Source organism: Panicum hallii, chromosome 1, assembly GCF_002211085.1.
Source record: "Panicum hallii strain FIL2 chromosome 1, PHallii_v3.1, whole genome shotgun sequence".
NCBI lineage: Eukaryota > Viridiplantae > Streptophyta > Magnoliopsida > Poales > Poaceae > Panicum > Panicum hallii.
In genome coordinates this window covers 57,086,457-57,155,174 of record NC_038042.1, presented here as the reverse complement: position 1 = coordinate 57,155,174, position 68,718 = coordinate 57,086,457, and the positions used below count along the sequence as shown (strand labels likewise).

Genomic DNA, 68,718 nt, shown 5'->3' with positions numbered 1-68,718 from the left:
AGAAAGCAACCAATCATTTGTGTTCCGCTTACAGGTATACCTATACCTTTAGGCACTGCATCCTTTCTGCTGTACCAGGTGGCTGATTATTGAGGTACTGCAGGTTGCTGATGACTCTACATTATATGGATGCTGTGTGCTAGTTGAAGAGATCGTACAGAGACCATCAAAGCTGGTATCGATGCTCATGAATGAAAAACCCGTCTTTCCACGCCGGAGTCGCTACGTGATAACTACACCCCGGTGTTATTGCATCCTGTCCAGGCTTCCGTTCTTTGAACTGCATTTTGGGGTGTTGCAGAGGTACTGTCTCTCTCTCTCTCTCTCTGAAACCATCATCTCTTTAACTTGTATTCGTTGTATATGAATTCTGACACCTGTACAAATCATCTACTTTGTATTTTATATTTAGGCTAGTGTACAGTGCACTGACTACTGATGTTTATATTTTCTTTTAGTTGCATAGCAATTGCATGCTAATCCAGGAAGTTTTGATAGTACCACTCTCAATATTGATATCCGACTTGATTTATTTCTTTTATATCACTTTCATAAGTAGCTGCTATATTCTTATGCAGTATTCTCATGGAAGAACGACTCGAATGGCTCACAGAAGGTGTTAGCATGCTAACTTCGTTATCGCTTGAGGAAGCCTGTGAGGAGAATGATATCTGTGAAGGAACTGAAGATACAGTACAGAAGCAGTACTTAGATGGTAACACAACTGAGGTGGATAAATCATCTGAATCAAGCACGGGAGTTTCGTCAAAGGAGCTGTCTGACACTGACAGCAGTTCTGGGTGTAAGGAGACCCAATTTGACTTTGTTTCTAAAGAAGGGCAAGGGCAAGATAGTTCTTGTGCTAAAGAACAGAGTGATGTTGAAATGGAAACTGTCACTCATTGTGATTCCCCTAAAGTGTCTGACAATTGTGTTCCAGAAGATACATCAACAGATCAATCTGGAGTTACGCATCATGAACTTGATCCTGCACCTGATATCCAGAATGAATCTTGTTCAAGGAAGAATTGTGATGATTCTCCACGGGGAAATGTGGATGATGAGCAGCTTGATCTCTTTATTACTGATACTATTTTACCACTTATGCGATCTCGCCTTTGTGAAGATTGTGAATCATCCCCAAGGTATGGTATACCGACAAATGAGTCAGTAGTATGCTTAACCTCAGCACAGGAGAAAATGAATCTTATTACTGTTATGAGTTTATTTTTTTCATTCCTGTTTGTGAGAAGTCCTTATTCCTCACCTAAGTACCTGGTGTTTCGTGAACATTGAATTCTCTATTTTCTCTCTCTTTTAAATGGAAGTGTACTATCTTTAATCACATAGAGGTGGGAATATCAATGAAGGTTGATAGAGAGCTGTGAGCTTCTCCTGATATAAATCCTCCTTCTACTCTTGCTATTGACTGTTGACACCTAATATCATTTGCAATGCATACTTTACATGATCACCAATTAACATTTGGACTCACCAAGTAGTTACCATCTTTTGCTGCAGTTCACAGGATTCTCCTTCTGAAAGCAGAAATCTCAGAAGTGACACCCAGGAATCGGATTCAGAGGAGCCATCTTCCATTGGACATGGGGACTTAGTTAGACACAACAACATACTGCAGTGGGCTAAGGTATATGCACGAACTGAGGCACAACTGTTTCCATTGTCTTCATTTTATGTGTTTGGTTTGTTAACTTAAACATTTTCTCCAGGCAAAAAAATATGGTTCTCTCCAAGTTGTCTGTCAGTACTACCAGCTACAGTGTCCTGCCAGGGGTTCATCACTTAATTTTCATCCCTTGGAGCATTTGCATCCTTTGAGTTTTCACCGGCCAGGTGAAACAGTTCTTCATATTGCTGGTTCTACTATTGAGCTTAGGTCACGGGATACAAGTTTAGAGGTTGCTGAGGTATTTGATGCATTTGTGGATTGACCTATTTTGTGTGATGAATCTATGATATATATGTATAGCGTTTTGGAATGTAAGACTATTATGCCTTAATGTCATATCCATTTTCTAGATGCGTAATGCACTCTTTGCTGAGGAGGAATCAACTGCTTTATCCACATGGGCAGTGGCATCCATATGTGGAGGCCTCAGGTTGGAACATGTAAGTATCAGGTTATTCCATGATATAATTCTTTCTTAGCACCTCATTAGTTGTTTTGTTGCACTTGCTTGAAACTGTTGTTAAAAGATGGACATCTTTTGAATAAGCAAGTGTTCATGTCCAGTAAATCAACCTTTTCGTTTTTTTTTAAAAAAAATTGGACCTCTAGTGCAAATTATTGCAAGTGGGTTATTTGCATCTTTGATCTACAAGTCTGTCAAAAAGGACTTCAATGCAATACATTGTCAATTGCATAAACTTGATAAAAGCTTTTGCGTTATAGTTGTGGTTTATTCTGTTCCAAGAACGTGCTATTAACCTTGTTAGTTGTTACCGCATAACCTTTTTCTTTTCTGCTCTTTTAATTGATGTAACAAGGTGTATTTCCAATTGGCTTCTGTGTATCTGTAGCACATGGGTTGTGTAATGCCTTTTCTTTGCATTGCCTTCTTTTTCACTGGTAGCAATTCTTTAACAAAATATGCGCTAGTAGCTAGCATTGGATCATTTTGTCTTTTTTTTTTATTTAAAAAAAATGTAATCACTAATCGGTGATCTAGCCTTCGATGTTGTTGTGAATGTGCTTTATCTGTGTTGGGGAAAAAAAAGTAAAGCAGGTCACTTGACATTTATCCATTTCCGAAGAAAAAATAGATTACATTATTGTACAGTTTTTAAAACAAATAGTTTTGGCAGGTAATGACACTTTTTGCTGCTGCGCTCCTGGAGAAGCAGATTGTTATTGTCTGTTCTAATCTGGTATGGTTCCAGGCCTCATAAATTTTGGTATTTAAGCATTGAATATTGTGGCGCCTTTCCGTTTAGCTGATTTATTCATTAGCTAAAGCATCCTGCATAATGGTCCTTTCATGAGTTTATCTATTATAAGAAAAGGAATGTTAGGAAGGAAGATGTATATAGGTGATTGAACAATTATTCTTATTCCTGCAAATCATATGGTTTTGCTGAACACAGAAGATTTTGGTTCTCTTTCTCTACTGATGAAACCATTGAAAGTTGGCACTAACAAGCTCTGGCGATTTCTAACGACCAGGGAATGCTATCGGCTTCAGTTTTGTCCATCATACCTCTAATACGCCCGTATCAGTGGCAGAGTCTGCTAATACCGGTACTTCTATTTTTTGTGTTTTGTCAAATTTGGACTTCATGTCAGATACACAGTTACTTTAACCTTCATATGTTCTGTTTTTTTCCAGGTTTTGCCTATTGACATGATGGATTTTCTCGATGCACCTGTTCCTTACATAGTGAGTTCCTGATCTAATTAATACTATTTGTTTTGAACCAATGTAGTGGCAACAAGGAAAATAGGGTATGGAGTCAGGGGTCTGCATGCACACTTAGAGGGGGGGGGGGACTTTTGAAATGAGCTTTGCATTGGGTTTATATCCATATTCGATGAAGCATTAACAGCTGCTGTCAACGTTAGGTTGGTGTACAAAACAAGACATCTGATGTGCTCAACAGGCTATCAAATGCTGTAGTCATTGACGCCAACAGGAATCAGGTACCTGAACAGTCCTTACCTACTCATTGCTGCTCTTGCTTTCTTGAGTTCAATTATGTGCGCAACTGTAGGTAAATTTTTAGTTATTAGAAATTGTTACGAGAAAAAAGTCGTAACTTTGTTGACTTTGCATGAATTTTAAGGCTGGGCTAGTTATCTTAAGTCTCTATATGTTGAAAGAAACTTTTCATAACAGGAGATGGTTAACAGTTCTGGTGCATACATTTCTGAGTAGCAATTTAACTCAACTTCTGCGAACCTGATTTGGAGGTCTCTGTTAATGATTGTGTTCTCTTGGCCATTTAATTGTTTTCTTAAGAACACATTGCTGTAGCATGATTGATCACTGGATGCTAAGGGTTTCTGCTGACACATGAATTCCTTGTGGTGTTCAGATTAAGTCTTCTTCAGTCCCACAACTACCGCAGCACAGAGAGTTGCTTTCTTCCTTGCGTCCATATCATTCCATACTTGTTGGAGAAAGTTATCTTGCAAGAAAGCGTCCTGTTTATGAATGCACGGATGCCCAGGTAGTGTCTTGGCTATCTAGCCCTTCATAATCTTTCCATTTTCATCTTTTTCCGTCGCACAATTAAGATGTGTCCTTCACTGTGATTATCATTTTATTGCCTTCAGCTTTCTCTAAATTCTCTTGGACTGAGAGTGATCAAATGGACATATAAAAGATCCGACTTATTTCCCTTTGTTTCTGCTTTGTCTTGCAAGTATAGAATCATTAGGCATTTAGGCCTATGTTCTATTTGTTTCCAATAAAATTTAGAGTTGCTCAGAGTAGTTTATATTCACTGCAGTTTCTGACATTTTTTGGCTGGTAAAGCATACTGGTGTTTTATATTCAGTGAAGGCTTTTAAATTGTATCTACTCACCTTGTTTGCTTTGGTATATGTATCTAATCTTTTAAGCATGCAGGTGGAAGCGGCGAAAGGTTTCTTGGCAGTTCTTAGAGACTACCTTGATACACTGTGCTCGAACTTGAGATCCCATACAATTACCAATGTGCAATCTAACAATGATAAGGTCTGTCCTCCTGCCCTTATATATTTTCTGGCTGACTTTAGTTCCTTTTCTATATATATATATATATATATATATATATATATATATATATATATATATATATATATATATATATATATGCATTACTGGTAAGAAATCTGGATACTTTTCTTGTCACTGTTTTTGTTGGATGAAAAGACCTTGCCATGTGGTGTAGTATCACTAGGAAGACATTTTTGTTTGGCATGCTTATACAATGAAGGATGTTGGTTGCTAATGTTCCTTTGCACAGGTTTCCTTACTTTTAAGAGAGAGCTTTATTGGTTCTTTCCCGGCCCGGGATAGGCCCTTCATGAAGGTAATAAATTGCATTCTTTACTTGCGTAGAATTTCTGTTTGGTTTGCATAGAAGCAAGTCATGCTAGTTTTGCCGCCTCGTTAATTTTCATCAAATTGAACACTGAGGAAGTAGCGACATAGAAACAAGTGATATTTAAATAACATTTTCAATGCCAGATGCTCCTTTCTTTTCTTGACTCAGCTGTATCTTCTTTGGAGATCAAAATTTTTTAGAGAAAACTTTGGGGATCAAATTTGCATGCTCAAATCCATGAGCTCTCTGATCATGTCTAGGGCAAGAGAGTTATCCACTGCACAGACCGATTGACCTTGTGCTTTGTTTTTTGTTGACAGCTTTTTGTGGACACTCAACTGTTCTCGGTACATACAGACCTAGTTCTCTCCTTTTATCAAAAGGACTAAGTGTCTGTTACAGACTTGAATGTCTGTCTCATATTGGCAAGGTGAGACACTGCATACCATTATATTCTTTATCTTGATTGTTTCCTGATTTCTGAAACCAAAGTATTGTTTGTTTACAAAAAGAAAATGCACAAAAACAAAGTCACAAGCAGTTGCTCCTTTCCTGTTAAGTGTCCATCAGCACGGTCCAGCACAGTGACTCTAGTACTGGGTCTCATAGCTTTGGTTGTATACCCTTGATATTCTCCGGAAACAAAGTTTTCTTGTTGTCAGATAGCTCGAAGAAAAGCTCTGTGATATCCTAGCTGCCAGCTTTAGTGCCTTTCTTTAATTTCATCTTTAGTTAGCACTCTTTACTGAGAGCTAAAGATTTTACTGAGTCCATGATCATATCGTGTTCTGATGTCTATTTTCCCTGCAGTCTTTAGGTGCTGAGCTCAACTGTACATATCGGTTTAGAAGAATGAGCTGCCTTCATCACTTTGGCAGCTCAGAGATGGGTTAAGAGCTGCAACGGACAACTCATATACTGTCTGAAAAATGGTAGATTATCAGGATCCAGTTATGGATATTGAAGAAAAATGTCCCTATAGGTGTTGTAAATTAGTCTGGTGTGGTGATCCGCCATCTAAGATTTTGTAGGCAGCAGTAGGTGCCCATATGATGAAGCCTCTTATGGATTGTTCCCACAATACCTGTGCTGTAAACTGCGATGGAACCATGCCTGCTGCAAAACTCCAGGCACAAATATGTTCATTTGGCAATTAATCAAGTGCGCAACGCGTCATAACTTATGCTGTAATTTGAAGAATGTCAAGGATCCAAGACAGTGTCCATAGTGCGGCTTGTATCTCGTTTTGCTTTAACGTGCGCTATTTTTTCTTCTAGGCATCAGCGTCAAAGTGCAGCTTGTATCTCATTTTCTTAAATATGATGTATTGTTTGGCCTCAATCTATATGAGGTAATTTGGTATTTCCACTAAGCATCAGTGTAATGTTGCAGTTTAGCTAAATCAGCAACGTAACGTGAGCGATGTTGTAAATTCCAACCGTACCATATTGCACCAGTGCCTTTGTTTCATCTAGTTATTGTAGTGTTGCTGTTTGAACGTACTCGGGTCTGCATCGTTCATCGATTCGAGCTAGTATATCTGTAGCCTGCAAGACAGGGAAGCTCTAGCTCCTTGACCGTTCATAGTATGAAAGTGATGCACAAGAAGCATCGAAAGAAGAGTCTGGTTCTGAGCCTTGGTGGTTCGCGTATAGTGTTTGACTGCCTAGCCATATAACCTTGAGCTCGCTCACTGCAGATGCTGGACGGATTCAGACAGAAAGCCCAAACTCGACGTGTTCTCTACCCCGGCCTACCATCCTCCAAAGCCTGTTGTTTCTTCAGCACTTGAGCACCAGCACGCCAGCACCAGCAATGCTTTTGCCTACGGAATGGCACTTTTGACTGGGGATTTTGGAGCCTGAAACGCGACGAGGGAGCTGAGGAGCTTGCCGCAGTGCGCCTTCGTGCGTGCGCACAGGAAAAGGGAGTCCGCCCCGTGGGGCGGTGGCAGGCGCGCAGTGAATGTGCCTGCCACAAGTATCGGCACCACCCAGCGCTTTCAACGGGTCGTTGTCACACGGCCCCTTGCCTGCCTGCAGGCAGCAGGCTGCAGCGTTGCCTCCAGTCTTTCTGGCTGCCACTCCCCGCTCAGCCGCTGCATGTGCCGCTCGCCAGGGTCGCCACGCCGCAGACCGCGCTGGCTGGCTGGCTAGTGGCTACAAAGCGGGCGGCACGTCGTCACCCGTGTCCGTGCGTGTACCGTCCGGCTCACTCGAGGAGTGACGGGGGAAAGAAAGAGTAAGATGCCGAGCCGTGCCCCTGCCACCTCCTGTGAGGGGAACGGTAGCTAGCTGCGCTTGGAAAGGCGCTGCTGGCGCTGCCCTGCCTGCCTGACATGACTGCCTCCTGATGCTGCTGCCGCCCTGCGGCTCGCTCCCCTCTCACCGGCCGGAGTGACAGGAACCCCGGTGGCAGGCAACGAAGACCGCGGATCTTCTGTGGTAGCCTGGTAGGGCTGCGGTGGGCAGCGTCTACTATCCAGCGGCGCGGCCGTCGCGAATCAGCTGCTTGGATCACGGCCTCCTTTCTACGCGAGACCAAACGGGACGCGCGCGCCGTGGTCCTTGACCATGGATATGGTCCTGATGACGCAGTAGTAGCCGAGCGAGCAGCAGCAACCGGAGGCTGATACGGCGAGTGATCAGAGGAGGCCATGGTCCCTGCTCCTGGGTTGCCGGCAAGAGCCCGTTCGGGGTATAGCCAGAAAGTCATGGCCGGCGCGCAGCGGAGCAATATTTCCGCGGAAAGGGTTCCCACCACCGTGTGCGACGCTCACTGTGAACTGTGATACTGTCGACCTGGCCCTGCGCTAACCCGCCACCCATCTCGGTGGCCCAGGATCGGGTGCTCATCGCTCATCCGCCTTTCATCGTTCTCGCCTTTGCATAAATTACCGCGGCGCGGAACAGTCGTTGGAGTGGTTGTAGCTCTGCGCCTCTGCTTTCTTCCTCCCATCCAAGTATCCAACCGCTTCTTATTAAAAAAAAAGTATCCAACCACTGGTGCACTGCACCTGCATTTCTGAAGACGCAACAGCAAGGTAGGAGAACATCTCAACTTATAAGCTTGTTTTTTTAAAAAATAATAATAATCATCTTGGTTTCGCTAGTCCGTGTACAATCATGTGCATGCAGATAGTAAAGTGGCATTGCAAATTCAGAATCAAAGATAGGCCCCACTCCCCTAAAACTACAAGGACAAACCCATTCCACCACCAACCATGGCATCTCCATTTACCACTGGGCGGTGGGCACTGACGCCTGGCTCACCGCATCGCTCCGAGCCTGCGCCAGCCGCACTGACCGCGGCAGCGAAAGCGGACGGGAATGGGAACGTCTCTGACGAGACGCCAGCGAGTCCGTCCACCCATCCGTGCATGACAAGCAGCACACTCGCATTGCATTGCATGCCCACAGCCCACTGGCTGACCTGACCTGACCCGACCGGCCGGGAGCGTGCATGCATGCGAGCAGCGCAGTCAGCGAGTGACCGGTCCTGTCCTTCTGGTACGTGCCTGCCGCGCAGGCAGAGGCCACGGGCAAGAGCCCATAGGCAGAGGGGCGGCAGGCACCAGGCAGGCAGGCAGGCTAGCAGCGGCGGCCGGCGAGGCGAGGCGAGCGCGGCTGGGAGACCAGGGAGAGGACGGTACGATACGAACGGCCACGCATCTGTTCTGCGCTGTGTGAACAAGCAGATGGGAAGGCCTGCGCCCCATCTCACTGACCGCTTCTTTGACTCATCATGGAAGGGAGAGGCGCGCCACTGGGGATGCCTGCAGCTGCGACCTGCGAGGGGGCCTCCAGCCTTCACTACTCCCCTGACACAGCGCGCAGCAGCGTGAGGAGACAGAACATGTGCTCTGACTGTGACGGAGTCAGAAGTGTGTGCAACAACTGTTGCAGTGTTGCTTCTGTTTCACTTTCGGACTTTCTTGGTCGTTCGATCAGGATCAGCGTTGGAGAGTGAGTGAGTGAATGGAAACCGAGGTCAAAATGAGGGAAGTGTAGTAGGGTTGGGCACGCACTCATTGGGGATACGGTTGGTGTCTGTAATTTTTTCCTTCCTTTTGGCAGGAAGATGGTTTCATTTCTTCGGATGGGCAACGTGTAGTGGCTCCTCTTTTTGGCAACCCGATGAGTTCTGGCATGCTTGAATCATAGGGTACCAGAGCATGTGCTTCCAAGAAGAAAGTTGCACCTCTACTGTTGAGTCTTGACCAATCACGGAGCCTACCAAAAAGTCTACGCGTCTGCGTTACTAGCTGTATTTCAGACAAAATGACCGAAGTTCAGTGGCTAAATTAGACCCCAAAGTAGGTTTTTGCCCGTATGACACATAGTCAAAGCAGCAGAGAAAGACTGGGAGAACCCTGTACTTGTGGTTACAGTGCGGTGGATCCCCTCGTGAGCCGAAAGAGTGCCGTGCAGGTCTCAGTTCGTGCATGCACGGCCTGCCTGCCCACGGCCATGCGCTTACCTGTCACGGCCAAAAGAGAGGCCTCGTCAGCAATCACTTCCCTAGGTCCCTTCTCTATAGCCTGCTCTGCTCCCACCTTCTCCACGCTGCAGAAAGGAGACACCAAGACTGTTAGACCGAGGTGCGTTTTTTTTTTGAATGATCAACCGAGGTGCACAAAAATACACTTGCGCATGTACAACTTGAAGCTTCAGATTGTTATATCAGTTCGTAACCAACCAACATCAAGTGAAAAAAGGCTACGCAGAAAGAAATAGTATTTTTCAGTTTTACCTTCTCTGTCGAGTCAAGGCACATCATCATTATGGCAGAATAACTAGTGTTTCCCTGTTCGTGCTGTCTGAGAGGTGTCATTGCCATTCATCGCTCTCAGCGGACAGTGGTTGGCTTATCTGAGCCCAAAAGTGGCCCACGGTTGCAGGCCCATGGGCCCCATCCGTTGGTGTCAGCGAGCATGCTCCCCCTTTCTCCCTCTACTTTGACCAGTCAAGTACAGTAGTATTTGACGCTTAATTATTATGCCCAACTCTACCGTGCGCGGGGGGGAGGGGGGGGGGGGAGCTCAATTATGACGCTAAGCTGCTCTTTGCTCGTGAACAACACCTTTTTCTGCAGTGTTGGTGTGCTTAAGATGGCTGCCACTATGCTTCATGCAAAAGCCTTTTTTTGGCACTGTGCTGCTGCTCCAAGTTTGGCAATCCTTTTCAGCGCATCAGAGTGGCCCATGATAACCCGCTAATGCTTGCAATTTATATACAGTTATATTTACTGCCATGTTACTTGCTAATAGTATTTTTGCAAGGGGTAAATGAGGGAAAAAAGTTATTACTGGCCTCGACAGAACCATCAGATCAGAAGTCAGACAGCGTGGGCAACAGCATACCGTTGTTTGTGTCGTTATGTGCTTAAAGATCAGAGATCTAGCCATTCTCTTCTGTCCAGGAGAAACGAATGCTATTCACGCTGGACTAACCAGCAAGCCCATGTGAGAGTAAAATGGAAAAGGGGAAAAATATATATAGAAACGATGATTGCGACGAGCCATGAGCCATCACATCTGTCGGGGAAAGAAAGAAAGAAAGAAAACACAGTAGGCGCGTTTCGTCTTTCGCCTGCAGGAACGAATCAGAGGACCCTGAAAAGCTCGCAGCCTATCGCCTGCTCCTGCCTGCACTTTCGGCTTTACTTTTATCGGCAACGAACATCTAATGCTACTATTTTTTTGCATTCATTTTTACATGCACATCTTCAGTTTTATTGAACGAAACAAATACGAACGTAGATCTTCGATCGTCATGAGAAAACTTTCACAAAAAAAGGTCTTGATGAGAAGACACTCTGAAACCTGAATCCTTCAGGCCTTCAGCTGGACAGCTGAAGCCAGAGGAAATAATAGAAACGCGACGGCACATGGAGCAAATCGGCAGCTGCCGCATGCACGAACAGGGGGCGAAAGCCTGCGCGGCGTGTGAGAGCGTACGGTGCAAGCTGCGTGCGCTCTGATCGCGCGACATCTTTACGTCTCCTCCCCTCTCTGGCCTGGCATGGCTCCCAGTAGTATGCTGCAGCCGCAGCAAGCTGCGGCGTCAGTAGAGAGCAGTTGCACGCATACGCAGGTAATCTTCTCGCTGTCTTCTTTTACCACTTGCTTTCTTTCGTTTTGCGCAGGCCCGGCAGGCAGCTGCGGCGCAGGGAGCTTTGCTTTGAATTGAACAACACACACATATGCACTGTACAAGACCAGATTACCAGAGATGAGAGACGCAGAGAGTGAGGGAGAGAGAGAGAGTGCTGGGCAGGCCTTTGTTTATAAGTTTCCGTAAAGCTGGCCGTCAGAGACAGCAGCAACAAAGGGCAGAAGAGCTCAGCAGCCATTCGGCCATGCCTGCAGGCTTCAGAGATGGGTCCTGTCCCCCACCCATCCATGACAGTTGCCACCACCTTCAACCAAAACACACACTTATAGTAAAGGTTTAAGCTAGATTTGTAAATCTGGAACAGTTCCGATTAGGCTTTGTAAGCTCTGAGCACATGTTTTACTGTTAGTATATTGTTCAGGAGGCCTTGACTCAAAAGCTGAAAGCTTCCGCTGCAAACAGGCATTTGACCATAGGATGGCTGGATGCGTACTGGTTCTTGCATGATGGGTACAGCGGCAAGATGCCTGATACTGTAGCAGAGGAGCACTGGTGACTTGGTGCGCAACAGTACAGACTTCTAGGGTAGACGTACACCTCCCGGGTACACGTATCGGTGTTGGAGTGGGAGTTAAGAGAGAGAAACGGTGTGGTGGGTTGGGTTGGGTTGGGTGGCTGCAGGCTATCTGCGTGGGCGTCAGTCTGCCTGTCTCCTCCCTCTGCTTCTCTCTCTCACTCTCTCTCCACTGACCACTGCCGCCTGCAGCCTGCAGCGTTGCAGTCAATAATAATAATCTTAACTACTGTGACAATACTATTCAAGTGCAGCCTGCGCTCACCTGGTGGCCCTGCCAGTGCCATGGGATGGTAGTATGGCACAGTGGCAGCGTCCACCCGCTGGCCACGTCTGACACCAACCAGCGCTGCCACAATAAACTAGTGCTGGCGGTAGGAAAACCTAACGCCTTTGCTCACTGGACCAGCTGCCGTTCACACGCACAGGTAGCTGGAGAAACTGGTTGCCAATACTGTTAGCACGGTATAACAATGATGGCCGGGTGCAGAAGAACAGTCTCAGAAGAAGAACGGCTTCGCATCATCGCATGGTCCATCTTGGCCTTCTGTAACCCGTTGTGAGCGAGCAACACCATCATTTTCTGGAACTATTCGGGACGATATGGGATCCACAGCCGATTACAAAGGAGCGCCGTTGAGGACTGCGAGAAGACCGGCAAAGCCCACCGCGCCACGAGCCATGCGCGGGGCGCGAACGCCGTCGCCGGCCTCGCAGTTCGCAAGCCCAATCGCGAGCTCGCCACGGGAAACGGGTCCGGATTGGCTCAGGGTCTCGCGCGGTCGCGCCCACGTCCGAGAGTGGCAGGCGTGCAGCCGCTGCGGTCCTGCGCCCAGCAGATTCTGCAGCGCGCACCCTGCATCATCTCGAGTCTTGATTGATGAGTGACCTGGGCTCTGTACCCGCCACCTTGAATTTTTATGGAGCCGAGCAACCGTCCAGGACTGACCGGCCGCGCTGGGGCGGCGCCTGCTCCCTCTCGCTTCGGTCACGCGTACGGGGGCGCACGCACAGGTTGAACGGCACGTCCCGTCTGCTCCTGCTTAGGAGGATACCCGTACGAGACACTACGGACCACGAACTGGTACAGTACGAGACGGGTTAACGTAAGCGATCAGTTGGTGTCACGCGTAAGAAGATTGTGTCTTGCAAGTCCCTTGTGGAACGGTGGCCGTTGGATCCCAATCCAGCATCCGGGCACCAGTTCGAACGAGATCGCTCCTGCCGCAGACACACTATCAAATGGGCCAAAACTCTTTGCAGCCCAAAACCACACGCCGACGCCTGCATCTTTTTGAACGCGGCGCCGCAGCCAGAGCCAGCCACGGCCCCACGCTGCGGAGCTCTCCTCCCTACAAAACCCCTTCCACCTCAACCTGACCGAGTGCTCACTCACTCCACTCGCCATTCCGCCTCCACCCTGCTGCCCCGCAGCATCTCGCTGACACCACCACGACCGCAACCGCGGCGCCGCGCTCCGATCACCTCCTGCGTTTGCTGCCGGCGGTGTGCGTTCCGATAGCTGGAGATCTTCGCTGGTAGCTTAACTTAGCTCCGGGAGAGAAGAGCCGCCGGCCGCGAAGATGATGATGATGAGCGGTCGCGCGGGCGGCGGGGCCGGCGCGGGGCGGTACCCGTTCACGGCGTCGCAGTGGCAGGAGCTGGAGCACCAGGCGCTCATCTACAAGTGCCTGGCGTCCGGCAAGCCCATCCCGCCCTACCTCATGCCCCCGCTCCGCCGCATCCTCGACTCCGCCCTCGCCACCTCCCCGTCCCTCGTCTTCCCGCCGCAGCCCTCGCGTACGTCTCTGTCCTTTCTTTTTTTCCTCTCTTGTTTCCGTTCACGTAGGCATTGGCAATGGCTGAACGCCTGATCTGATGGTTTGCTTGCGCATGCAGTGGGGTGGGGCTGCTTCGGGATGGGGTTCAGCCGGAAGCCCGACGAGGACCCGGAGCCCGGGCGGTGCCGGCGGACGGACGGCAAGAAGTGGCGCTGCTCCAAGGAGGCCTACCCGGACTCCAAGTACTGCGAGAAGCACATGCACCGCGGCAAGAACCGTTCAAGAAAGCCTGTGGAAATGTCCCTTGCCACGCCGGCGCCATCCTCCAACGCCACCTCCGCCAACAGCGCCACCGCCAACACCACTACGACCTCGTCCCCCGCGCCCACCTACCACCGCCCGGCACCCGCCGCCGCGCATGACGCGGCACCGTACCACGCGCTGTATGGCGGCAGCCCTTACGCGGCCTCCGCCCGCCCCGCTGGCGCGTACCACGCGGCGGCGCAGGTGAGCCCCTTCCACCTCCACCTGGACACCACCCATCCGCAGCCGCCGCCGTCGTACTACTCCGTGGACCAGAGGGACTACGCCTACGGGCACGCCGCGAAGGAGGTCGGCGAGCACGCCTTCTTCTCCGACGGCACGACCGAGAGGGACCGCCAGGCCGCGGGGCAGTGGCAGTTCAAGAATCTGGGCGTGGAGCCGAAGCCGAGCGCCACGTCGCCGTTCTCGGTCGGCGGGTACGGGAACGGCGCGGCGACGGCATACGCCGTTGATCTGACCAAGGAAGAGGACGAGGAGGAAAGGCGGCGCCAGCAGCAGCAGCACTGCTTCGTGCTGGGGGCCGACCTGCGGCTGGAGAGGCCGTCGGGCCACGACGCCGCCCCCGCGCAGAAGCCGCTCCGGCCCTTCTTCGACGAGTGGCCGCACGAGAAGGCAAACAAGGGCGGCTCCTGGATGGGGCTCGACGGCGAGACGCAGCTCTCCATGTCCATCCCCATGGCCACCAACGACCTCCCCATCACCTCCCGGTACCGTAATGGTGCGTACCCACCCTAGGTCTTGTTCATTAAACTCATTACCATACTGGCTCTAGGCCGATCTCTGTCAACTTGTTGCTTGTCAACTGTCAAAGTCTTGTTCTGATCATAGTTTGGTTATTTGTGTTGTTGCAATCTGCAGATGACTGAGACCAGCGTTGTCTGATTGCGGCTAGACGAGAGGCTGAGGCCAGATCAACCTGGAACACAAACTACGGCTGCTTTCCAGACGTGTTGATCCTGAGATGTACGGTTCTGCTAAAGGCCAGTACAGTTCGATGAAGTTGAAAGACCTAAACGGCTAAACCTCCTAAGAATGAACTTTCTTTTTCTCCATTTTATTCTCTTACGCTATGTTGCTTGTAGTTTTACACTTCACTGTAATGCTTCTGATGTGTTTAGTTATGATGAGGTTAGCAGAGGTGAGGCCTTTCTGATTTCTGAAGTGTTTTGCCTCTGTTCTGTTCTTGTCAGTGCCATGTAATATCTTGGGAGCGAGCTGAGATCAGTTCTGGATTTCCCTTTCCCGCTGTCGGATTCCCCTGCCTGTGATAGTTTGTCACATCTGTGGATTCCGCCCAAAGCTCTCAGTTGCCCATCTGCTCCACGGCCTACTACTTTATACTTTGAGCTCAGAGACTGCAACGAATACAGAACAGTAACCACCATGCTTCATTAGAAAATAAAGTACTCATTAGGATAATGGCAAGCAATGACGCAATGGCTTCTAGTTCCATGCATATCTTTGACTGATAGTAGGGGCGAGCCAGCTAGGAGCCTAGTGTTGCTTCTCTTTAGTCTTCACTGTTTATACTTTGACTGCAAGGTTCATACGGGCATGTTTCAGAGTTTTTCTCGGCGCTGAGGCTCCTGATCCGTTCCCATTGAGCCCAACGGAACTGGGCAGAGATGCTGGGTTACAGTCCAGCATGCCCTGCACGGCTGCACCTGCAGCGAACGCCGAGACTGACCGACCCTGGGTCAGTCTACACGAATTCAATGGCATCCAGGGTCAGTCAGCTCGCCAAGGCCATTGCTGCTGCTGCCTGGAGCCGAGCGGCCCAGCCCTGAGACACCGTCAGGGTGTCAGGTGTGGCGTCTGCGCGAGTCGTTGAATGGTCTATAGGTTCAGACTGCGGCTCCGGCGTTGCTGTCCCTGCACCCTGCTGCTGCTGCATCTGCATGCATGCACACTGTGCTCTGGCTGGCGAGGTCGCTACGCCACTGTAGAGGTAGCCTGTACTCCTACTCCTGACCAGCGTTGCAGCAGCAGCCTTCAAAGCCAGCACTTGCTGTCTGCCCAGCCCCGTGCCTGGCTGCCTGCCAGTCTCGCGAGTCATGGGCGCAAGTACCGGTAGTAGAGCCACTGGCACTTTGGTCAGCTGCGCCCAAAGCAAAGCCCAGCAACATCAGTACGTGCTCCTGCAAGTGCTGTACTGGTAGCAGCTTGCCGGACAGTCCAGATATTACACTAGTCCCATGTTAACAACCCTAGGTTTATCTCCATGACACTCACAGTGATATTGTCTCTCCTGTGGTTGTGGCAGTTCCGCAGTGATAGCGCTGTGCAAGTTAGAAAGAACAACCTTGCAGTTCTGCTACGAGCCGGAGTGCCGAGTGAAGAAAAAAGCCGTGAGCCAATGCGCGCTCGACACGGCCACGCACGGCGCCAATCTGCACGCGACGGAGTGCGGCCAGAAAGGCGAACGCCTCCGGCCTCCTCTGCCGCCGCTGCCAGAAGCCACCACGCCACCATCGGCAAGGCGATGGCGAGGCGCACGCGCGGCCGGAGTGGCCTGTTCGTTCGCTCGCGCAGCGCCAGCGCGTCGTCGTCTGGGCATCCGCACGTGAGGCGCTGAGCGCCGCGTGAGGCCCGCCACGAACGGTGGCAGTGGCAGGGCCTTCTCGATGGCTTTGCTCGATCTGGCCCTGGGTTTCCATCCGCGATCCACCCTCGCGTGGTGCCAGCATTATTGCGGGCGAAAAGTTTTTGATTACAGCCGCGGCCGTAAGATAAGGGCACCCCAGTGCAATACTATTCTGCAGGCAGTGTTCCCCACCCCTGGCCGCGCCTGACCTAACCTGGCCTGACCAGTGACCATTTCCGTGTACGCTTGCATGTGGCGCCTGACCCGATCCCGTGGCACGCACGCTGCGGCGGTGAGACTGCAGGCTCACTGGGTTACCCGGCGCGTATTTCCTGACGGCAATGGTGATGAAAACTGAAAAGCAGGCGATCGAAAGGCATGTCTGGCTCTGGTTACCTCGAGTCCTCGATCATGGAGCGAAGTCTGATGATGGAGAAGGTTGTAGTAATAAACTGCATCCAGTGCACGGAACAAGACGGAGTACAAACTGCCGGGGAGACAGAGAGAGCAGCTAGCTCATGATCATGCGTGTCCACGGAGCGGCACACGTGGACAACCTAGGAATCCGATATTTCGCAGAGGGCAAAGTGGTTAAACTACTGTCACGCGCAGCCTGACGGCCTGGACATGTTAATTGCCCGATTATTCGCGGCTCAGCCAGCGCCCCGTGCTTTGACGAGGCGCCGTCGTCTGACACGAGACCTCGGGATAGGCGGCCCGGCAACGTGGCCGCGGGCGTACGAGCGCGGCTAAACAAACCGGGGGAGGAGGTCGGTGTAGATTCTCGCTGCAGGCGGGTTGATTAGTTTAACTAAGGGCCCGTTCTGCGTGGTAGCATTTCTGCTGTGAAGGGGATCCGATGCAGGGATGTAGCGGCCTGATTTTCTGTGTTGGGCAATGTCAGAGCCCGCGACAGCATTTCTCGTGCCAGGTGTTTAACTAACCGCTCTCTCGATCTACGGAGCCACGCAGGCTCGCGGCAGATCTGGAGGGTCTCTCTCTGTGTGTTGTGTGTGTCTACGGGCTCTGCAGCTGACCGGGTCAGGTGAGCATCAGTTCATATGCTACTGCAAGTACCTATACTCGCAGCGTGTCAGGCAGGCCTGCCACCGCGTCAGAGATTCACACGCTTCAGTTTGCTGGTGAAGATTCCGTTAGCGACCAATCGATACGACGGAGCGAGACACAGATGTTCGGTTTGCCGCAAGCTGGCCTGATTGATTTTCTGTTGATCCTCGAGACAGAACTCCTGGTTTCTTTTTTTTAAAAAAGAGACAGACCTCCTGGTCAGAACTCGGAACAAAAATACTGGCGGAATTGCAGCGCTCGGATTGCCTCGGCGCTCCACAACGCAACGCAAGTCTACATTGAGCCCATGGCCCGCTGCTCGATTTCGCAGTCACCTTGGGCCTAGACGGGCCGAGTCTCGATCAGTGAAGGCCTTATTAGGCCCAAAACTCCAAACCGAGTTCCGATAGACTCGAGAGAAATCAGAGGGTGTTAAGTGAAAATTTTCGGGTTTCTTGCGATCTCCGAGCTGTGTTGCTGTCGCCGTCGACGAAAACCACCGGCTCCTGACCTCCTCGTCGTCGTAGTCCCGATGGCCGCGGAGGTGGATCAGAAAGGTTCTGGCAACTCCGGCCACCGTTCTATGCCTTGCGAGTTGCTAACTTCATCTTCCCCTTGTCCTCGTGCCTGTGCTAACCTCTCTCCTGCTACGGGATTGCAGTGGTGGTGCACGTGCGGTCGACGGGCGATGCCCCGATACTGAAGCAATCCAAATTCAAGGTGCGAGTTCCGCCTCCCCATCGTCATTCTCCTTGTTCCCGCTTGGAATTCAAGATCTGTTCTATTCCCGGTATAGCTGGAAGTTAGGGTTTCGTGCTTTCGTCTCTAGATCGCGACTTCAGAATTGGGGACTTCTCTGTATAACGGAAACTTAGTGTCGGACTTCGGACAGAGTTGCCATGCACTTGACTTGTTGACTCTTTGTGCTGATGGTGAATTCGGACAGAGTTGTTTCAGTTTATCAAGGGATATCCCCAATTTCCCTGTTCAGTTTGATAAGAAACTGGAGAGTATTCTCTGATCTTTAGAAACATTTAGACTGAACTGACTGCAACATAGATTTGATGGTTTGCTTGTGTTGTTTTCTCGCTTTTTTAGTAATAAAAGAGCAAACGATTTGTGGAATGTAGTGTCCAGGAGGTTTGCTGGATCTAAAATATGTGGGAGATTGAGAAAGTTGTACACATTTCAGTAATTTTATCGTGAGCGCTTGCCTTAATTTTATTCTAAATCCGGACCCATTTGATACTGTGAGAAGGGTAGAATACAAGATCGATATATTTCGTGTAGTGCTTGTGAAGTACTTGGAACACAGTTGCTTACATGCTGCATATTGATATCATTTATTTTTCTATTTTCTGTAATAGTGAAATCAATGTGTTTCTCGGTCATAGTCCTATAGACACAATTTTTTTTCCTCATGTAACTTAGTAAACCTTTGGCACAGCGATTGTTCAAGTGGTCGATTCATTATGTCCTACCATGAAATTGGCTACGGACTGTCCCTGAAATTGGCTTAAGGGTTCTCCTTATTTTCCATACAATGAACTTGATTAGGCTGTTATTCGTGTATCCCTACCAGATTTCGGGACGAGATAAATTTTTGAAGGTCGTTGAGTTTCTTCGCCGACAACTTCATCAGGACACACTGGTAGGAACAAGATTGTCAGTTGTTTGGGAATTTAATCTGTGACATGCTGGAATTTTACTAACTGTTGTCTGTGTTGCCAACAGTTTGTCTATATCAACAGTGCATTTTCGCCAAACCCAGACGAACTGGTAATTGACTTGTATAACGTAAGATTCTTACTTAAAATGTACTTGCTCCAATTGTTCTTGAATCTTTACTTTATAAAATTGATATATCTGCATACGTTCTGTTTGAGAGGCTGGCTCTGTATGTTTTTGTACCACTTTGTTACAACATCAAATCGTTCTTGAATTTCCTTTAGTAGTTTGTTTCCGTATATGTTCGAAGATTGATGTCTATCAGAACAACTTAATCACACAGTTTTTCATCCAGAAACATTGACGACCATAGAATCCTGGCTTTATCCATTCCTGCCTGTTAGATTGATGCCTATCACAATTACTGAATGATTTCATGATTTCGGATAAGTTTCTTCTGCAAACAATGACCACTGACCACCATAAAGTGCTGGCCTTGTTTGTAGTTATTATTTTTTAGATTTCTTCTGTCCATGTGACATACAGACCAAAAAAAAGGGTGGCTGACTCTTATTTTGACACTGCAGAACTTTGGAATTGATGGGAAACTGGTGGTAAATTATGCTTTATCAGCGGCATGGGGCTAAAGTTGCTGCTGCACAGCAAAGAGTTAAAATGGATAAAAGAGACCATGAAAATTCTGCATGGCGATTGTAAATCACATTTAGTGCTAAAGAGACGCTGTAAATATCTTTTTGTATTTCACCACCACCCAAATGTATTTCTCCTGTAAACCATTCCTCCCGTACTGTTCATCACGTGCTACACCACAGCCCGTGCTCGTGCATTTGGCTTTCTGGATTGTGTAATGCACCAGCGCAGGTGGTTGATTGAAAGGACTGTTTTACCGATTTCATTATGTTGACCCCATTTGTCCAGGAAATGTGGTAGTTCTTCCTGAAACTGAGGCTCTAGGGTTCTCTTGAGTTGGGAAGAGGTTTTGTTTAGCTGGTTGATAATTTGAAATCGATCGATTCCTTGTGTTCTACTAGAATAGTGTATTTGCCACATGTGATTGACATCAAATTTCCAGTTCAAAATTTGTAGCATGTGACAGAGACGAGACATTTTTTTTTGAGAAACAACAACGAGACGTGCAGTCTCCGTCTGCGGCCCAGCCCCCCATCAGCCCAGCCCAGGAAATCGTGCGGCCTGCGTACCCGTGACGCCAGCGCAATAGCAGCCGTTCGATGCACCCGTCCTCGCCCCGATCCAACGGCAACTTCTATCCAGCATGAGCGTGGGAGTCTTCCTCAGGAAGAAGCCGCGACGCCATCAAACCGCCCCTCCCCGTCGCCCGTACTACTGCCCCTCCATTTCTTCCCCCCACCTCGAACACTCGAACGTTCGGATCAAATTTCCTCTTCGCCTTCATCCCGCACGCTTGCCGAGTACAGCTGCTCCCACCGATCGAGGTGGGGAAGGGGAGGAGGAGGCTAGGGTCGCTGCGATCCCGCGATGGCGGCGGCGAGGCTGACCCCCAACGCCGTGACGGCGACGCTGGCGGGGGACACCAACCTCAAGCCGGTGGTGCAGGTCGTCGACCTCCGGAGCATCGCGGTCACCGGCCCCCCGGGCGCCGGGCCCAGGTTCCGCGCCATCATCTCCGACGGCGTCGCCACGACGCAGGCGCTGTTCGCCGCGCAGCTCTGCGACCTCGCGCGCTCTGGCCTCGTCCGCCGCGGCGCGATCGTGCAGCTCCTCGAGTACATTGTCAACGACGTCCGTGGAAGGAGGTATCTCTCTCTGCCTCCCCCTTCCCCTCCCACTCGACTGGATTGCGTGCGCCTTGGTGGGGTTTGGTTTAGGGTTCACGCCTGGGCGCCGTACGAAATTGGCTCGTAATTTTAGCTGGTTGCGATTTTGTGCTTGTTAGTTCCATCTAATTGGTTCGTGCGAGTTGCATTCGGATGAATTAGTTGTTGGCTTGGCCTGCAGTGCGGATTATTCCAGCTGTAGTTTTTTAAATTTGTTTCACCAGCTATGTATTCACGCACCTAATGATAGTCGATCCGTTTGGGCCAAATTTTTATTGGTGCTTGTGAACGGTGTTGCTGATTGAATTGAGTTTATACTTTGCCTTATTCTTTGTCCGCATAGGCTAATGTGGGATGTAGTTATGTTCCTAACCAAATTGGTCCTCACCAGCCATGAATTGATTGGAATTTTCTTCATCATGATAAAAAGGTAGCATGTCTGTGCTTTGGTAGATCTGGCCGTGCACCTGATGGTCAGTGTTCACTGATAAATGGTGAGGTATTGTCCTATGTGTCAGATTTGGCGCCTTCGTTTTGTTATACTCGAATATTTGCTAGGCAGCTGCCATGTCTTGAATCACGTAGTTTCCATTTTATTGATCCTGTCATGGGATGGTATTTAATCATTGTAGTTTACCTCTTACGCTGTGGCTGTGCACAGCGATTCAGATTCTATTGTCTGATTTGGTTAGTTTGTAGTTTGCACCTTTCAGCTTAGCCGTTTGGTTACCAGTTAAGGAGTATTTGCAGTGGTTACAATTTGTTGTTGACTAGCCTTTTTTTTTGCTATGGTAATTTATTTCTTTTTATCTGTAAAGCTGTACAAGTTATTTCTTGCACATTATGATAAGCTGATTGGTTGCAATATCACAGGGCTATGGTCATTCTTAACATGGAAGTTCTTGTTCCAGAGTGTGAGATTATTGGAAATCCAGTACTGCCTCCTGAATCTGGAGTTTCTAATTCAAATTCCATGAGAGCAGACCAGTTTAATGGCACACTTGGTTCAACAGCAGGAAGTACTTTGAGCACAGTAACAAGGTCCAATGACAATGCTCCAGTAATCCAGCGACCGATGGCAGGGAACTCTTCGAACATGATCCCTAGGCCAAGTGACAATGCACAGGTCTTCCAACCAACAGTACAGCCATCCTATCGCCCTGCACCCAATTACAGAAACCACGGCACAATCATGAAAAATGATGCTCCCGCTAGAATAATCCCCATATCTGCACTAAATCCTTATCAGGGCCGCTGGGCTATCAAGGCTCGAGTTACTGTCAAGGGAGGGATCCGCCGGTACCATAATGCAAAAGGTGACGGTAAAGTGTTCTCTTTTGACCTGCTTGATTCTGATGGTGGTGAGATACGGGCTACATGTTTCAATGCTCTTGTTGATCGTTTCTATGAAGCTGTGGAAGTTGGTAAGGTCTATGTGGTATCAAGAGGAAGCTTGAAACCTGCAAAAAAGGACTACAACCATCTGAATAATGAGTGGGAAATTTTCTTGGAATCTCAGTCAACCATTGAGCTTTGTCCTGATGAGAACAGCTCCATTCCTGCCATGCGGTTTAGCTTCACATCGATTGATAAAATTGAAGATTCAGAGAACAATGCTATTGTTGATGTCATTGGTGTCGTTACATCTGTCAACCCTAGTACCACAATACAGAGGAAAAATGGCATGGAAACTCAGAAAAGGACCATTACCCTGAAGGATATGTCTTGTCGAAGTGTTGAGGTTACCATGTGGGGTGACTTCTGCAACAGAGAAGGCTTGCAGCTGCAAGAAATGGTCGAATGTGGGGCCTTTCCTGTGCTGGCTGTCAAGGCTGGAAGAGTGAATGATTACAGTGGCAAGTCTGTTGGCACAATTTCTTCAACTCAACTCCTCATAAACCCTGATCTTGCTGAAGCTCATAGCCTTAGGCAGTGGTTTGATTGTGGAGGAAAAGATGCTTCTACTCAGTCCATATCCAGGGATTTCACTCCAGCAGCATCAAGGAATGAGATCCGAAAGACAGTAGCACAGATAAAGGATGATGGTCTTGGAATGGGGGACAAACCTGATTGGGTCACGGTGAAGGCTACTGTTGTATTCTTCAAGACCGACTCCTTCTGCTACACAGCTTGCCCCAACATGATCGGAGACAGGCAATGCGGTAAGAAGGTGACAAAGTCTGACTCAGGCAACTGGCTCTGTGACAAGTGCAACCAAGAGTTTCCAGAGTGTGATTACAGGTATCTCCTGCAGTTACAGATCCAAGATCACTCGGGAACAGCTTGGGCAACAGCATTCCAAGAGCCTGGGGAGGAGCTACTTGGTTGCTCGGCGCGAGAACTCTATACGTTTAAAGAGAATGAGGATCCTCGCTATGCAGATGTTTTGCTCCAAGGCTTGTACCGGCAGTATCTGCTGAGGCTGAAAGTGAAAGAAGAAACATACGGAGACGAGAGACGCGTGAAGAACACCGTGTTCAAGGTGGAGAGGATTGATCCTTCGGCTGAGAGTAAATTTCTGCTTGATGACATTTCAAGGTTGACAGGATCATATTGACAGCTTCATTCTACATCTAGCAACTGATGGTCGTCCATGTGTTGCACTTCTGAGGGGTGTGGTATCAGTAGCTCACTCTCCCATTCCCATTCACGCGACCGGAGGTTTCTTTGGCTAGTTGTCTTATTCATTCAGTACTCTTGATCCGTAGATTTTTCATTTTTTATGTGTGCAGGTAGCTGCACCTTGAAGCTGCGATGTCTCATTGCCTGTTTAACTAAACACTCTGCTTGTAACTGCAGTTTCTCTGAAAGCTTTGTTTTGTAAAGTTACTTTGGGTAAATCTGTTTGGTTTAATTTCATGCAATAGAACATCCATATGGCTCCCAAGAATCTGTTCGCTTCCTTCACTGTTCCCTGCTCGATTTGCATTTGCACTTGAACTTTGTGTTTTTTAAGCTGTATCGTTCCTTGCCCAGAAGCATCTTTTACATAAGCTTGTGGCCGGAACACGTTCGTTAACTGGTGCTTGTTATACGGCGACTGCGCCCTGCCCTTACACCAATAAGATTATTACACATGTTCCAGCAGATTTCACAGGAGAAAACGTGCATTGCGCGTGTTGAGAACATTTTGAAGATGGATAACGTGGCTACGCCTAAGTTATAATACTATGTACTTATCCTCCATCGTCCAAAAGCGAGCTATCTAACTATTATCTTCCTTTTCCCGTATATCTGCATGGCACGGATCACAAAAAACCTGACCCTTTTTCCTGTACAACCTTGCCGTTCTGCCTGGAGAACTTGACTGGCGCTGTGAAGCCGCCCCCTTGCGACTGCAGCTCATTTAGCTCCTTCACTCGCAACAAAATGGATGGTGGTATAGGTATGATAGAAGGGTTAATCTTCCTTGGACAGACGCCCTGCTCAGAATAGTGATCAAAATGAAACAATTGTTGGATACTACACAAAATGGAAAATCAGAAGGCAAAGAAATTGCAGGTAAAAGATAAGAACTAATAAGCAAAAATGGCGTTCATGTGCGTTGAAGAGAGGTGATTACATCTTTTTGTGCGGGAAGCTGTGTCTGGGTCGCTCTGATCAGGTTCCGCCATTTGTCCTGTATAAACAGCAGGTTTGATTGGAAAATGAAATCACAATGAGTAAGTTTCTGATGAACAAGAAAACACACCTTGAGATCCACCGAAGTACGGTAAGAATACGAGGAAAAGGACAGTTTCCTAATCTCAGACCACTTGCCAGCTCCAAACCGGGCCACACCATCAACCAGCTTCATGACTTCACACAGTGTCCATGCTCGATGATGCTTCCGTGTCAAACCTCGCTTTATTTTGGGCTTGGAAGCAGCATTATAAACATTTGGTTGTAGGTTCTGAACCCTCTTCCTATCAACTGCCTCTATATGTCCTCTCCCAGAATTTACCTGGCAGCGGGTTTGAAGAGAAGGAAAAAAATATTTAATGCATGTATCATGTATGAAACAGGTAAAATTGCAAGGGCCAAATTGTTTGGAGGTAGGAGGTTTTCCAAGATCTAATTCCGATTACTTGTTTAGCTTCTCAATCTTGCATTTTATAGATGTGTGCTACATGACAAAACACATACCGTTAGCGGTACTTCAGATGTTTTCCTCACGTGGTTCCCCTCTTCACACTCTTTTGCCAACATCATCCCAACTGCTGTCTGAACCCCATTATGTTCCACAAAAGGTTCCTTATCCTGTTATAAAAGGTAATGAAAACAAGTTTAACAAGGAAATACAAGACAACCAAACAATCTGATAGCATACGCTGCAATTTATTCCATCCATTTAGTTGGGAGCTATGGCAGATAGCATCAGCTTTCTGACCTCCAGCAATTAGGTGAGACTGCTAAATTACTTTTCCATTCAGGCATCCACCTGACCGATTACCCTAAATTCCAACAAAGACTTGATTTCTTAAACGGATTATGGCACAGGAAGCATTTTGCACCAATTAAACAGACTATTGGCATGTGAATGAAGAAAAGATGCATACAACAAAGCCTGCTAAGCTCTTTTAGAGACAACATCAACATGGGTGAATGGCTCAATGGTTTCAGATTTGCTAAATTTGAACAATGGATTGAAAAGTCATCCTAATGAGATCAGGTTTAGATGAAAGAAAAAGAACAAAACATATTTAATTAAAATTAAGGCTGGAATATCCGATTGATTGGAGTGCATACTATAGGGGCATGTTGAAAATTACGAGTCAAACTGAACAAAAAACTTTGTGCAAGTCATTATCATTTTGAAAAACAAAGCTGGTTAAAGGTGAAGTATTATTATCTGAGAAGTTACTTCATTGAAAGAGATAGAAAAGGACATGATACAACATTGTCTTGTTTCATGGTAACAATAAAGTATCGTCAAATTGGTAAAATCCTGTTAAAATAAATGATTCATATGTAAGTTATTACCACAAATGAAATGAAGTCCTTCCTTGGGCGCCCTCTTCTCGTCCTTGAAACATAAGGAACATGTACACTAAATCCTCCAAGAGTATCCTTTCTAGTAGGATAGGTAGTGCCCAGAGACTCAACCTCATGGAAATGTACTACCCGTGGTTTCAGCAACACTTCATCACGTGCAGTCCTTTTTGCAGGTGAAGAAAGTTTTCCAGTGGAATCATGAGTTTCAATGTCCGAAAGCTCCTCTATGTATCTTTTCGTTGGCTTTCTAGTTCTCTTGTTAGTGCTTTGTTCGGCAAGGATTACTTGCGGTTCCTCATTATGTATTGGTGCTCTTTTGAACCTCTTGGAAGATCCTTGTTGGTCCTCACTATGATAGTAGTAGCTAGATGGTGAGTCCCCTTCATTTCCTGGAAGTATAACTTGATCCCGAACCAGAGAAGTAGCTTGAAGCCCAATCTTGGGTATTTCACCCGTGTTTGGCATATCTTTGTTTGAATCCCTGCCAACAATTTTGTAGTCTTTAACTACACAGCCTGAACTTGGAACATCACAGGAATTGGTCAAGCCCATTGTAATCCGTCTTTTGAGCCATATCTTGTCCTTGACAGTAGTCTGCCGCCCAAATATGGCTCTAAATGCCTCCTGAAGTTCTCTAATAGTAAGATCATCCAAACGGACTTCTCCCCGTAATATGGAAAAATCAGGCACAGAACTATTAACTCCAGAAACAGATGGTTCTGTAGATGTGTCGTCTACAGGTCTTGAGCGGGCATCAGCCTTGTCTTTTTCAGCATTGCAAGAGTCATTTAACACTGTCGATTTTGTAGTCTCAGTTGAAGCATTGTTCTGTTGAGCGATGCTGTTGTCTCCTTGTTCTGTAAGAAATTTATCTGGCTGCTGGACGTGAACAACTGAACACTTTGAGGGAGGACTAAGGGAATCATCCATTGACTGTAGCCTGTTTTCCTGTGCAATGATATGCATCTTATTAAAGTTGCATCGACTTGAACATGTGCAAAAGTAGTTTTTAATTAAAGTTGACATTATATATAGTAAAATTAATTGAAGAAAGCAATTGAACTCTCAACTGTGAATTCTACAAAAACAGATAATCCATACTCTATATAAACACCATGCCAAATTTAACTAGAAATATTGACAATAAGGACCCTTACAATGTACTAAGAGCATTATCTAGTGGCATAAACATATTATCTTGCAATGGAACTAAAAAAACTAGCGTGGCAGATAATTATGACGAACAAGAGATAAACAATATACCTCCAAGTCAGCCCCCGATTTTTGTGTGTGTAGTTCTATAGTCTTCAATTTGGAAGAGCAATCTGCGCAAGTTTAGTAAACAGTGAGCATCACTACAAGTGAAAGCAGTTGAAATTATACAGGAATTTTTGTCAATTTCTAGGCTAGCAGGCTGTATTCCAACTAGACAGCATAAAATCTTGTTCTAATGAAGTAAGATTTACCCAAAAGAAAAACATGTAACACAGTTATTCTATTGATATCACCTTCCAAGTCAGATTTCTTCAGTAAGATGCAATCATTGCTGAAAAACTCTTCCACATGACCTACATCTTCAATAGAAGGAAGATCAACCTTCTCATCATGAAGAAAATGTTCGAATTGCAAAACATCGTCCTCTGTAGCAGGAACAAGTGTTCCATCACCTTCAACCTGTACAAATTTAAAGTAAGTGTTTCTCAGAGGTCTCAGTAATCATCAAGAAACATCCTGATGAATTTTATAGACATATGGGCAATATAACCAACTACGATTTACCCGAACTAGCTGATAGACCACAGGATTAGAACCGCCTTTCTTTTCAAAGTCATTCTCTTCACTTTTATTAACTACAGCACCGTGTGAGTCACCCACTTCCATAGATAAGTGCAAACTTCATCCAAAGCTCGTAGCAATCAGAAGAAGCCCAGTATGAAAACCTGCAGTCAGCGAGTGAATTCAAAAATCATAAATTCACAGGACTAGTGATACAGTGATCAATTCATAAATCCCATAGCAAACAAAGATAAATAGTGATATAACACATGCAATGGCTAGTTCTGGGTAACAGACAAAACAAATTTGTGATAATAGATAAAAAGGAGACAGACAAAAGGACGTGGGTGATTACATACAAGCTATTGCAAGGTGAAACAAAACATGGATCACATCTGATTTTATATGCTCTATGCTGTTTTTTTATCATTGTTCATCAGTTTAATGATCAAACTTTAACAATTAGAGTAGAATTCAGTGAAAAGAGTATTTAAGCCATCAATTCTAGTTCGGTGTGGATGCAATTATCTATCAGTCAATGAAGCAGAATGTTGATAAAAGAGAATGCAGTGCAAAATCATCAACAAAGTCATTATCCAAGCAACAAGGGTTATGCAACAACCCTTGTTTCAACGAGCTCTATCTTATGTTAGACTGTGAATTTCACAACGAAAAATCAATTTCTTGCATTATGCCAGAATTCAATCTAAAATCTCATGCTCTTGCTAAGAATAAATTGGTTGCTCTGAGCTAGTCAAGCATGAATCATGCAAATGGTAACCTGGAACTGAAATAACAGGACAAAAATTGATTCCAGCATATGGCTAGAACAACAAGCCACATCACTGGTAGCTCCTAAAAGCCAAAACGAAACGATGGCTGCCTGTAGGGTTATGCAAAATAATAATTTAAAAAAAAACTGCCCCTAGGCTACACTGAATTTCTTAGCTAAATGAATCTAATCCTAGAAAATAATAAAAAGGGTCACATCCAAGGCGAGGCCTTCACAAACCTAAACCCATCCGAGTTCCAAGTGATCACATCAATATCTACCAAAATAGTTATTCCCACAGTTTAATCCACAGTTAGAACCATTACTCCACTCTACACCTGTGCAACAACTCATAGATTGACCAAATATTCCCCACGTGTTTACAACATAATAGATAAAGAGACCGAGTTATGGAAACAGAAACAAAATCACACCTAGAACTACCAAAGCTCGCTAAAATCCAAAGGATCGGAGCGACCATACCAAATTGGCACCGTTTGTCGCTACAAAATGCTCTATTAAAGCCGTCGGAATAGCAATTCTAGTACCAGAATAGGCAGGATCATGCCTACTTTCGGAGCACAAAAATATTAGCTAATCCACTACCACATCAAAGCTCAGGAGCAACCACCCTCCTCAAAGGCGCAAAGCTCGACCAACGCCGCATCACATAAATTCGGGAGCAAAAACACATCAGCCAAGCAGAAAACTACAAGTCTGACCATACGGAACCCAAATTGACTCACTAACAGCCCAATCGCGCCGGAACTAACCGCGAGAAACAGCCTGCAAGAGCATCAATCGGGCGGATCCCAGCGTGCCGGCTCACCGTGATCAGCAGCAGCAGCTCGATCCACGCAGCATTGCCCCGATCGCCGGAACCGAGGGGCCGATCAGATCGCGCGGCGGTGCCGGATCGCTCACTCCGCTTCGCTTCGGCAGGAGGGGGAGCTCGGTTCCGTCGCGATCTAGAGAACAAGGGAGGAAAAGGTCGGGGGGCAGGAGCCCTCGTTTGCCATCGGGAGGAGGAGCCGAGGAGGTGGTTTCGAAAAGGTGAGGGGAAGGAAGGCGGATTCCGGGGGCGGGCGGCCGGGATGGTTTCCGGATGATGCGGATCGTACGGCTGGGCGTCGAGGGACGGGTAGGGGTGGGGTCGCCCGGCGGGGATGGGCACGCAAAGATTGGCGAGTGAGGCGAGCGGACCGGGCGAGCCAGCGAGCTCACTTCCGCGCAAAAGCGGCGACGTGTAACTAACGCGCGGTTCGGTTTTGTTTCTGCGTGCTCGGCGTTTGGGAGGGATGCCAAACGTCCCGTGTGGCACTCGCGTATTTGGTTTTGCAAAATATTGACATTTTTTCTTCAGTTTTCTTCAAAGATTTGTGACTACAAACGAGGCTAACCGCAATTACAAATACTAGTAGCGTATTGAATTAGAACCTTTTTCTTGTGGTGACATACCAGCGGTCTAGTTTGCTGTCCAGATCAGTGATGCTTGGACCGGTAGGTGGTTATGCTTGCCAAATTAAGTTCCGTGCAGTCGTGAAGAGTCTGAGAATGACAGTACATCAATCTATTGGTCGGTGCACACACATATTTGTTCTTTTGGAAGAATTTGTGTGATGCAGTTTCCAAAAATTTGTTTTCAACTGATGTAAAATCTGAAAACCGTAGCATGAGCACACGGCACGGAATGCCTCTATTGGTGTGTAACACGACTTGACTTTAGGACGATGTCAAATCGTAATCACGCACTGGCGGTTATGCAGCCCATCAGCACCTCAGGCATCAGCAACGTGCTCATAGAAACACCTTTGTCGTCGCTCGTCACTTCGTCAGGAAGGTCATGCGCTTCCATCAGGGAAGCAGATTCGGCCTTTTGTGGCCCGGTGGAGACCGGCGGCGCTGGAGGCAGCATGCAAGGCCGAAAGGCTTTGTTGGGCCATTGTAATCGCTGCGTCTCCAAAAAAATTTCCAAGGGAAGGTGTGCTGCGGACAGACTGCGTTTTGTACTCGACCCACTGGGCTCGGCACGTCCTCGGCCTTCGGGGGGCTTCTTCAGCCTGGCTAGTGTGAATCGATATGGCACGGTGCCACGGTGGATGCCGCGGCGCACGGCACGGCTCCGGAGCCGGAGTGGGTAATCATCGCTTCGGCGCGGTGCCCTGCCCCCTGGTCGAGTTGCGGTTCCATGAGCGGGCGCCGTGCTCCTTGCTGGTGCGATCGCATGTGTCAGCACATGAGAAATTTAGGATGATGCTGTCAGATGCTCAGAGAGAGGCGGTGGCCTCCACTCTCTATCTTGTAAGCGAGATCGAGCACCACTAACTGGGGCTATCAAAGTCGCGGGACACAGATCATGGCAAGGTGATGATCGCAGCTAGTGAGTGCTTCCTAGGTTCACTGGTTCTCTCTGTCCTTCCCTGTAAGATCTGCACTTTTTCTTGGCTTTTGTAGGAATCAGTCTTCTAGTCCAACTAATAAAAAGGCTCCATCTCGTGTAACAGCACTCTCTTTAGTCTTTTGTGCTCGGGTATTGGGCTGCACAATCATGAACCGGAGTTAGAGAAAGGGAGCGCATCATTCGGATGTCTTGCAAGCAAAGCCATCCGTCCATTGCACCGGTACGTCGCAGAAATGGCTTTTCTGTGGCCTGGGAAACAGCTTTGGCGCCACCTGGGATCTGGCATTCAAAACATGCGGCACATTAGTCATTCTCTCTCGATCTGTCGATCACACACACACACACACACACACACACACACACACACACACACACACACACACACACACTCTATGAGAGGCTGCGAGGTCGTAGACGTAGTACAGCCAGTGACTCACACTCTGCTTTCGTCGCCCCCATCAGCGGCGCAGAAAGCTCCCCGGCCCGGCCGTTCCCAACAAACTCCATCGTGGGGGGAGAATCAGAGAAAAGTAATCGGCAACTCGAGTGCGGACGGTGTCACCCACCTCCATCTCCACCTGTTGTGTCTTCCTTCGTGTGTGCGCCGCATTTTCCAAACCCCTGAGATCGTTCACCCCCGCACGAACGCGCCACCACCACCACCAAACCATCCACCCCCGATCGAGCTCCCTCCTCCCGGCAAGTCCACTCGACCACCACCGTCCTCCTCTCCACGCGCACGGCTGCAGACAGCTGCGGCTGCCGGCGCGCCCGTGGCCACCATGTCTCCTCCACACGAGAGCGCCCGCGCCCCGCCGGCTCGGCACAACCGGGGGCACCAGCCGTCCTTCTCCGCCGCGCTCCTCGACGCCATCTACCAATCCCTCGAGGCCGACGCCGACGCGCGCTCGTCCACGGAGACGCGCCCCGCGCCGGCGTCCCCGGCGCAGCGGACGCCGGGTTCAAGCCGTCACCATCGCCCTACGGCAGCCGTATCATCGCCAGCCCGTTCCTCGGTCCGATCTCCGCGGCTGCAGAGGCCGCCGCGGCCGTGCCGTGTCCGGCCGGACCCGCAGCCCAACTCGATCCTCCTGCCGCCGCCGCCGCTGCCACCGCCACATGAGCTGACGGGGGACCGTGCGGAGAAGAAGAGGAGGAGGAGCAGGAAGAGCAAGAGGACGTCCAAGACAAAGACGGCGCCGTTCGCGTGCCTTCTGAACGCCCTGCTCTGCAACAGGAGGCCGGCCAGGTCCAGGTCGGTCGAGCACACGCCGCAGGCGACGGCCGCTGCGTTCGCCGCGGCGCCGGAGCCGGCGTCCGCGAGGTCGATCCTCTCGTCGCGCGCGTCGCGGCGGGAGTCCTCGGCGACGGGAGGGGTCCTGACCCCGGCGCGGCGCGCGGTGAGGTTCTCGCCCTTGGCGGTGGTGGTGGACGACGAGCGCGGCGGCGGAGCGGTCGGGACGGCGACGAGGCTGCGGGACGCCGCGGAGATGGAGACGATGGTGCAGGCGAAGGAGTCCGCGGCGGAGGTGGAGAGGCGGGTGGAGGAGCTGCTGCGCGCGCTCGGCGTGGCGGAGGAGCGGGAGCGGGCCAAGGAGAGCAGCGAGTCCAGCTCCGACCTCTTCGAGCTCGAGGGCTTGCCGGCGTTCGAAGACGCCGAGCGGCCGCGCCCCCCGAGTCATATGAGATAGTCCAGCTATCGTAGATTCGTAGCTGTAATAATGTACTATGACGATGAACTGTAAATCTCTGTTGATGGCAATGTTGGAAATGCAGGCTGGCGACGGCATGACTTGACTGACAAACAGGCCAGCATCTTCCATTAGATCGTCACGAAACCCAAAACCTGCATCCGAACGTTTACATTCAAAATGATACTTCACACTGGTGTATTGCTACTCGCGCAATGTTCCATTGAGCAGTCGCATTTGTCTCCTTTTCCTTCTGTTAAGATGAACTTCATTTAATTTGTTGACCAGGGACGTCGATCAAAGACAGAAGATAAATTAGTTTCTTGGCCAAAAAAAAATTAGGCTTAGTTTTTTTTTGCCCCTTTTCGAGTGAACTTGCTTATTTGGTCTAGAAATAAATTTCATTTTGATTCTTAACCCTTCCGTTAGCTTGAGAAGCTAAAGATGTTAAAAGCAATGCGAAATAACTGTTTTACCTCTGCGAAGGCTGGCCAGCAGCTGCCTCGATCGTCTAGACAGGCTCGGCGTAGTCGCTTGCGGCGCCCTGCTCGTGGCCCTAGGCTCCGTGGCCGGCAGGCATGCCCGGGCTCCGTGGCTGGCGGCGGCATCGGCCATGCCCACGGCTCCTTAGCTGGCGGTGCCGGCGGGCATGCACGTGGCTCCTTCCTGGCCCGCGCTACCAGCGGCCAGGCCCGCGCCGGAGCCAGCCATCTCCACCGCCGCCGCTAGGGATTGCAAGCCGGTGGAAAAATCCCCACCGCCAGAAACAAAATGAGAAAGAGGAATCGTGGGTACTTTGATCTTTTTATGCGTATCCTATATGCTGACTCACGGCAACTATAAAAGGAATGGATGAAAAGATTAAGAACTAAAACGAAATTTGTTTTTAGGCTAAATGAACAAGTACAATCGAAAAGGGTTTTTTTTAGACCAAAGAACTAATTTACTCAAGACAGAAGCAGCAGTCTCACACTCCCTGTGTTTTTTATTCGAGTGCAAGCCTTTCGTTCTAGGATATGGGCCATCCAGCGGGCCACGCACATAAGCTATCTGGACCATATTTAGCGAGAGCGAGCCCAGCCCACAAAGAGCGCACCTTGAGCCCACCCAACAGACCTGTAAGTAATGGCCCAGCAATCCTCACGAACCCCCCGCCGCTGGAGCGACCGGGCCGGGCTCTCCCTCACGATTCGGCCGTGTTGCCAAACTAAAGAAAGCAAAACTGCAAAGTCTGACTGCTTGTTTCCCTGGGACAACCATGATCCATTGCGCCAAACCTATATGGTTTCCGGAAAAAACGTATCTGGCTTCCGCGAAAGGGCACGTAGCGTAGTGGTTATAAGAGACTCAGTAGTACAGTGAGCCGTTTGTGGTGACTTTATCAATTTTGAGGATTTGTCGGTTCAGTCTTCGAAGATGCTTATAAGGGTAAGATTTGCGTATGTGTGTTCATAGAGCTGAGTGCGCGTGCGTTGTGAGTGTAATTAAAAAAACCCTATCCGGCTTCCGTAGCTGGATAGTTACGTGGCTTCCAGATGCTTTAAGATTCACGCACCAGCTAGAGATCGTCTGATCCCCTTCTCCTCCTCCTCTCCTCTTCCTCCTCCTCTCCATCGTGCGCCGCTGCCGCCTCCATTACTGCACCTGGGTGGCCGCCGCTCCGCCGCTGCTTGTGGCTGGGCCCCTGCCCCGTGCGCTGCCCCGCGCCGCCGCCGCCTTCCCTGCCGCTGCGCCGCCCAGCGGCTGCAGCCGCGCACCACCGCCGCCTGCTGCTGCTGCTCCCCGTCGTGCGCCGCCACCGCTTGCTGCCTCTCGCGCGCCACCGTCGTCGCCGGAGAAGAGGAGGAGGAAGAATCTATTTCAAAGAAAATGTTGATCTAGATTTTGAAAAATGTTGAGTTCATTTTTTAAAATGTTGAAACAGGTCATGAAAAATATTGATGTTAGTATTTGTTTTTAAAATATTGAAATGTTTTATGCCGAACAAATGGCTTCAAGAATGGCAGCAGCCTATGCTGTTGCTGTCAAGCTTTGTCTGCCCCCATCATCGATCGGTTGCTTTCCGTCTGTCCGTTCAGTGGTGAATATACCCTGGCTATCTTTCACAGAATACTGAAAAGGATCGATCCCATATTCCCGTCGGCACCACTTCCTTTAAAAAACAGGAATGTTCACCAGCCACCACTTCGGTTATACGTATCCGTGTACAAGTAAGTACCCCCACTGAGTTTCTGCACATGTACAGACCACTCTTTGTTCAGAAGTGGCAACGAGCTGAACTTCTGTTTTTCCACTCTTTTTCCGGCGAATCCTGAGAAAACAAAACTTGAAAAGGGCCTTGTTCCAGACAGTTGAAGCTTTGTATCCAAGGTACAAAGCACAAGCATAATTCCTGATAGGCCAACTAGTACACATGCCATTGCACTTGCTCGTCCTCTGGAAGCTGGAACGTCCCCTATCAATCTATCATGGCTACTGTACTGTGCCGAGTGCTGACTATTCTTCCATGGAGAAAGGCACGGCTGCCTACCCAGATCTCGCTGCCATTGGACTGCATCATAAAAGCAAAAGGAGCAAGGAACCTCCGGCAGAAATAGCAAGCGCTGGGGAGAATTATGCTACTTTGGGAACCCTGTGGTAGGCACGCATGGGCATGGAGCCCCCCGAAAGTGGATAGCATCATCGGCTGCATGCAGATGCAGCAGGGCTTTTCTGGGTGCATCGGTGGTCCGGCGATGCCCGATTCGGCATTGTAAACTGCACAGGGTTCTGGTTCTCCATTGCGGCAGAGCAAGCTGCTGCTTTGTCGGAATTCTTTCTCATGGGGACCCTTCCTCGTAACCTGCTAGTCTGCTACTATTACTTGTAAGGCTAATTACAATGGAGGTTTCATGACGAGTTTCATGGTATTAATTATCATAACGTATCAGTATTTTTGATGATGTGGTACTGATTTAATGAGAGAAGAGAAGGAATCAGTTTCATCCTCATGACACTCTGCTAACTCGTTTTAAAGACGTTACTCGTTTTAAAGACGTTGGAAATGGCGTGAAACGACCACCGTGACCTCCGTTGTTTCATAGGGGATCCTGTGCGCATTTAATTACACTGGTTACAAATATAGATGCCATACTAGATCAACTAGGATTTAATTACGCTGATTAGCTTTGAAAACAGTGAAATGAAACTCTTCATTGAGGTATAGTGTTTCATTCATCCCCTAAGCTGATGTGGCATTCTTGAAAATAGGGATACAAAACCTCCATTGTAATTAGCCTAAGCTTCAAATTCTGAAACATAGAGTACATCTGTTTTAATGGTGGTGCTTTGGGCAGTAAGGCACTGACACTGCACTGCAATGGGAAGAAGATTCTTGGTATCGTGGCAAGACTGCCGATGAGGCACGCTAACAGCAATACCTTTGTTGTTTCTGTGAAGCCGGGCCTGCCTCTCAGAAAAACTAGATTCTGTCAGTTAGCAAATTTCGAGCTATAGGTGAACTACGGGTCAAAATCTTTTGTCTGCTTGTCGGGACAGGCAAAAACATTAAAAACTCAACAAAAAAAGTGTACATATAATGACTAAAACGCAGGCATGTGTGACTCGTCGAAAGATGTAGTTTATCCCAATTGCTCAAGCATAGCTTGTGGAAGTTATCTGTCGGTCTCCTCAAAAGTGGTCCTACTGCTCATTTTCAAATATGTGTTCCAACGTTAGTTATGTGCAGTGCTTGTAATTTATACACGGGAGTACAGGACCTAGCTATAATGTCGGCAGATTTTGGGTATTGCCACTTGCCTTCTTAGTAGTGTTATACTAGTCTTGAGTTGCTAACTAATAAGTACTTATCGCTAATGTAAGAATTAGATATTAATATATAAGATTCACCAAATTTATTGTTTTGAACTGAATAAGATTCAATCTGAAGAACTAATTTTAATATTTTTTGGAGCAAAGCAACTCTCTGCTTAGTACCAGAAAATGTCGGCCGAGTTTCTTGAAGGTGTTCAGAACATGCCTGCACACACTCAACTCTTTGCAAGTATATGAATGCTAGTGTATGTACTGGTGTGTTTTTTTTAAAAAAAGGTACACTATACAGTTAATCAAAATTCACATCGTCATTGTTGAGCCTGTGGGTGCTCGGAAGCCAGACTCCATTTCATTATATTTACTGAACGTTGCTATAGACAGCAACCCCTGGAATAAACTACTGGGGCCTAGCTACCCATTCATCGAACCACCAGCCCCACTCCCAGCTCTATGGACCATCGGATGCTCGCCCCAACAAACCTCGGTGACCTCAGGGGATGGGCCACGCCCTGACGTTGTGTATTGGAAAATTTGGTGCTCATGATGTTTAGTACCATTTTCCTCTTTTTAATTATATTGATGTGTACATCAACTTGAGAGCTATTCTCTTTTCTTTTGCCGTTTGAAGTCTCGTGGTCGGCCCATGGTTTTTCTCTACTACAAATAATTCACATGATTCAAATTTGCAACGTGCCTAGACACACATTATACTGATTTGAACACAATCATTGTTATATTTTATTTAAAAAATTAAACGAGGATGGAAAGAGATAAATAATAGTGTTTCTCTAGTTTTGCAACTACTTTTACGACAACTAGCCTATCAAGCTGTGCTCCTGCACCGGCTAATTAGAATTAATATAAAAATAAATCTTATAGCTAATATAATTATCTATCTCGCGCCCTCTTTTATCTATTAAATATTCTAACACATACTCTAAAATACATATTTATTATTATCTAATTGCAATATATTTCATTTTGCATCACACCTCTATATATGTTTGATAAATATTTCATTGAACCATTTGTCTATGAATTCATGTTCTTATCTCTTTCATTATACATGAATAAAGGAGGACACATATTATGGGTAGTATTTTTATATAAATAATAACATAAATAATATATTAGTAATGATAGAATAGTAATTTAGAATTTTATATTAGTGCACTTTAATATTTTGTTATAATTATATAATTTAGATTCAGATTTAGAGGTTACTTTAACTTTTAATTATGATATAATTGGATAATTTATATGCAAATTTAGGGTGTTATTTGCATTATTTTGTAGTGGCATAGGTGGATAATTTACACGAATATTAGAGGGTTACTTTAGATTTTTCTTTTATAATGGTAGAGGTGGGTAATTTAGATACATGATTAGAGGGTTACTTTAGTCTATTTTCATAATGAATGATGTGGATAATTTATTAGAAAATATAACTGATCCAATAACTATTATAATTAGAGTTTCGAATTGATGGCCGGATTTTCTAATTTTTGTGAGAATTTTAGGATTTCTCCATTTTTTAGTGTCCACCTAAAATCTAGGAGCCTCCAATTAGTAATAGTAAGATGTTCACATGCTAAAAGTTAGGATGGTAAAAGTGGATTATGAGCATCGTGTTCTTAGAAAAAGTATACCAAATTTTGAAAAGTGGTTACGATAAACTGCATTATACCATCAAATTGTGCTATTACATTTTATTATTCTCACCACGACTAAATACCTGTTACTACTTTGACCAATCTGGCTAATACAATAACCATATGGGATTATATCATTTGTTTGTCATGTATAGCAACAATAATACAAATTGGTCCCCTCTATGATCAAACAAACAACACTCCTCTAAAAGACAACAAATAACTCATGTAAACAAGCTACAGTAGATATTTATTTTTCTAGGCATGTGATCCACCGATGCTTTTGTCTTTATTTATAAGAAGAAATCATTACTGTGACTAATTCAACATCAATTAAATCATAGCGTGACCGGGCATGCATAATTTCCCTACAACATATGTTTGTTTTCTTAAAAATATGCAAATATGATAGAAATTCAATTACAATTGTTAGGTTGCCCAACAATTGATATCATGGCAATGAATGGTATCGAATGGCTCTAAAGTAAACTAGGAGTCCTGTATCCTCGAAGAAAAGTCGTCACTCCACTACTACATTATGCTGCTATTATCAATTTGTTACTCTCTTTGCGAATAAATAACTCTTAGCAATGACTTATCGATCAGACCACGCGGGCTGGGTCATAATTATACCTGCTTGTATGATTCGTTCCTCGCTTATAGTGACAGCTACTACTTAATGAATAGAATCTAGATATAAATCGGTTCATATGTTATTAAAACCAACAACCACCCTTAAAACACTGTCGCATCTTCTTGTTCCTGATATAAGCCTGCAAGTCGTCTGCAAGATGGAAATACAACCTTGCCTTCGGGGAGCGAAACCATTGCTGTCTAGTGTTTCCTGCGGCCCCCACTTGCCGTGGCAAAAAGTGGCACACCGAATGTGGTCATGTGGGTATAGAAATTTGCAATAAAATAAAGATCTGTGGGGGCTCCTTGGAGCAAGATGGGGATAAAAGAACGGCGCAAGTGGAGTGATGCAGTCGAGGGGGCCAGAGTCAAGACCAGAGGAAGGGACGCGCGGGGAGGTAGCAAGGCGCAGAAGCAGCTTCGCTCGGCGGACGCACCGAGGGAGGCGCGTGGGAGCCATGCTTCTCCCCTCTTCTTCTTCCTCTTCCGCTTCCAAAGGTTTCCAACTCTCTCTCCGCCATGAGACTAGTATGACTTGTATGAGTATTCTGTGTTGATCCTCCATGTATGCGTCCTTTGGATTGAGCTGATAATAAATCATGCAGCTGCTTTCTTGAACCGTGTTTCTTCCCCGCATGCGTTCTTGATCCCCGGAACAGTGGATTAGATGTTCGCGTAGTTACTAAAACTTGTGGAACATTTTAGGATCTTGGTTGGGTTCTTTGGAGTTGGAGCTAGCATCTTCTTTTGATGTGGGATTGTGTGTGCTAGCGGATTTGGTTGCATGTCCCTTGGACACACAGGTTGACTAGTCCTCTGGACTGGGATAGCTGCTATTGGATGTCACCGCGGTGGAGCATTTCTGATATGGGTGCAGTTAAACACGATGGCAGACATGGTGTTTTCTGCCTTCCTGGCCATGTAGCTAGCTAGTACTAGCTTGGAGTTGTTATTGACTTGTAGTAGTCTTGTACGCCTTATGATCTATGTGCATGTTATTATTGGAATTTGGGACCATATCTGTATATACTTTTGTATGAGAAGTTTTGTTATTGCTTGGTAGTGACCTTTCCTATATATGCTTATACAGTGCCAGTTATTTCTTTTGAAACATGTTCTATATATGGATCACAACCTGATGGTATTTACTAACCTTACGGTCTTCATCTTTAGGTTTCGTTTGTTCTTTTCCCCTTCCCTCCTGTCTTTCCACACCGTACAGTTTTTAGCAGGTTTCCTTGTTATGAGTACATATACGATTTGTAGGTATTGAACTTCTGAACTGTAATAGTTTTGTTTCTTGAACCTTTGATTTTTCGTTCTTTGCCTTAAAGAACACATGAGGTCAGGCCTGCTCAGGTGAAGCTAGCCAACAACTTAAATTTGTAATTCAGATATTTAGAATATATTTATATCATCCATCTTGTTATGTGTGCATTAATACGCAGATCAAGCTTCCCAACTATTATCTCATTATGCCATAGAAAATTTTAATTACAGATGAAAGTGATATTTTGTTAAATGGAGCCTCGGCCCCATAGCTGTAAGGTAACCCAAACTTGGTCATGTTTGAGTCTTTCTCAATCGACAATGCATGACGAACAAGGACCATGGGGGCATTGAATAAAAACACTTCGTGTATGCATCATGTTCTTTTCTGAGGATAAGCTTATTATGGTGTAAGCCACAACATTAATAAGCACATGACTCCAAATTGTCGTACATAGTAATAAGATGCTTGTTCCAGGGCAACATACATTTTCTTTTGCTCTTGCTGAGTAACTAACATGCTGTGGCATCCCCCTCCATGTCACAAATAAGTGTCAATTTGGATTATTAACCCAACACTATTTGTTTATTTTTTTCAAGGCAACTTTTCTCACATAATTTCGACATGTCCGTTCTTAATAATTTGTAAAGATATTGTTGGTGAAAGATTTAAAGAGTTTGACAACACACTCTACAACTATACTTTCTTTTGCACTGGAGGAGTAGCTGTTTTCTAGCTCTAGTATACAAGGGAAACTCTCCAAAATAGGCACAAGTGATGACTCTACAGATTATATATAGGCATATAGCACATTTCATGGAAATTAAATGAAACTGACAAGAGATCAGTTTTGATCTTTACTCTGTCAGTATAAGAAATACCTAAGCAAGAAGTACTGTATATTTTGGAGGATACTATTACTTCTCTTTTGCTAGATCAATTTAGGATTCTTTGTTACATTCGAATTTCTTTAATTTACACTGTGTAACAATGCCTTCATTTCTTTTATCAGGTAACTCCTTGAGGAAAACAGTTATTGATAACATGAGATCAAATTTAAGTTTTGATAATAAGCAACCTCTATTTGCAAGTCAAGACATTGACTACGGCCAGCCAATAGTAAGATCCATGCGATCCAAAACTTTATTTTTTTTTTCAATTCTGATAAACTCGCCACTATAGTTTAAACAATTTTGAGAGTTCGCCCTATTGTACCCAGGCTTGCATTTCATACCCATACAATGATTCTGGCTCAGGAGGTGTTTGGGCAGCCTATGGGTCACGCGCCAGTGCTGCCACTGTGGTACACCCCTCTAATAAGTTATTGTACTAAAATCTCTCATGGATTTTGAGCTAAAGTGCTGATGTCGCATGTTAGCATTTCTACCTTACTGATTTTCCATTTCAAGCAGACAATTGATCCTTAGTTCCATGCATAAGCATGCGTGAGCTATCAACTCAACATAATCCCTTCTGTCAAACATATTTACATTGCCCTTTTACTCCAAAAACACTGCCTCTCTGACAGGTATCGGTCATAACTGTAATCTGAAAACGTATGGCTACTAGTAATAAGAAGCTAGTCGCAGCTGTTTCTATTCTCCAGTGATGAATAGTGTCTAGAAGGCAAGGATAATGCCACTTAATTTTGTCTAATTGCGCTGCTTTGGGCCAGATTTTGCATTTTTTCTTCATGCAGATACATTGTTTCATAAATCTTTCTACTATTTAGCACAGAGAAAATTCCCAGAATCCATTAGTTCTATAGCTGGTTATATGAGAAGCTAAACTAGCTGGTTTTTGCCAGAGTTGATTTTGATGTCAGGGTTGAAAATAATACTTGAGTGGATGCCATACCAATGCTCTGGTAACTCCTTGGTCTAGTACCATTTTCAGAACAATGGGCATACCAATGCTTTCTGTGTCCACAGGTACCAGCTTGCTGGCAACTCTCAGACACACATGCAGTACTGTTTGGATTGTTGCAGCTGTTTGTACCTGTATAAATTGACCTGTGTTATCGACACATCAAATCTTTTCTCTAGGATTCCATTATACTCCGACGTTAAACCACATATAGCGCAGGGATATCCACATATTTTGAGGCACCTGTCCATCAGGCAGCTTACCTGATTTTTTATAAAACAAGATCAGTTTTGTGGGTTTGTCTGATCAGTTGTATATAAAAGCAGTTTCATCCCCAAATTGCTGGCGGGGGAACATCTGCAAGAATTCCCTTGCCTTTGGAATTAGCAGAGAATGAGCCCATATATGTGAATCCCAAACAATATCACGGGATACTTCGCAGAAGACAGCTACGTGCTAAGTTAGAGGCTCAGAACAAGCTAGTCAAAGCACGAAAGGTCCGTATTATTATTAGTCCCACAGTTACTTTGATCTGATTGTCTCATCCCTCCACTATTCTTGCAACTTTTTATCAGTATCTCTTCCGCTTGGCCTAATATTGGATACAATCTCCATGGCAGCCTTACCTTCATGAGTCTCGGCATCTTCATGCAATGAAGAGGGCAAGAGGTTTGGGTGGACGATTCCTCAATACTAAACAGCTCCAGCAGCAGCCTCGCAATGCCTCCACCAGGTCCACCACAAATGGCACAAGCTCCTCAGGTTCAACTCATCTACGGCTTGGTGGTGGCACAGCTAGAGATCAAACTATGTTGGCACCCAAAGCAATGCCCTCACAAGACAATAGCAAGAACGCTGTTTCTTCAGCTCCTGGCTTCACCGTGATTCCAATGTTGCGCAGAGATGACACCTTCTTCCAGCAACCAAGCCATCATCTCAGCTTCTCTGGCCATTTTGGGCAGGCAAGCGCGCAAGCCGGCATGCATAATGGGACTCAGCATAGGGTTCCAGTTATGAGATGACGTTATACGGTTGGCGAACCTTAGCTGGTGATCCAGGATTCTAGGGGTCCTCGTCCAGTGTGGTCTTGGTCTCTCGGGCAATTCATCCTTGGCTTAGTCTCTGGTGTGTTAGAAGCTACCAAATGTTTGATACCGTGTTGTGGTTTGCAGAGCCAATAAATAAGGGCTTGATGGTGAACACTGCTATTGTTGCATTGGTGTGTACGTGTTACAATAAACCCCTACGATTTATGGTGATAGCTGTACTTTATGCTACACAGTTTGCCCTTCTTTCTGTTAAAACAGTCTGATGTAGTATTAGTGGTACAGATTATGTCTTCAAGACCTGTCTAGCTGCTTGTCAGAAGAGTTGTTTATAAGACTACTCCCAGTGCTTTGTCACGTAGTCTTATATTTAGGAGTTCCATGAGACTTCGAGTGCAATGCACTGGGAGTAGCTAAGAATCTCAAAATCTCAATGTAACCTGTTACTAAGAAGTGATTCCTATCAAAACCTCAACGTAACCTGTTACTACAGATTCATCACTATCAGTAGTGCTTTCCTTTGTTTTTTGTAGTCCAAATCACAATGCAGTAGAACCATAGAGACCGTTCGTTGAATGCTGTGCTATCTGCTATCCTTGTTCATATATTGACTAGAACCCCAAATTTGTGGAACGTTTCATGTTTCGCAGTAATCTAGCATTCAGTTTCTCCAAAATCCATGGAAAAGCAAAGAGAATCAAGGAACGCCAAAAGCAGCCTGGGATCTGCCATCAGAAATTCAGGGCGCATATGCAGTCACTGTGTGCAGTAAAACAGTCGGACGACAAACAACTGCATGTCTGCATCTCCAGGTTGGTATGTTGATGTTCACAGCATCTTGGATCCTGATCTGTGCTCTTGTTCTACGTTTGCCAATCTGCGGGCACAATGGTCAGCAATCAGCTCGCTTAATCAGTGTAAGCTTTCATGTGTCTGGAGTTGCAGGCTTTCAGCATCCAAAAAAGTGCCAACCTCTCAAACCGATTCCGGAGTGCATTTGCTGCTTGAAAACAAAGGAACGCTGTCGAAATGCGATTCCCAACCATACTAATCGTTGCAGAGATAACTGTAGCCAAGATGTCAGACATGGCTGCAAGCCATTTTCTGCCTTGCTATTGCGAGTGTACTTTAATTGATGTCAAGCTAAAGAAAGGAAATTGCACTGACACGTGAACGAAGGTTAATTACGCCGGCCAAGAAGGCAGGAGATCTCCGCTTAGACGTCGAGCTTGTGTGCAGGCGGCTACGACATACCAGAGAACCGCTCTGTAGACAGAGTCCACGGTGCAGGCGGCGCTTGCTCGGCAGTCAGCATTGGAGGCGTCCAGTCCCGCGGCCATCCCGCAAACACATCTGCAGTAGAGCCGACGTGGTCGGTCGTCGCCGGCGGCCACGTGAGCAGCCCTCCTCCCGTCCTCCGCTATCTCCTGAGCTTGGCAGACGAGTCGAGTGCTTTTCGGTGCTAGGGCTCGAGCAGTGGATTGGTTGTTGGGGCATTAAACCTTTGTGCGTAGGTAACAACAAAACAGGCTAGTCATAAATTGCCGTCACATTATGATTACTATCCGCAGATCAAGGTCAGCTCTCTTGGAACTATGTCTGGTCTTGTACGTGGCGCCATATCATTGTACCTTATCCTTTTGGGATATTTATTTAAATCAAAGCTCACAGCAGCAACCGGGATCCAGTCGGAGCCCTAGCGCAAATAACCTCAAGTGTGTGTTCATCCCCTCCTAGCTTAAGCAAACTGCTCGGTTATGCCTGAGAAACTACTCGGTCGGAGACGGATTTTCAACAATTGGTATAAAGAGCCTAAGTTAAGTATCCTTGGATCAATATCTCCATCCGGGAAGCCCGTTACGTTTAGGCATGACTCGAGAGAGAGCAAGAAGCCGCTCGAGGGCGAAGAAGATCTCCTTGGAAAGGAGGACCTGACGCCCAAGGAACGGCCGGAAGATCCAAAGCGGCAGGTGAAGAAGGAGAAGAAGCCGGTCGGTGAGGAAGATAGGGGGGAGGAGGGTTAAAGGATCTTGGTGATATCTAGAGGGGGAGTGAATAAGCGTACCTGAAAAATTTGAAAAATCCTTCGAAGCAATTAAATGTGTCGGAACTTCCGACACTGTGTAGAAAGTCCCGACGGGTCGGATCTTCCGACACTGGACCGGAACTTTCGACAAAACTAAAGTTCTTATATAAAATTTAAAATTAAAATTGAAACTGCAGAACCTGGCTGAATCAAAAGTTGCACAATGATATTAGGAGTCTTCTGCAGATGATCTTTGCAAGCACAACAACTCGAGTATGTAAATCGGCATAAAATACACTCTAGGTCAATAAGAACTAATAAATGCAATAAGCACAAGACATAAGAGATTTATTTCCGAAGTTCACTTCCACTAAGGAAGCTACGTCTTCGTTGAGGAGCTCACAAAGAGCCGGGTCTTCCACTTATCCTTTACCTTACTCAGTCAACCACAAAAGAGGATTGAGTCACTTACTATAAAATCCACAAAGGATAGGGTTATACAAACTTCCCGAGGCGCACACATACAAGAGCACGCTCCACGGGCGACACCAAACCGTCTAGAAGCAAGCTTAAAGAGTAACAAACGTGAATCGAAGGATGAAAATGCTTCAGGTGCTTTTGATATGAACTTGGCTGCCTTCTCTCTTAAATGGTTGAATCTCACACCTTAATCTTGCTCTCACTCAAGCCCTAGCTCAAATCAATTAAATGATTAGCTTAATGAGGGATTGTGAAGGAGTAGTAAATGCTCTTTGAGGTGTTTGTCTCGGGTTAGATCAGCAACAAAAGGAGGGGCTGAGGCGGTATAAATACCCAAGCCCCCAAAACAGCCGTTAATGCACTGGTTAAGTGATTGTCGGAACTTCCGACCATTTAAAAATAGCTGGCGGTGGACTCCTTGTCGAAAGAATCCAGCTTCTTCCGACAAGTGTTGGAACTTCCGACACACGCTGAAACAGTCAGAAAACTAGGTGCACAAGTGTATGATTTTGTGTCTCTCCTTGATGGTTAGCATCTCAAATAAGCACTTTGACACCTTCATACTATCCATTCGCATCCCTCTTATTAGTACGGTGTTTGCAAAACTCAAATTCAAAATATAAAATAAGTAAAAATCTTCTTTTAAGTCCAACATCATGCTTTAAGCAAATTTGACGTCTTTTCTTGCTCCTTTTCATTTCATTGAATTTTAATATGTCCATAACTTGATAAACTCATTAGCTTCTGTATGTCATCAACACCAAAACCCACTTAGGAGGCCAAATGCACTTTCGGGAGGGGGGGTCATCATCGAATGGCTTTGTAACCTCGCGTCGCCACCGGAGGCGTCACTCCCCTTCCCCGTGCGAGCGGCACTACCGGGATGGGGAGTGGCCAGCCATTCAGAGGGTGGTGAAGGAGTCAAGTGGCGCAAAGTACCTGACATTGACAAGATCCAACTACACCCACTAGAGCCTGGTTATGAAGGTGATGCTCCAAGCCTGCAACCTCTAGGACGCCATTGAGTATGGCGACTGCGACTTCCAGGAAGATTGCATGGCCAGATAGGTTCTTATCCTCTCAATGCCGCCAGAGATGGTGCCGCGGATGGCCAAGAAGAAGTCAGTTGCAGAAGCATGGGATGCCATCAAGACGATGTGCGTCGGCAGCGACAAAGTCCAGAAGGGCAGGGCTCAGCAGCTGCGGAGGGAGTTCGCAGCCATGTTGTGTCGTAACAGCGAAAAGGTGGACGACTTCGCTCTGCACCTGTACAACCTCATCATCAACCTGGAGGAGCTGGGTGAGGAGATAGAGGAGCAACGAGTAGTGGAGAAGCTCCTACGGTCGGTTTCACCTCTGTTCGACCATCTAGTGACGTCCATTGAGACGCTGCTGGACATCTCCTTCCTCTCGCTGGAAGAGGTGACTGGGCGTCTGAAAGATATCTAGGCCCCTTAGTGGGTTTTGGTGGAAGATGACAAAGCACATGTATATCTAATCATGTTGTCGAGCATGTGTGCAGGGGCTAAGAATGATGAAGCAAAGCGTATTACAAAAATATGACCCCTCAAAAGAAAAGGGGAAATGAAAAGCGGTGTTTCAAATTTACTTGAAGAATTAGATTTTATTTTGATATTGAGTACAGGAACACCGTACTATCAAGAGGGAATTTGATCCACAAGTGTTGATGTGGTAGTTGTGCTCAAGAGAACCTTCAAAAGCTATGAGAATCAAACCTACCACTAAAAACCAGCCGTCCTGTGAAAATCCATGTTTATCCGGACTGTCCGGTTCAATATCCAGAATGTCCGGACATTATGATCCGGAGTATCCGGACAGTCACCCGGAGTCTCTGGGTAACCGTTACTCATCCGAAGTTTATCTGGGACTGGAGTCTCCGGATCCCTATGTCCGGAGTATCCGGATATATATCCGGAGTATCCGAGTACCCTTCTCCTAACGGCTAATTTTCTGTGAGTGGGGGTATAAATACCCCCCATACCCCTTTATTTCTCCCTCTCTTGATTATTTTGAACCAGAACACGCCAGCAAGTAAAAGGAGAGCTCTCTCACTTCCTGTCAGACCGGGGTCACGGGGCTGCGTACATGACGTAGTTTAAAGAGGTTTAAGAGATTAAGTCCGTCTTATCTCTTATTTGTCTCGTTTATCTCTTATTTATCCCGTTTAAATAGGAGATAGAGCTAACCGATAGAGAAGGAATCTACCCGAGACATGTTCTGGTGCGATTCCTTAGCTGGTGTTGGTTAGTATCTTTGTAACCCTAGCCTCTCGGATATATAAGGGAGGACAGGGGCCTTCTCAAAACACGATCTCCAGATCATTCTACACCTAAGGCAATACAAATCACCATACAAGACGTAGGGTGTTACGCGCTTTGCGGCCCGAACCTGTTTAAGCTTTGTGTTCTTTGTACCTTCGAGTTTCTGATCTCGGCGTCCCCTCACCCAAAACTTACCACCTTGGATATATCCCTCGGTGGGCAGCCGGTTAAACACCGACAGCTGGCGCACCAGGTAGGGGAAAACGTCGAAGATCCATCGACGAGCTCAATGGCATCTTTCAAATTCGCCAGGTGAGTTCCCTCTCAGTGTACGACGTTCGTCTTTGGCTCGTGGGTCTGCATCGCAGATGGTATGGGCGATTTTCGACGATTCCTCGTTGACATGAAACCAAAGACTTCTGCTGCGGATCCCCGCAGTGACCTCGACAAGTTCGTCGACGATCTCGACGACTTGTCGACTAGTGCTTCTACGACAAAGATCGAAGTGGAGTCTGCTCCAGGCTCGACTTCATCTAGCGTTGCGGCAACTTCTCTTGGGTTGGACTCGTTCCAATCTAAAGATTCGCATAACTGATCCCGACTCGGTTCACGCAATCCGGCCACTGATCTCCAGGATGCCAACATCTCTGGGTCCCTCTCCATGCTGGAGAAGGACCTGGACTTTTTGCTCTAGGTCGGAAGGCCTGAAGCCACCGCGTGTCGGGGGGCTTCAGGTTGTTTTGGCGCCAGTGATATGATGATCACCTCCATGCCGGAGGGGCGCATTGTGCATTGGAGGGGCATGGCGCTCTCCGATCTACTCGAGGCTGAGGGTCGACTTGTGGCCCATCTCGAGCCTTTGCCTTTTTAGGAGGGCAGGCCGTTGGCTACCGTGGCGGAGGGATCGACTGAACTAGTCGACGCGAGCTCTTACGAGCTCATCTCCAGCCAGGTGCTAATGGCGGAAGGAGGCGAGGATGATGGAGGTTTTCCCATCGTCGACTTCGAAGCGGTCTATGAAGATGAGATCACTGCCAACGCCGGTGATGAGAACGACGCCGATCGTGAGGCGCGGAGGGCTAGGATCAGGGCCCGCACAATCTGGCGGAGGAGGGCCAACGAGCGGAGGCGATCCATGCACTGCGAGCTTGATCCTGAGTTCGCCGCCGTAAGCGAACGAGGCTTCAGGACCCGGTGGCCAACATTGCCAGGGTTACGGCCATCCTCGAGCGCAGCCACGATCCAGACGTGCGTCAAGCACTTCTTTACACGCAGAGGGCTTGGATCCAGCTAGATCAACAAAACCCGGCGTCCACCATCAGGGAGGAGCGCGTGGATGAGAGTCGGAGCCAGGCTCACAGCCGAACGGCTGGCGGTCGCCCTCGACATCAGCCCAGCCACAACAACAACAACGCTCACGGGAGCCAGGCCCCTGGCGGGAGGCAACAGCCACCTTCAGGGGGTAACCCGCGACAGGCCAATCATCGGCCTCCCACAGAAGACTTGCGCCAGCACATTAATGAAGGCCGCGATGCGCGGACTATGATCTCCTCCAGGCGTAAGGTACGTGAAGAAGTCGAGACTGAAGGGACTGATTGCAGTGATCGTTTCCCAGCTTTCTCTGCGCGATTCAGCAGCTATAAGTACCCTGAGGGCTTCAAGCCAATCGGCGTCACCAAGTACGACGGCAAGCAAGCCCCTCAGCAGTGGCTCCGTTGCTACTCCACGGCCATTGAGGTCGCAGGGGGCTCGAACATCACCAAAGTCGTCTACTTTCCGATGGCTTTGGACCCTGCGCCGCTCACCTAGCTGGAGAGCCTTAGCAGCAACTCCATCAACTCCTGGGAGCGACTCAAGAAGGTCTTCATCGACAACTTCCAAGGTGCGATCACTCGTCACGATCTTGCTCAGTGTAAATAGGAACGTAACGAGCTCCTACGGTCCTACACATGTCACTTCTTCAACGTCAGCACCACCATCGTGAACATCTCGGAGGACGACATCATCGGCTGCTTCTACAACGGCATCACCGACCCAGGCATCTACAGGGATTTTGGGCGGAATAGGCCGAAGACTGTTGTGGGCCTCCGTGATACGATGCACGATTGGTCCAAGCAGGAGGAGAAGATGCGGGAGCGGTTCCCGCGGTGCCAAGATAGCATTCTGAGGTGCCCAAACGACAACCGCAACGACAAAGGCCAGCGGGACTTTTCGGGTCCACCCCGGAAACGTAAGCCAGATGATATCATCGTGGCTATGGATCGTCCTTCGCGAGGCAAGAAGTCGACGACGCAGGAGGAGTTCGAGAAGCTCCTTCAAAGGAAGTGCCCATGGCATCCAGGTGCCAATCACGCGGCTATCGATTGCTACCACCTCCGGAGGACGTTCAGCAACTCTGGTGGTGGCAGGAAGAACAAGAAGCCTGCGGATAAAGAACCCGAGGATGACGACTAAGAGGACCAAGGGCGCAACCTGAAGTTCCAGGACGCTTCGAAGACCGTCAACGTCATCTTCGGGGTGATGGGGATTTTGGCTCCAGACGGGACTAGAAGCTGCTTCTTCAGGAGATCATGTCCATCGAGCCGGCGGTACCACAACCACTCCGTTGGTCGGAGGTCCCCATCTTGTTCTCCCGCGACGACCAGTGGACGAGCTTTTCTGGATCCTGTGGTGGCAGAGGTCAGGCTCACCAAGGTGCTCATCGACGGTGGGAGTGGTCTTAACCTCATCTTCGCCAGCACTCTGAGGAAGATGGGCCTGGACTTCAAGGACATGCTGGTTCCGAGCAAGTCTCCCTTTTACGGCATCGTCCCGGGTAACGCGGCACACCCACTTGGTACGGTAGTTCTTCCAGTCACCTTCGGCACGAGGGAGAACTACCGCACTGAGTTCATCAAATTTGAAGTAGCTAACTTCGAATCTTCTTACCATGCAATATTAGGTCGTCTGGCACTCGCCAAGTTTATGGCAGTGCTACATTATGTTTATCTGCTTCTCAAGATGCCAGGACTCAGTGGGGTACTCACTCTCCGGGGCGACTTGAAGAAGTCCTATGATTGCAATCAGGAGGCGATACAGTACGCCTCGACTACTCGTGTGCCAGATGCTTCAGGAGAAGTACTCGCGGCCGCACAGCAGCTTTCTCAGTTCGGGCTGGAGATTCCTTCGAGAAAGGCCAGCAAGTCGAGCATTCAGTCGACAGATGACGTGGCTCTCAAGATGATCCAACTTCAGGAGGGTGACCCATCTAAGACCGCCGTTATTGGCGCGGGCTTAGGTGAGAAATAGGAACTCGCACTCGTCAGTTTCCTATGGGCTAACCGAGACACTTTCGCGTGGAAACCAGCGGATATGCCAGGGGTGCCCAGGGACCTGATCGAGCATAGTCTGAATGTACACCCAAAGGCTGTGCCAAAAAAGCAACGCTTGCGAAGGTTTGCCCACGACAAGCGTGAGGCGATCAAGCGGGAAATAGCTAAACTTCTCGCAGCTGGATTCATTAAAGAAGTACTCCATCCAGAGTGGGTAGCTAATCCCATTCTTGTAAAGAAAAAGAACAATGAATGGAGAATGTGTGTTGACTACACTGATCTCAACAAGCACTGTCCCAAAGATCACTTTGGGCTCCCGCGCATTGACCAAGTTGTCGACTCGACGGTTGGTTGTGTCTTTCTTTGTTTCCTTGATTGTTATTCAGAATATCATCAGATTGCGCTCAAGGAGGAGGACCAAATCAAGACAGCGTTCATCATCCCGTACGGGACATATGCCTACAAAACTATGTCCTTCGGGTTGAAAAATGCAGGAGCAACCTACCAGCGTGCGATCCAGATGTGTTTCGCGGATCAGCTGCATCGGAACGTTGAGGCCTATGTGGATGATGTGGTCATCAAGACCAAGGATTCTGGTGATTTGATCGCAGATTTGGAAGAAACGTTCAACAGTCTGCGCAGATTTCGGTGGAAGCTCAACCCAACCAAGTGCGTTTTTGGAGTACCTTCAGGGAAATTGCTTGGGTTCATCATCAGCAATCGGGGCATCGAAGCCAACCCTATAAAGATTTTGGCCATTACTGATATGGAGGCTCCGGCCACAATCAAGGATGTGCAGAAGCTAACAGGTTGTATGGCAGCTCTGAACAGGTTCATCTCCTGACTCGGGGTGAGAGGACTACCTTTCTTCAAGCTTCTAAAACACCAAGATAAGTTTTAATGGACGGAGGAGGCTGAGCGGGCTCTGCATGATCTGAAACATCACCTTCAGTCTCCTCCGATCCTTACAGCTCCATTGCTAGGGGAAGATCTACTACTTTACATCGCGGCAACAACTCATGTTGTCAGCAGTGCCATTGTAGTCGAGCGAGGTGAGGAAGGCCATGCATTTGGTGTGCAGAGACCTGTCTACTTTGTCAGCGAGGTACTCTCCGAATCCAAGGTACGATACCCCACCATTCAAAAGCTTTTATATGCAATTCTAATCGCATCACGAAAGTTGCGCCATTATTTCGATGAGTACATGATCACTGTGATTATGAATTTCCCGCTGGCGGATATTCTTCATAACCAAGATGCCACGGGGCGTATATCAAAGTGGGCAGTGGAACTGGGGGCTTTGTCAATCGACTTCAAGCCACGCACTGCAATCAAGTCTCAAGCTCTAGTCGATTTCATGGCTGAATGGAGGGAGAATCAAGTCCCAACTCCAGTCGATAAGCCAGAGCACTGGACCATGTACTTTGATGGGTCCCTTAAGCTCGATGGCGGTGGCGCCGGAGTTCTGCTTATTTCTCCACGAGGTGAGTAATTGAAGTATGTCCTTCAGATCCTGTGGGAGGTATCCAACAATGAAGCTGAGTATGAAGCATTGCTTCACGGGCTTCGTTTGGCGATATCACTGGGGATCAAACAACTACTTGTCTATGGCGATTCTCTTCTCGTTGTCCAGCAAGTCAACAAAGAGTGGGATTGCAACAAGGAGACGATGGACGCCTATGTGCAGGAAGTGTGCAAGTTGGAAAGTAAATTTTCCGACTTGGAGGTTCACCATGTGCTATGGGAGCACAACGTTGGTGCTGATGCCTTGTCCAAACTGGGGTCAACTCGTGCTCAGGTTCCACCGGGAGTTTTTGTCCAGGAGCTCAAGCAGCCATCCATCAAATCTTCTCCGCCGGTAACCATCAACGCGGGTCCCCAACAATCCGATCAAGAGGTTATGGTGCTGGGGGAGGACTGGCGAGAGGCTTTTTATCGAGTTCATCCGAGACCAAAGGCTACCGGCAGGAATTGCCGCTAGGAGCACAGAGGCGGCGCGCGTCATGCGCAGAAGCAAGGGTTTTGTCCTAGTCGACACCAAGCTTTATCGGCGCGGCGCCCGGACAGGTGTTCTCATGAAGTGTGTCACAAAGGAAGATGGCTACGACATACTGTGAGAGATCCACGAAGGTGTCTGCAGCAACCACGCAGCCTCAAGAACGCTGGTTAGGAAAGCATACAGGGCCGGTTTCTGGTGGCCCACCGCGGTATCCGATGCGGAGGATCTCGTGCGTAGGTGCCAAAATTGTCAATTCTTCAGCAAGCAGTCTCATGTTCCAGCCCACAACCTTATCACCATACCGCCATCCTGGTCCTTTGCTTGTTGGAGCCTTGATATGATTGGTCCCTTCACAATGGCGCCGGGTGGTTTCACCCATGTGTTGGTGGCTATCGATAAGTTTACCAAGTGGATCGAGTACAAGCTGATAACCAAGCTTACACCAGACCGAGTTGTTGATTTCATCTCTGATATCTTGCATCGCTTCGGCTTCCCAAATACCATCATCACGGACTTGGGATCAAATTTCGCGGCGAACCAGTTCTGGGAGTTCTGTGAGAATGCGTGCATCGAGGTCAAATATGTTTCTGTTGCACACCCAAGGGCCAATGGACAAGTCGAACGGGCGAACGACATGATAATTGACGGCCTCAAGAAGAGACTCTATGATGAAAACAGCAAGAAGGGAGGCAAATGGATACATGAGCTGCCACATGTCGTCTGGGGTCTTCGGACTCAGTCGTCCAAAGACACAGGACAAACGCCTTTCTTTCTCGTATACGGATCCGAAGTTATCTTGTCGGCCGATATCATGTGGAAATCTCCAAGGGTTGAAATGTACAATGAAGGCGAGGCAATTAGAGCTCAATTCTGTTGAGGAGGCTCGTTGCACCGCTCTTGTTCAGTCAGCTCGATAACTGCAGGGGATTCGGCGATATCACGATCGCAACGTGAAGGAACGGTCATTCAGTATAGGCGACTTGGTCCTACGTCGCATCCAAGACGAGTCCGGCCTACACAACCTCAACTCGAGGTGGGAGGGTCCGTTCATCGTCAAGCAGGTTACCAGACCAGGGTCATATCGACTAGAATACCCTGATGGCCAAGATGTCCTGAACTCTTGGAACATCCAGAACCTGCGCAAGTTTTACCCATGAGAAGATGTCGGGGGGTAGCTGAATCTCCGAGTGCCTAGGCAGTCTCCTTTTCTCAAGTCAATTTGGAGGCAGCGTGCCACAGGATTCGGGTTGTAATTTCCTTCATGGACACACGGAGGCTACGGCCACGTGCAGTATCTACATAAATCGACTCCTTGTCGTGAATTATACGGAGGCTACGACCACGTTTATGTCTTATTGACTTCGTGTTCCGACGGACCCCTCGGCTCCGTTCAAATCTTCTACGAATCGACTTCCGCCGCGACCTTGGATGGTCGCACGCGACAGTAGTCGCATTTTTCCCAACAACATCGATCCGTTCGACTGGTGTATACCCAGTTTGTTGGATGGGCTCGCATGAAGAGCTACCTCGACTACATCCTGAGTCGTTGCACTCGGGGTAGTTTCGTTTTTGCCTCAAACGCGGCAGACCCGCAGCGACGCCCGCATTTGCTCCCAACAAGTTTGATCCGTCCGTCGGGTTCCTACATAACTTGTGGGGCGCGCTCGCATGAGGAGCGAGTTCGACTACACCTAGAGTCGACGCACTCGGGGTAGTTTTCTGCCTTAAGCACGGCAATTCCGCGACGACGCTCGCGTACTTTCCTAGCAGTTTAGACCCGCTCAATCGAGCTGCGGCTAACTTGTTAGATGAGTTCCTACTTGGAGCTATGGCCACCTTCAGGGTCACTGTACCCAGGGCAGTGTCTACCACTTAGCCTCTAAGCCTGAATTCCGATTCAGCCAAGGCGCACACACACACACAAGTAGAGACATTAAATACAATATATATACAGGGGAATGAGTACGTGTCTCTTACACCCTAATTCTGCAGTACACTTTGAACTATTTGTTCTGATACAGGTTGGGCCTCTTGGAGGTATCGATCGAACTGATACTCAGTGCAGTCCGCAGCCATGCCCTGAGCAAAGACCCCTAGTCGCGCGTCCGGCAAAAAAGACTTTACAATGGCAAGGGCGTTGCTGACGCACGCGACCGGAGCCTTTGTGAGGAATTTGAGCACTTTTTTCGGGGCTAAGCGGAGTCGCTCTAGCAGGGGCTGTGGGTTCGCCTTGCCTTCTTCCGGTGGATCCACCATATCCACCAGCCCCTGGGCGGCTCCCCTAAGGTCCACCAGCTCCTGGGCGCCCCCCCTGAGGTTTTCTAGCTCTTTCCGCCGCTGCTCGTCTTTCTCGCTCAGCGCCTTGATTTGCAGAAGGTAGTCAACGAACTATCATTCAGTGTCACCGATCACCTTCTGCAACCTCTCGACGTCATCTGTATGCCGATACAGCAGGTTCTTCACGTCAGTAAGCAGCTCTTCTTTATATATTAACATTTTCCTAAGTTCTGTGGTGCAAAGCTTTTTCAGAATTCAGGATAAATGGATAAGTACAAGCACTCAAGGGGAGCAACGGCTTACCTTGGTGCGTTTTCTTCTGCTCTTTGAGCTGCTCCTGGTGCGCGCTCTTTTGTGCCTCGAGCGCCCTCTTATGTTCCTCGAGTTGTCATTGGAGCTCGGGGTTAGCTCTCTCGAGGCACAAGTTTTTCGTCCTCTCGTCGTCGACGCACTTTTTCAAAGCAGCGAGTCCTTGGTGATCACTCTCAACTTCCTACAGTTTTTCTGATTTCTTCTGGGAGTCAGTGATCACATCCTGCATAAAAGAAGAGATCGAGTCAAAACTATTCGACAGTGCATACAAGAAGACAAGTACACGGGACTTACCATGGTAAAGTCATACAGTTCCTTGTAGGCTTTCCTGAAGCCCTTTATTTTCTCGGCTATTAGCCTCGGGTCATCCATCAGATTGGTGTTGATGATGTCCTTGCATCCGGGCCCGGCCTTCAGCATTTCTTTGGGATCCTTTGATGTCCCGGTGGCTTCTTCAGGTGGTGTCTGCTGGGCACCTGCAAGTGCAAAGGTTTCTCAGAATATTGCGCCTGGGTCTCGGCAGCTAGCCGTGGGCGGACAGATGCTTACCTGTGCCATCTGTAGGAGCGGCACCAGGGGCCTCGACTTTTTCCCCGCCACCGGCTCCGGTTTTGACTTGTTGGAGTTCGGGAGGCGGCAAGTCGGGCAGCATCGCGTCCGCCTCGGGGCTGGCTCCGCGGGCGTCGACCCCTCGGGGGCTGACGGCTCGGGGGCTGGAGCTGCTGTGATTGGCCCCGCGCTTGCAGACTCTTTTCGGGTCGATGACTCGGGGGCTGGGGTAGTCACGGCCGATTTCAGCTGGAGGACCGCGGCGCTCGCAGCCCTAATAAAGTCAAGTCAGTCATCATACAACTCGAAACATCAGAACGCTTATTGTGCAACCAGATGAAATCTTACAGTGTAGACTTCTTTTTGATGGCCCTTTTCACCCGCAAGGCCTGCGTGGCATTTCCGTTGCCGGCGGCGGGGTTTCGCCAGCCAGTGGCGCGGTCCCCGCCACGGCGATGGTGACGGTCGTGGTGGCCGATGGGGCTGTTCCCGCCTCTCCGGGATCGGTCCTGGGGGAAGAAGTGGAAGGACTGTTAAGAAGACACTGTCAGCGTATAATAATATTGATGTTCAGCAATTCACCATAGCACCAAATCAATACCTGGAAGATTTGGCTGCTTCAGCTTTCCGCTTCCGCATCAACCGATGACCCTGCGGCACCGAAGGTAGAGCTTCAGTCAACTCCACCGCTGGCCCGGAGGAGCTGTCCCTTCTCGCCTCTCCTTCGGCTTCTTACTCCACCAGGGGGCTCTCGTCCTTGGTGGAGTCGCTGCTATGCAGAGCCTGGCTATGCGAGCCCGCTTTGCTTCCACAGCGGCGCTGGGGAGGAGGTGGTCCGGACGGGGGATGTCGGGTTGTGGCGGGTAGCTGCGGTATAGTTCTGTGAGTCCCTGCAGTAGGCTTTCAGTTAGCAGCGGCAGAACAGAGTCCGTCTTCAACAAAAAATAGTCAAATACTCACCGGTTTCGGTGGATTTCGTACGGAAAACAATTCAGGCACGTAAGGCACGGCGTCCACGTCCAGTAACACCCGCTGGACTCGGAGGAGTGCGGCTTCGTCTGATAGTTCCTCTGTGCACATGTGAGAAGGATCAGCAGAGCCTGTGTACTCGAATCCAAGTCGGTGGCATTGTTGGATCGACTGAACGCGGTGTTTGAAAAATGAGAACATGACGGAGGCACCGATCACTCCCATCATCTTCTGCACCTCTATGATGTCCAGCAGTTCCCTGACTTGATCCATGTCTCCACTGGAAGGTTCAAGATTCCACTCTATCCTCACTACAGGCGGTCTGTTTGATTTTGCTGGGAGTTGGGGAGCATGATTCTCGATATAGAACCAATGATTTTTCCACCCGGGAAGGTTGGAGGGGAATTTGTATGATAGATATTTGTCGCCGGCCTGCTGACGCAGTTGGATGCCGGCGCCCCCTGCAACAGAAAGGTTTTTCGAGGTGGGTTGTGGTTTGACACGGAAGAGGAAGCGGAAAAGATCCCAGTGGGGTTCGATTCCGAGGAAAGCTTCGCAGAAATAGATGAAAATTGAAATGTGGTAGATGGAATTCGGGTTGAGGTGATGGAGCTTAAGCCCGTAGTAATACAGAAGGCCACGGAAGAAAGAACAAGAGGGGAGGGCCAATCTCCGTTCGGCAAAATGGTGAAATGTGACGATTTCGTCAACATTTTCCATGGGGAAAGGTTCACGAAGAGAGGGGCGCCAGTTGACAAGATTCTTCTCTTGTAGCAACCCCTCGGAAACTAGCCTATCAAGATCATGGCGGGAACACTTACTGTATGTCCACTCCCCGGTCGGTGGCTGCACGTTCTTCTTCTTCCCTTCGAGCTCTGATCTATTGGGCGCCATCTCCGATTTGTTCACCACGAGTCGCTCGGGGGCTACGGGGAGAGAGGCGGGGAGATCTGGGCGGAAGGATTTCGCCGGGAGGGCGGCGGCGGGTGCACGGCTCGATTTGGGGATTTTTCTCGCTTTGGGCAGATTGTAGATTGTAAGCACAATTTTTTCTCACTGCTGCCGCGGGGTTAAATAACCAGTGGTTGGGGAAAAGTTTACTGTTCCGAAGTTCAAGAGTCATTTTTGGGAATATTCCAAAGATGAGGGGTCATTTGGTGGATTATTTGGATTAAATATTTGATTAATCATTTCTTCAGGGTTCATAAGCTCGAAAAAAGGGGTTTTTCGAGTTCATGATCTAATTTCCATCATTTGGATCATCATTTTGGTAAGTTATCACGTTGATATTTTTAGCCTGCATGCCATGATTTTTGGATCCTTCTCTCCAAATTTAGAGGACTTGGATTCAAGGCTCAGGGGCTGCGGGATACGTGGCATCGGCTACTTATTTTTTCAAATTTAATTGAAAGAGTAAGTAAGAAGGATTCAAGACTAATGTGACCCTCAGCCTGATTCTCCGATTCAACCTAAGGCTCGAGGGCTACTTCATATGGAGTGCGATTTTTCAATCGCACACCATAACAGGAATAAAATTCGGGGCATGAGCACCTCATAGCTTCGATGCAGCCAAGTAAGTACTCGAAGAAGGACTTCAAGATGAAGCTTTGAAAGAAGTCGAAGACTAGTTCGAAAGTACTCGATAAGCCTACAGTACTCAGCTACGAAGAGCTTGGGCCCTTGTCAGACCCGGGGTCACGGGGCTGCGTACATGACGTAGGTTAAAGAGGTTTAAGAGATTAAATCCATCTTATCTCTTATTTGTCTTATTTATCTCTTATTTATCCCATTTAAGTTGGAGATAGAGCTAACCGATACAGAAGGAATCTACCCGAGACATGTTCTGGTGCGATTCCTTAGCTGGTGTTGGTTAGTATCTTTGTAACCCTGGCCTCTCGGATATATAAGGGAGGACAGGGGCCCTCTCAAAACATGATCTCCAGATCATTCTACACCTAAGGCAATACAAACCACGATACAGGACGTAGGGTGTTACGCGGTTTGCGGCCCGAACCTGTTTAAGCTTTGTGTTCCTTGTACCTTCGAGTTCCTGATCTCGGCGTCCCCTCACCCAAAACTTACCACCTTGGGTATATCCCTCGGTGGGCAGCCGGTTAAACACCGACACTTCCCCTCTTCCATTCTTAAGTGATTTTCTTAGGGGAATCAAGTGAGATAGTTGCAAGAGCAAAGATTCATGCTAGCAAGCTTCCACTCCATCACTTGAGCACAACATCCTTAGCCGGTGGATTCAAGTTTATTACTCTTGGAGCTTCAAGCTCCTAAACGGCTAGGCATCGCTTGTGAGTGTTCAAGCAAGTTGTGAGCACCATAAGAAGTTTGTAATCTTCATTCCTCGCGGAGGAACCCATAGTAAGTATCCTCGGGTTTGAGTGTTGGTCTCATCCTTGGAAGAGGAGCATAGGAGTTCTTGAGCACCGTCTCTTGAATCTTTCCTCAACGGAGACGTAGCTCCTTTGGGAGTGAACTTCGGAAAACAAATTCTATCTCCTTCTTGTGCTTTTTACTAGTTTTATTAGATATTTGCTTGTGAGACTAGTCTTCTAGGGTTTAAGGTCGATCTACATTTATATTAGTCTCTAGAGCAAGACAACTATTTAGAAACACTCCTAAGGTTTTACTAGCTTGCCTAAATTTACTCGATCTAAATTGCAGTATTAATATCTTGTTAGTGCATACATTGTTTCATACCCGGACTTTCTGGATAATATTTCCGGAAACTCCGGACACAAAATCCGGAGTATCCAGACATATATCCGGAGTATCCGGTCATCTGTGTTACTAATATTGTCTAAAGTGTTTTAAGTTTCAGATTTGCCTATTCACCCCCCTCTAGGTATCTTGAGATCCTTTCAATTGGTATCAGAGCTAGGCTCTTCATCTTCGAAGCTTAACCGATTGGAGAATCAAGATGTCAAGTGATACTTCATCGAAGGCTCCCGTCGATCCAACCGTTGAAGTTGATAAGGAGAAGTCGTTTAAAAACCTGAGGATAAGAAAAAGAATAGTCAACATGAAGAAGAAGAAGAGTTGGAAACAACCGATGATGAGATGTCATTCCAAGAGTGGAAGGCATGGAAGAAGAAGAAGAAACTGCAAAGAAAGAAAGAGAAATTCAGCACCAAGATTATAATCGAGTCAAGTGATGACTCGGACACTGATTACAAGAAAAGATTCTCAAGCTCATCAAAAGTGAAGAAAAGAGCCAACTATCACCGAGTGAGTCTTGACTACACCTTTCAAATTCCAAGTGAACACAATGCCTCAATTCACATGGGAAAGCCACCTCATTTTGATGGCACGGGCTACAATCAATGGAAGATAAAAATATTTGGTTACTTGAGTGCTATTCATAAGGATCTTTGGAAGATTGTGAAAGTTGGTTGTGACATTCCGGATGATGATGAAACCCCAACACCGCTTCAAGCTTATATTTTGCAATGCAACTACCAAGCCTTGAACATCCTCCACTCCTCCGTAAGTGCCGAAGAGTTTGACAAGATTGAAGATGCTCTCACCACCAGGGATGCTTGGGATACAGTTTAAGTGAATCATCAAGGATTAAGAAAAGTTCGTGAGTCAAGAATCAAAACACGAGAAGATGAACTAAATCTTTTCTCCATGAAGAAAGATGAAACCGTCAAAGAAATGTTCAATCGAATGAAGAAAATAACAAATCAAATCAAGTCACTTGGTGGAGATAAATGGGGTGACCGTGAGATAGTGGACAAGCTCTTAACCGTCTATATGGCTAGGGATATCACACTACCTAGCTTGATAAGAGCTGAAAGGGGTTTTAAACACTTCACCGCCGAGAATGTTCTTGGAAGAATAGAAGCTCACCATGATCAATTAAAGAGGGTCAAGATCAATCAAGATTTGGCCGATCTCTAAGAGCAAGCGGCAAAGAACAATGGGTTGGCTCTTTAAGCCAAGTTGAAGGATAAGGAAAGGGCTACCCGATCCTCAAAGGATGATGACTCTAGTGATAGTGAAGATAATGAGCTTGATGATGAACAAATGAATTTCTTCATTAAGAACTTTAGAAGGGTACTAAGGAAGAGCAACTTCCGAAATCTTGGCAAGAACAAGTATGAATCAAGAAGAAGATCAAGCAAGCCTTGTTTCGGTTGCAAGAAAATTGGGCATTTCATTACGGATTGTTCGGAAGAAAATAAGAAGAGCAAGGACACCAAGGATAGCTCATCCAAGAGGGACAAGACAAGATACAAAATGCGTACCGGTGAAGCTCATCTTGGTCAAGAATGGGATTCAAATGAAAAGAGCAACTCCGATAATGAAGATGTTGCAACTATGGCATTCAAGACCTCCTCTTCGCATCAACCAAGTTTGTTTGAAAATCTCACCGATGATGAGGATCAAGGTCCAATCATGTGCTTGATGGCAAAAAACTCAAAGGTAACATCCCCAAACTCATCGGATGATGAAATAGATGAGGAAGATGAAATTGCTAGTATCATTAAATAATATGGCAAGAGTGCGGCAACTAGAATGATGAAACTAATAATGAAACTAGATGACCTAGATGAGACTCTTGAATCACAAGAAGAATTGTTTAGACTTGAGAGAGAAAAATCCGAAACTCTTGAAAAGCACCTTATCAATGAAAGAAAGGAAAACAAGAGACTTGAGGTGTCCCTAGAAGCTAATGATAGCATACTTCTTGAGGTAGAAGAGTCATTTACTAGTGGAAAGAGGAAAGTATATGATTTAACTAAAAAACTCTCCTTAGTTGAAGACACTCATGCTAACTTGAAGAGAGATAATGAGAAACTTCAAGAAAGCTTAACAAGCTTGCAAGCCATTCACACAGCACTTGAAGTTAAAATTAATACTCTCTTGGAAAGCTCCTCTAACACTTGTAAGCCATCAAGGTCATCTAGTCCTTCAACTAGTAACGGTTGTACATGATGCTTTAATATTGATATTCAAACTTGTGCTACTAACCACGCCGAAATGCAAGCCATGAAGAAAGAGATTACTCTACTCACTCAATTAGTGCAAGAAGAAGCACCATCTCACAAGCAAGTGCTTAAGACAAATCCCTCACCAAGAGTAGTGAGTTTGAGAAGCACACCAAAGGATTTGGATCGAAGTACTTAAGCAAATATGGATTTGAGAAAGGTAAGTGACTTGGAAAGAATGAAGATGGTGCATCTCAAACCATCTCATATGTCAAAAACAACAATAAGGCCGCCTTAGAGGCAAAAGGAGATCTAGTGAACATGACTACTCCCATCCACAAGAGAATTAGTGAAACATAAGGGACAAGTCATATAAAGTTTATCAAGAGAGGCACAACATGTGATGAAGGTGCCAAAATTATCGCATCTTCATTAAAGCAAGACAAGTTCCAAGCACTTAAGACACAAAAGTCATTCTATCAAATATCCTTTTATGCGGATTATATTTTAACTAGGAACCATCATGGTAAAGTGGTTGCTATATTTGTGGGTCACTGCTCATGGAACACTAAGGTGAAAAGCCATGTGTGGGTACCCAAGGTGCTTTTGACTAACACTCAAGGACCCAAATATTGTTGGGTACCTAAAAGGAAGGAATTATCTTGTTTTGTAGGAATATTTCTCCGGTGGATCCATATGGGTGATTGATAGCGGATGTATAAATCATATGACTGGAGAAGAAAGTATGTTTGAATCTTTGAAAGAATCCGATGGTGATCATTACATTACCTTTGCCGGAAATCAAAAGGGAAGAGTGCTTGGCACTGGTAACATTGATCTAAACTCAAAATTCTCTCTTTCAAAGGTTCTCTTAGTTGAATCACTTGGGTATAATTTGTTGTCCATATCACAACTTTGCGCGTCGGGCTTCAATTGTTTATTTACTAACGAAGGTGTGACTGTCATTAGGAAAAGCGATGGCTCCGTTTCCTTCAAGGGTGTACTCAATGGAAAGATTTATCTAGTGGATTTCTCACAAGAAAAGGCTCAACTTGATACATGCTTGGTGGCAAAGTCTAGCTTGGGTTGGTTATGGCATCGCCGACTAGCCCATGTTAGGATGAGAAATCTCAACAAACTCCTAAAGGGGGGGTCACATTCTAGGACTAACCAATGTCTCTTTTGAAAAAGACCATATTTGTAGTGCTTGTCAAGCCAGAAATCAAGTTGGTGTTCCTCATCCATCAAAAAGCATTGTGACCACCGTCAAGCCATTGGAGCTACTACACATGGACTTATTTGGCCCAGTGGCTTATATGAGTATTGGTGGTAATAAATATGGTCTTGTTATTGTTGATGATTATTCTCATTTCACTTGGGCATTCTTTTTGCATGACAAAAGTGTAGTGCAAGATACACTCAAGAAATTTGCAAAGAGAGCTCAAAATGAATTCGACACCAAGATCAAGAAAGTGAGAAGTGACAATGGCACCGAATTCAAGAACACCAACATTGAAAAATTCCTAGATGAAGAGGGCATTGGTCATGAGTTCTCCATTCTATATACTCCATAACAAAATGGAATTGTTGAAAGGAAAAATAGAACTCTCATTGAAGCCGCAAGGACAATGCTTGATGAATACAATGTCTCGGAGGGCGGAAGCAATCAACACGGCATGTCATGCCATTAATCGCCTTTACCTACACAAGATATTGAACAAGACAGCCTACGAGCTTCTACTTGGTAAAAAGCCTAACGTGTCTTAATTTAGAGTTTTTGGAAGTAAGTGCTTCATTCTTAATAAGAAACCCAAGAACTCTAAATTTGCACCTAAAGTTGATGAAGGTTTTCTTCTTGGTTATGCCTCAAATGCTCATGGCTATCGTGTCTTCAACAAAACCTCCGGTTGTGTTGAAGTGGCGTGTGACGTGACATTTGATGAATCTAATGGCTCTCAAGGGGAGCAAGTTGATGGTGTTGTAGGTATGGAGGAATCACCAAGCAAGGCAATCAAGAAGCTAGCCACTAGTGAAATAAAGCCTCAAGAACGAGAAGATCAAGATGATGATGATGATGACATATTGATGTTGAGAAGGTCATCTACATTCACCTCCGCCGCACAACCCGGAAACTCCGGTCATACGTCCGGAGACTCCGGATCCCCTATCCGAAATATCCGAACTGTGGACTGGACTATCCGGATTACAGAAGTTGAACCCTCAACTCCACATCAAGATCAATCTCAGGCTGAAGAAAAAGTTGAGCCAATACAACATGAAGTTCAAGTTCCTCATCCAAGAATCCATCAAATTATTCAAAAGGATCATCCCGTAGATAACATCCTTGGAAGCATAAGCAAAGGGGTAACTACTCATTCTCGTTTGGCAACTTTTTGTGAACATTACTCATTTGTTTCTTCCTTGGAACCACTTAAGGTAGAAGAAGCTCTGGATGATTCGGATTGGGTGATGGCTATGCAAGAAGAATTGAACAACTTCACACGGAATGAAGTCTGGTCCTTAGTAGAAAGACCCAAGCAAAATGTTATTGGAACGAAGTGGGTTTTTCGGAATAAACAAAATGAACATGGTGTGGTGACAAAGAACAAAGCACGGTTGGTTGCTCAAGGCTTCACACAAATCGAAGGCTTGAATTTTGGTGAGACTTATGCACCCATAGCTAGGCTTGAGTCAATTCGTATCTTGCTTGCCTTTGCAATTCACCATGATTTCAAGCTATACCAAATGGATATGAAGAGCGCTTTTCTTAATGGACCAATTTCCGAATTGGTATATGTTGAGCAACCACCGGGTTTTGAAGATTCCAAGTTTCCTAATCATGTCTATAAGCTCCATAAGGCACTCTATGGGCTTAAGCAAGCTCCTAGAGCATGGTATGAATGACTTAAGGATTTTCTCTTAAGGAAAGGCTTTGAAATAGGCAAAGCTGATCCTACTCTTTTCACTCGTAAAGTTGATAAAGAAATTTTTGTATGCCAAATATATATCGATGATATTATATTTGGTTCTACTAATAAATCTTGGTGCGAGGACTTTAGTAGGATCATGACAAAGAGATTTGAGATGTCCATGATGGGCGAGTTAACTTTCTTCCTTGGATTTCAAATCAAGCAACTCAAGAAAGGCACTTTCATTTGTCAAACCAAATATGCTAAAAATATGTTGAAAAAGTTTGACATGGAGAATGCCAAGCCTATCAAGACACCCATGCCAACTAATGGACATCTCGACCTAAATGAAGATGGCAAGACCGTAGATCAAAAGGTATATCGCTCCATGATTGGATCCCTTCTTTATCTTTGTGCATTTAGACCCGATATCATGCTTAGCATGTGCATGTGCGCAAGGTTTCAAGCTAATCCTAAGGAATGTCATCTTGTGGCTATTAAGAGAATTGTAAGATATTTGGTTTACACTCCATACCTTGGCTTGTGGTATCCCAAGGGCTCCACTTTCAATCTACTTGGCTACTCCGATTCGGATTATGCCGGTTGCAAAGTAGATAGAAAGAGTACATCGGGGACTTGTCAATTCGTTGGCCGGTCCCTTGTGTCTTGGAGTTCTAAGAAACAAAATTCCGTTGCTTTATCCACTACCGAAGCCGAGTATGTTGCTGCAGGTGCTTGTTGTGCGCAACTACTCTGGATGAGATTTACTTTGAGCGACTTTGGTTGCAAGTTTAGTAAGATTCCACTCTTGTGTGATAACAAGAGTGCAATCAAGCTAGCTAATAACCCAGTAAACCACTCAAGAACCAAACACATTGATATAAGACACCATTTCTTGAGAGACCATGAGACCAAAGGACATATCATTTTTGAGCCATGTAAGCACCGATAAACAACTAGCCGATATCTTCACTAAACCACTGGATGAGCAAAGGTTTTGCACCTTGAGGAGTGAGCTAAATATATTGGATTCTCGTAACTTAGTTTGAGATCATGCACATATTTGATTGCTATAGAGTAATTTTCAAGAAAATTTGACTCTTTTCTTGCTTACTTGAGACTATTGTTCCAATTGTTGATTGTTGGCTAGTCTCAAGCTAAGTGAGCCTCTCACATCACGAGATATCTCTATCAAAATTCAATCCTATCCTTCTCTAAAAATTCTGCTCGGGATGAGCCGGATACTCCAGTCTTCTGTCCGGATACTCCGGATGGTAAAACCATCCCATATATACCGTGGAGGGGGTCGGTTAAAACATTTCACTCATTCATTTTCACCGCCGCCGCCTCCCTCTTCCTCAACTCTTCCTCCCTCTCGCCCAAGGGGCGATTTCCACCATCCAAGCGCATAAAACTTGCAAATCATTGAAGGAAGAGCATTCTCCCCTCCGGAAACTCTAGGGAAAAGCATTGGATTTGAAGTTTCCCGCGTGTTCAACTCTATTAAGGTATTCAAACTTCAAATCGCCCGATCTCTCAATGTAGTTGATGAAATTGGATATCCTTTAGGGCATTATCTTCACTCATGTCTAGCAACGCGTACCCTAAATTTCACTCAAATTCCATGGTAGAATCTTTTGATTTCTTGATCCTAGGGTTTGAAACTCGGTGCCCGGAGACTCCGGATACTCTGTCCGGATACTCCGGATAGTGTGACCGGAGTATCCGGACACATACCCGGACTCTCCGGATTTTAAGAATTCCAGCCAGCATGTTTCTCCTCTATTTTTTCTAGATTAATCATAATCACTCAATCCTATGTCTAGGCTATGGGAAGAGACCGTACAAATGCTCCTACAGGGCAGCGACGGCAAAAACATCGCCATGATCCCCCAACATCAAGTGGAAGAGGACTCCCCTCTGAGCCCTCCTCCAAGGGAGCTTCGACCTAACCGTCGACCCGGCAAGGAACCTGCTAGCAGCAGCCAAGCTCCATCTCGTGCAGCTCGTCAGGCTCCTTACATGATGCCAAGCATGGCTGTGCCTCCTCCTTCCCGGGCAAATCCACCAAGAAGGGGAATTGCTTGGGAAATCTGCCCTCGTACACCTCCACGTCTTCAAATCGAGTATCAAGAAGATCAACACCAATATCCCAGGTGCCCGAAGCTCACCCGTCCTCAAATTCTGCCCAGGTTTGCGGTTGAAATGGGAAGAAACTACTTCAAGCAAACCGTGGCATTGACCAATGCACGCAAGGAAGACGTGTATAAGTATGAGAAGGCAGAAAACTTGGAAAGATGATTTTGGTGTCAGTTGCGTCAAGATTTCTACTCCTCTGTCGTCATGCGCAAGGGCAAGGCTCCAATTGTCCCATGCAAGTATGTCGATTGGGCATATTTTGAGAAACTCAACGATCCATTCTTCAATCAAGCCATGGCAAAGTGCAAGGAATTCGGACTGTATGACATCATGGGTTTTAGGTACGATTGGAATAAGGAGATCCTAGCTCAATTTCACTCCTCTCTATTTTATTATGCAAGGAAGATTGCTTTCTTTTGGACAACCGAGGGAGTGAAGTATGGGGTGGATTACATGACTTTCTCTAGGCTTCTTGGACTTGGCTCAGAGGATGAGAAGAGAGATCCCATTGTAACGCCCTGAAAATTTACCCAAGTAAACCGCGCACTAGAGTGTTCCGATTAAAAACCACTCGTTGCCGAAACCCTAGCCCTAACCCTCCTAACCGACATTAAAACCCTATGCCGTCTTATCCCGCGCCGCTCGGAGGCCTGCCACCTGTGCGCGTTCATCCGCCGCGAATAACGCCGGCACAATCCTTTTCTCGCGCAACGAGCGAATCCCGCGCGCGCGTGGCCGATCGGCCGCGGCTGCGGCCGCGATTGGCGCCGACGCGTTTCCTTTTCCCCTCGCCGTTCCCCTCGCGCCGCACGCTTCCCCGCGTGGCCGACCGGCCGCGGTCACCGCCGCGACCGGCGCCGGCCCTTCTCTCTCTCTCTTTCTTTTCCTCCTTTCCCTTTATTTCTTTTCCCTTTTTCCTTTTCTCTCCTTTTTCCTTTCTTTCTTTTTCCCTTCCCTCCCTTTTCTTCCTCCTCCCTTCCTTCCTGTTTTTCCCCTGCTCCCGACCACGGCACGGCCGTGCGCCGGCCTTGGGCGCCGCGCCCGCGCTGCCCCGGCCACGCCGCGTGCACGCGCCCGCCCTGCGTGCCCGCGTGCCCCGCGTGCCCCGCGTGACCGCGCCCCGCGCCGCGCCGCTCGTCGCCGCGCCCCCGCCCCGGACCCGCAGCTCGCCGCGCCGCACGCGCCCTGCACCCGCGCGTGCCGCGCCGCCCGTCGCTGCCCCGCCCCGCCGCGCGCGCGCCGCCCCACGTGCCCGCGTCCCGTCGCCTCAACCTCGCCGCACCGGTGCTCGGCGACACGCACGACGCGACACGGCCGCCATTAATGGCGCCCGCACCGCCCGCCGGCCGCCCCATCCCAATCCCACCCGCCGCCGCCGTTCCCCGCCTATAAATAGGCCCTCGCGCAGCCCTCGCCTCCCCACACCTCCCACCGCCGCCTCCTGCCCCTCCCCGCGCCCCCACCGCCGCCGCGCCGAGCCGCCGTGAGCCGCCGCTGCCGCCCCCGTGGGCGCGCCCCCCTCGCCCCACCCCGGCCCGAGGTGAGGCCGGGGACCGGTTCCCCTCACCCTCCCCTTCCTTTTCCCCCTACCCAGGGCCGCCCGTGGGCCCTGGCCGGCCGGCGCCACCCGCCGCCGGCGCCCCT

At 47.4% G+C, this 68,718-nt stretch overlaps 7 protein-coding genes across 10 annotated transcripts in view; 6 read left to right on the top strand and 1 right to left on the bottom strand.

Annotated features, from left to right (window-relative positions):
• LOC112880520 overlaps positions 1-6,291 on the top strand; it is a 9,782-nt gene extending 3,491 nt beyond the window's left edge. For both annotated transcript variants that reach the window (XM_025945176.1, XM_025945185.1), the window contains 15 exons: positions 1-34; positions 104-303; positions 579-1,145; positions 1,522-1,648; positions 1,731-1,928; positions 2,041-2,130; positions 2,827-2,889; positions 3,185-3,259; positions 3,348-3,398; positions 3,581-3,658; positions 4,054-4,188; positions 4,590-4,697; positions 4,969-5,034; positions 5,370-5,479; positions 5,860-6,291. The exon at positions 1-34 is cut by the window's left edge and continues 11 nt beyond it. In XM_025945176.1, the coding sequence (XP_025800961.1) occupies positions 1-34; positions 104-303; positions 579-1,145; positions 1,522-1,648; positions 1,731-1,928; positions 2,041-2,130; positions 2,827-2,889; positions 3,185-3,259; positions 3,348-3,398; positions 3,581-3,658; positions 4,054-4,188; positions 4,590-4,697; positions 4,969-5,034; positions 5,370-5,438 (1,861 nt within the window). In that variant the 3' untranslated portion in view covers positions 5,439-5,479; positions 5,860-6,291. The remainder of the gene's footprint in view (positions 35-103; positions 304-578; positions 1,146-1,521; positions 1,649-1,730; positions 1,929-2,040; positions 2,131-2,826; positions 2,890-3,184; positions 3,260-3,347; positions 3,399-3,580; positions 3,659-4,053; positions 4,189-4,589; positions 4,698-4,968; positions 5,035-5,369; positions 5,480-5,859) is intronic.
• A 6,849-nt stretch (positions 6,292-13,140) lies between these two features.
• LOC112873752 (growth-regulating factor 1) lies at positions 13,141-15,085 on the top strand. Its single transcript, XM_025936801.1, has 3 exons — positions 13,141-13,539; positions 13,639-14,562; positions 14,703-15,085. The coding sequence occupies exons 1-3, from the start codon at positions 13,323-13,325 to the stop codon at positions 14,708-14,710; spliced, it is 1,149 nt and encodes a 382-aa protein (XP_025792586.1). The 5' UTR covers positions 13,141-13,322; the 3' UTR covers positions 14,711-15,085.
• A 2,829-nt stretch (positions 15,086-17,914) lies between these two features.
• Positions 17,915-20,083, top strand: LOC112880858 (ubiquitin-like protein ATG12). Its single transcript, XM_025945599.1, has 5 exons — positions 17,915-18,053; positions 18,158-18,216; positions 19,079-19,147; positions 19,231-19,293; positions 19,752-20,083. Exons 1-5 carry the CDS (start codon positions 18,029-18,031, stop codon positions 19,809-19,811), a joined length of 276 nt encoding a protein of 91 aa, XP_025801384.1. The 5' UTR covers positions 17,915-18,028; the 3' UTR covers positions 19,812-20,083.
• Positions 20,084-20,445: 362 nt separating this feature from the next.
• On the top strand, positions 20,446-23,854 carry LOC112880833 (replication protein A 70 kDa DNA-binding subunit A). The gene is made up of 2 exons (XM_025945580.1): positions 20,446-20,960; positions 21,855-23,854. The coding sequence occupies exons 1-2, from the start codon at positions 20,683-20,685 to the stop codon at positions 23,536-23,538; spliced, it is 1,962 nt and encodes a 653-aa protein (XP_025801365.1). The 5' UTR covers positions 20,446-20,682; the 3' UTR covers positions 23,539-23,854.
• Positions 23,855-23,964: 110 nt separating this feature from the next.
• On the bottom strand, positions 23,965-29,586 carry LOC112880841. Of its 2 annotated transcripts, none has more exons than XM_025945593.1 (9): positions 29,277-29,586; positions 27,735-27,895; positions 27,464-27,629; positions 27,219-27,280; positions 25,944-26,903; positions 25,107-25,220; positions 24,673-24,924; positions 24,544-24,600; positions 23,965-24,403 (listed from the first exon to the last, which is right to left on the bottom strand). In XM_025945593.1, the coding sequence occupies exons 2-9, from the start codon at positions 27,834-27,836 to the stop codon at positions 24,230-24,232; spliced, it is 1,887 nt and encodes a 628-aa protein (XP_025801378.1). In that variant the 5' UTR covers positions 27,837-27,895; positions 29,277-29,586; the 3' UTR covers positions 23,965-24,229. The 2 variants fall into 2 exon arrangements, with proteins under 2 accessions (XP_025801378.1, XP_025801371.1); XM_025945586.1 differs by having other exon boundaries at positions 29,333-29,586.
• A 2,100-nt stretch (positions 29,587-31,686) lies between these two features.
• Positions 31,687-32,595, top strand: LOC112898984 (MAP7 domain-containing protein 1-like). Its single transcript, XM_025967317.1, has one exon. The coding sequence runs from the start codon at positions 31,687-31,689 to the stop codon at positions 32,593-32,595; it is 909 nt and encodes a 302-aa protein (XP_025823102.1).
• A 6,419-nt stretch (positions 32,596-39,014) lies between these two features.
• Positions 39,015-43,183, top strand: LOC112900057 (nuclear transcription factor Y subunit A-6-like). Of its 2 annotated transcripts, none has more exons than XM_025968786.1 (5): positions 39,015-39,191; positions 40,976-41,082; positions 41,183-41,266; positions 42,156-42,326; positions 42,450-43,183. In XM_025968786.1, the coding sequence occupies exons 1-5, from the start codon at positions 39,041-39,043 to the stop codon at positions 42,849-42,851; spliced, it is 915 nt and encodes a 304-aa protein (XP_025824571.1). In that variant the 5' UTR covers positions 39,015-39,040; the 3' UTR covers positions 42,852-43,183. The 2 variants fall into 2 exon arrangements, with proteins under 2 accessions (XP_025824571.1, XP_025824579.1); XM_025968794.1 differs by having other exon boundaries at positions 39,016-39,191; positions 41,060-41,082.
• Positions 43,184-68,718: the final 25,535 nt, after the last annotated feature.

Excerpts from the sequence above, each read along its gene's own strand:
- LOC112873752 (XM_025936801.1), top strand. The coding sequence starts at position 13,323 with ATGATGATGATGAGCGGTCGCGCGGGCGGCGGGGCCGGCGCGGGGCGG. Across the intron at positions 13,540-13,638 it reads CTTCCCGCCGCAGCCCTCGC|TGGGGTGGGGCTGCTTCGGG; the intron begins GTACGTCTCTGT and ends TTGCGCATGCAG.
- LOC112880858 (XM_025945599.1), top strand. The coding sequence starts at position 18,029 with ATGGCCGCGGAGGTGGATCAGAAAG. Across the intron at positions 18,054-18,157 it reads CGCGGAGGTGGATCAGAAAG|TGGTGGTGCACGTGCGGTCG; the intron begins GTTCTGGCAACT and ends ACGGGATTGCAG. Across the intron at positions 19,294-19,751 it reads TGGTAATTGACTTGTATAAC|AACTTTGGAATTGATGGGAA; the intron begins GTAAGATTCTTA and ends TTGACACTGCAG.
- LOC112880833 (XM_025945580.1), top strand. The coding sequence starts at position 20,683 with ATGGCGGCGGCGAGGCTGACCCCCAACGCCGTGACGGCGACGCTGGCG. Across the intron at positions 20,961-21,854 it reads AACGACGTCCGTGGAAGGAG|GGCTATGGTCATTCTTAACA; the intron begins GTATCTCTCTCT and ends GCAATATCACAG.
- LOC112880841 (XM_025945593.1), bottom strand. The coding sequence starts at position 27,836 with ATGGAAGTGGGTGACTCACACGGTGCTGTAGTTAATAAAAGTGAAGAG. Across the intron at positions 27,281-27,463 it reads GAAGAAATCTGACTTGGAAG|ATTGCTCTTCCAAATTGAAG; the intron begins GTGATATCAATA and ends AAACTTGCGCAG. Across the intron at positions 26,904-27,218 it reads AATCGGGGGCTGACTTGGAG|GAAAACAGGCTACAGTCAAT; the intron begins GTATATTGTTTA and ends ATCATTGCACAG.
- LOC112898984 (XM_025967317.1), top strand. The coding sequence starts at position 31,687 with ATGTCTCCTCCACACGAGAGCGCCCGCGCCCCGCCGGCTCGGCACAAC.
- LOC112900057 (XM_025968786.1), top strand. The coding sequence starts at position 39,041 with ATGCAGTCGAGGGGGCCAGAGTCAAGACCAGAGGAAGGGACGCGCGGG. Across the intron at positions 39,192-40,975 it reads TTCCTCTTCCGCTTCCAAAG|GTAACTCCTTGAGGAAAACA; the intron begins GTTTCCAACTCT and ends TTCTTTTATCAG. Across the intron at positions 41,267-42,155 it reads GCGCCAGTGCTGCCACTGTG|TTTCATCCCCAAATTGCTGG; the intron begins GTACACCCCTCT and ends ATATAAAAGCAG.